This window comes from Lygodium microphyllum, chromosome 12 (genome assembly GCF_053477565.2).
Source record: "Lygodium microphyllum isolate KBCC chromosome 12, Lygodium_microphyllum_v1.1.10, whole genome shotgun sequence".
NCBI classification, from domain to species: Eukaryota; Viridiplantae; Streptophyta; class Polypodiopsida; order Schizaeales; family Lygodiaceae; genus Lygodium; species Lygodium microphyllum.
The window spans coordinates 77295804-77367892 of record NC_141146.1 but is presented as its reverse complement, the minus strand read 5'-3'; positions in this window follow the sequence as shown (position 1 = coordinate 77367892).

The window sequence follows — 72089 nt, the reverse complement described above, 5'->3', positions numbered from 1 at the left end:
ATGCTAAAAAGCAAGCATCCTCTCTTTTATCCCCCCCTTTAAAACTATAAATTGAGGGCTTGGGGATGACCAGGAAGGGGAACAAGAGCAATCTTGACGAGGACGAGACCCTGATAAAGAAGGAGAGCCTTGGAGTGACGGATGCCCGACGATACGTCACGTAGTACTCACCTATATATTCTTAAATTTTTATCTTCGCACTTCAAAAATGGAGTTCCCTCTCTAGTGTCATCGATGATGTCATCAGAAGTGCTAAAAGAAAGCATTCTCTCTTTGCATCAAAATCGATGATGTCATTGAAAAACGCTAAAAAGCAAGCATCCTCTTTTTTATCTCCCCCCTTCAAAACTATAAATTGAATGCTTGGGGATGACCAGGAAGGGGAATAAGAGTAATCTTGACAAGGACGAGACGATGATCAAGAAGAAGAGCCTTGGAGTGACGGTCGCCCGACAACGCACCACGTGGTGCTCACCTATATATTCTAAATGTTTATCTTTGTGCTATATTTGTAAATTTTTATCTTGGCGCTACAAAAATGGAGTTTCCTCTCTGACGTCATCGATGATCTCATCAGAAGCGCTAAAAGAAAGCATTATCTCTTTGTCATCGAAATTGATGATGTCATCAAAAAACGTTGAAAAGCAAGTGTCCTCTCTTTTATCCCTCTCCCCCTCCCCCCTTCAAAACTATAAATTGAGGGCTTGGGGATGACCAGGAAGGGGAACAAGAGCAATCTTGGCAAGGACGAGATATTGATCAAGAAGGAGAGCCTTGGAGTGACGGCCGTCAGACGACGCCACGTGGTGCTCACCCATATATTTGTCAATTTTTATCTTTGTGCTACAAAAATGGAGTTTTCTCTTTGACATCATCAATGATGTCATCAAAAGCGCCAAAAGAAGGTACTCTCTTTGTCATCAAAATCGATGATATAATCGAAAAACGCTAAAAAGCAAGCGTCCTCTCTTTTATCCCCCCTGCAAAACTATAAATTGAGGGCTTGGGGATGACCATGAAGGGGAACAAGGGCAATCTTGACAAGAATGAGACACTGATCAAGAAGGAGGAGACTCTATTCCGTGAGACGAAGAGACATCATTCCATTCAACCCAAGGAAGGGGATACCCTGAAGTTCTGTCATCCTCTTCCACTCTAATTCGAGAAGAGAAGACACTGGAGAATTCTATCCTATTCTATCAATCTAGTTAGAATTCATACCTCTACTCTCGTCCCTATTCTGTCTACTAGAGAGAGAGAAGTATTGCTCTCCACGAGGCAAGAAGAACCATCCGCGAGGTCTACATCATTGAATCCCGCAATAACCATCATCATCATCGAGAGTCTTATACCCTTACTAACCAGTATTACTGCCATGTTCTTCTTCTTCTACGAACCATATTTCTGTTATGGCCCTAAAGAAAAAGAATTTAAAAGAGAAAATCGTGAATGATCCTACTAACGTGAAAGCAACAGTTGGAGTTGTGAGTACAGGACTCACTAAATGGAATCACGGGTGTAGATAACAACCCTTTACCAATTTCAATACCACATGTTTTTTCTAAAAATTTCCATCTGAATTCAATAGAAATAAGATTAGTCTCTTAAGAAATATTTCAATCTTAGAGTATTCACTTGGGGTAAATTATTAGAACATGTTATAGGCTAGAAATTGTTAGGGAAACTACAAAATTCTAGAACTCGAGAGAAATCATGAGGAATTTTTCAAGACGGATTTATTAAGAACAAACCCTGAAGAAATTAGTCAAGGATATAGTTTAATCTAGAAGCTTTGATAGAAGATTTTAAGACCTGAAATTTCTCTAAGTTAAAGAAACGGACTTAAGGCCAAGAAACTTGGTTACAAGAATGTCATTATAAACCTTAAAGTGAGGTTAGAGACCCCAAAATCTAGATACCCTAGGGGAAGAGCTCACTGTGTGAATTTCAAAGGTCGATTGCTACAAGATTAATCATCACTTGAAAGTTGCATGAGTGTTTGTAGTCATAATTGCTTGAAGACATCAATCTTGTTTGTGATTTTCTAGATTAGATCCTGATTGAATAAAGTATTGGAACATATATAAATTGAGAAGCCCTATACCTCCCCAAGGATAGGTTCTGAATCTACATACTAGGAGGGGATGTTTTTACTGCCGCAGAAGCATGGACCACTCCAATGGCAAGAGGTCTCCCAACAGGGATCATTTTAAGTAAGAGATGGTTAAGATGCTAGGGGGGCTTTGACTAGTAAATCCTTTACGCACCTAGGAACTACTTGGTCCCCTATATGGCCCAAGTTCTACTTGCGACACCTGAAAACACTAGCTATAGGTGTATTTGATCTTGGTGACGTGTAGATGTGTCAGATGAGGCAGCATGTGAAATTGTAAATTTTCTCCTGTATGGGCGGGAGAACACACATTATGGAGCATAATCAATGAATTTGTTTTATTTTGATTGTATGTCCATGAGTACATTACGCAAACAAACAACTGTGCATAAAGGGATTCTTTTTAATTAATGAAGCTATTTTTATATGTTTCACATAATGTTGCATGTAATTAGAGAACTAAGAACTTCCATAGAGGGAAGCGGGTGGATGGATTCCTGATGAATCCAGTCCTATGGCAAGGTGGTCTCGGTTAGCTGAGAGGTTTTTCCAAAAACAAACGCTAGGAAGAAACTCTAAGAAGGGCCAATTCACTGATTTACCTAGTTTTTCTTAGAACCAAACTATAAATTATCTTAGGGAAAACGTACATCGTCTGTGCCAGAGCACTATGAGGGATTTCATAAATCCTTAGTTTGCTACTGGAAAAAAGTGTTGTACTCCATGAACCAAGGGTAATGGCAGTCGCTCCTTCTGGACAAGAAGCCTCTCGAAGGACACCTCCGGACGTGAGCTAGTTGATTGATAGGCGACTATTAGGTCAATTAGGAGCCTTCAGGTCGGTCCTTCGTGAGCAACGTCAATACACTTCCCCTGTGGGATAGACCTAGGTTTATAAAGTCAGTCATTTTGGTTAGAGTACGGATGGCGACGGCTGGAAGGTAAACTCTGGGCGACTACTAAAAGGTTACTCGTCACGTAATAAAGGCGAGTACGTTACATAAAAACTTTCCTTGGAATGTACAATCGGGTCTTGAAATAGAAATATCGTAGTTGCAAGATGAATATCCATTGCAGTAAAGCATGCAAAATGGAACAAAAACCACCATTTTGAGGGCTAAACATTGGAGCATTATTGACACGTGGCTCGTTAATCACAAGATTTCCTAGATATTCGCTATTTCCAATGTTGCAATTGTAATTCATAGCAAAAGAAAATTGCTGCTCAATCAATTCACTATTGCCATCTAGAATCCCCACGCAAGAAGGCATATTTTGCATACTATGCAGGCTACTTTGAACTCCCTCATGAATTATGCTATTGTGATTTAGAGCTTCTCTCTGTGAAATCTTTTGGCACCCAACCATAGCAGAGCACATCTCTTTGTGCCCCCTTCGATGATGTTTTGTTCGTTAGCTGAATCATTTGAGTCCTAAGCCTAGCAACTTGTCGTCATCTATGCTGCGTAGAGTTGAGTCTATGCCTATGAAGACATAACACATAATCTCTACTAGTTGACCGATGTGAAAATCCCATATTGATTGGATTCTCACAAAGCATGCATGCCAAGGGAGACCATGTATTCTTTCAAGGAGAGACTTGATTGGGATTACTATTTTCAAAAAGACTTAAAAGTAGAATCAATCTAGAATCACATAATTCAAAACACTGCAGTAATTTATTCAAATCAACAAAGTACTATGCGCAAGGAACTCTAGTGGTCAAAATAAAAATTATATATTTTTATATTCTATATATAATTAGATATCTTAGCCAAAGAGAGACAAAGAAAAATTCTATCTAACCAGAAAGCGATCCCCCAAGCCTATAACTCAAACCCAAATATATCATTCAATAGGAATGCACAGTATACCCAAAACATTAGGATTCTTGAATAATTCCCAATACCAACAATCATGAAACTATGCCGGTACTTAGTAGAGACTTAATGAAGATTCAAGAATTACCTTTGCCATAACGAAAATAGCAGTAGAGTTATCTCTTCACAAATTGCAAGAGATAATAAAATTTTTTATAAGTTAATCTTTAAACTTGATACATCTAGTCTATAGCTTAGTTTAAGTTTGTCACATCAAAGTGCTGCACAATTTCTTAGCCCATGAAATGTAACTTCACAAAAAGAAAGCACACAAATTTACAAAAAGCATGTGCCAATGCACTTTAAAACGCTAGTAGTCAAAATCAAAATAAGCCCAAACCCAAATAAAAAAAGGCCAATAAAGACCATAACTATGAGAGAGAGAGAAAGAGAGAGAGAGAGAGAGAGAGAGAGAGAGAGAGGGGGGGGAGGGAGGGAGGGAGGGAGAGAGAGAGATGCCTATATCCAAATATCACTCTCTCATATGTATTACATTGCAAAAATCAATTGAGTTTTCTCTCTAGATTGCAAGACAATAAGTCTTTATATAGATTAAACCTTAAGAAAGAGGCATCACATTGCATGTGCCCATTACATTTCAAAACTTATGCATGCTTCACAAAAAGGAAGCATATATCACCATAAGAAAGTGATGGCCCAAGCACTTTACAATAAGCAAGACAACAATAGCTTATAAGTTTCATCCCAAGAAATGAATATATACTCAAAATGAAAAATGTGATCTAATCCAAGTTCTTATACATTGAACCAAACGTTGAAGAGAGAGAGAGAGAGAGAGAGAGAGAGAGAGGAGGGGAGAGAGAGAGAGGGAGGGAGAGAGGGAGGGAAGTAGAGTAGGAGATATGTGAACATTTAATTTAAATATTATAATTAGACCATACACTAAGCATTCTATAGAGAATATTACTCTCATATGCATTACACTGCAAAAATCAACAAAGTTCTATCTAGATTGCAAGACACAATGCCTCTTTCTATAGACCAAACCTCAAGAAAGAGACATCACATCACATTGCAAGTAACCAATAAAGTTCTATCTAGATTGCAATACACAATGCCTCTTCCTATAGACAAAACCTCAAGAAAGAGACATCACATCACATTGCAAGTACCCAATACATTTTACCTAGTTTAGCTTCGCCACATCAAAACCAATGTAGGCCCCACAAAAAGGAAGCACACATTACCACAAAAAGTGGTGGCCCAATCACTTTAAAAAAATAAGCAAGATAATAATAGCTTATAAGCTTGATCCCGAGCAAGTCCTTCTCATTAGTTGTGATCGTTGATTGGAGGACTCAATTGTTGCAGCAAGGCATTAAACCTATTGGCATTCATTTGAAACTGCAAGAATAGTAATCCACAACCTCTCTGGGAAATCACAGGCTTGTGGTTATCTCCAAGCCCCCAAAACGATGTCCACATATCATTCACCAACAAAATCATCAACTTTCTTTTCTTAGAGACCATTGTCGAAATTTCCCTTCACCACCCAAACCACTCAAGACTTGTTGAAGAACACTCTAGGTGTGCTTTGTCTCACATACAATACTATACAAACCCTTAGCTTGTTCATGTAGCTTTGCCGAGTAAATGGCAAGTGCATAATCAACACGTGTGCAAAAACTCATAAGCAATTCCATTAACTCATTCATCTTGCTCTTGAGATGTTTAAAGTCCGAAGAACTTGAAGCAGTCTTTATGTTCCTTTGAACCCTTATTGTTCTTGTAGATTTAGAAACGTGTTCCTTGTTGCCTTGCCACTTCTTTCATTTTTCACACACTAACTTTACTAACTCTATTAGACTCAACATTTTGGCAGCAACAACATATACAAATAATTATCTTTAAAAAAAGTACACAACACCTTGACGTAAATAAAATTAGAACTATCTCCCATACCCATGCGAATGGCTCCAAGCAGACAAGTGTCTAAGAGACGATGTCATGGCCTTTTTTTTAAATTCCACTGAATCAAATGCATTCAATGGCATCAAATGCACTATGTTTGGAACATTGTCCATGGCATTGCTATGTTCCATGATCACTACACAAAACCTTCAAGAAAGTATAAGAGTTCCAATAGAGAAATCTCAAAGCTACTCAAGATACAATTGATAAACACATTTGCGATAAAAAGCCCTAAATCGAAGGTGACCCAGACTCAAAGATAAAAGAACAGTCATGCATGAGCACATGCATACATGGTGCTGGCCAAAGACCAACTAATAACCCCTCTCTCTCTCTAATGGATGTCCATTCATCCACATTTGCACACGACTCTCGTCGTCGAAGGCCTAGCAAGCACCGCTCAAACTTGAAAATATGCTAGTCTCGAGCATATTCGAGACTTGAAAGCAAAATAATAGACATGCATTAGGTCCAATATGCATAAGTAAATGCGTATATGGCCATGCGTGATCACATGTATACATGGTGCTCATCAAAGGCCAACTAATAACCCCTCTCTCTAATGGATGTCCATTCATCCACATTTGCACACGACTCTCATGATCAAAGGCCTAGCAAGCACCACTCAAACTTGAAAATATGCTAGTTGTGAGCATATTCAAGACTCAAAAGCAAAAGAATAGATATGCGTTAGGTCCAACATGCATAAGCAAATGCGTATATGGCCATGTGTAAGCATATGCGTACACATCGCTCAATAAAGGCGAGCTAAGCATTGTCTAATCTCCCCTCTCTCTCTCTCTCTCTCTCTCTCTCTCTCTCCAAGCCTTGCCAATGGATGTTTGTTCGTCTACATTTGTACGTAGGGCTTGCCAAAGGGTTGAAGGTGTTATAGATCCAAAGGTGTTTGAGGCTCCAAACCAAAAGAATACCAAGGTGAAAGAAGGAAAAAAAAACCATTTAAATGGTTCTTAAAAAATTTTATAATCTGGAAGAGATAGACAATGTATTTCAAAATTGATATTTTCATCAATCAAGTACGTCAAATAAGAAGACTTATGGAGGTTATATATACACCAAGCAAACCATGGATCTGAGGATATGCTTATTTGTAGATTCATTCAAGTTAACATTGCCAAAAACCTATCAAGATAAACTTTGAAAGGAGCAAGTTGCGCATCAAGGACAATGTTCTCTAGTGTAAGGAGATGAGCCTACAAAACGATTCATCTATGTCAACATTGCCGAAACCTATTAAAACAAACTTTCAAAGAAGTAAGCTACACATCAAGGGCAACGTTCCTAGGTGTGACCAAGCTCTCATTCTTATAAGCAATTAACTCACATACTCCATCCTCTATGCGACCTGCATTGTCAATAAGTTCTTTCATCTTCTCATCATGATCATCCAAGGATTTAGCATATGGCCAATATTTTCGAATATGGTCATATATCTCCCCTATATAGCCCTTGATTTTTTCTAACTCATCATGTATACTCACTCCATCACCAAGGTTCCCTTTATATTTCTCCTCCAATATTCTCTCAATCCTTTGTAGATGGCTATTAATGTCCTCACTAAGAGAAATTGAAGCTCTTTGATGCCGAAATAGTGTCTTCACTTGCTTCTCAATCCCGTCCAAGTGATGAAAAACTCTCAAGAACCCAATAGAACCGTCATTCCCTCCAACATGCTTAAGTGCATGACAAACTGCCTTCTTCCTTGTTGCAAGCTCTTTCACCTTGCACATATTCATTTGCACGCTGCGAGTGCATCGCACAACATTTCCTGCTGCAGACACGTCTTTGTTTGTTACAAAAGACTCCATGCTGCGCAAAACAGATGCATTAACATTGAGGTGCATATCAACTATTCTTAAAATTTAGAAATAGGAAAATATCCTAGACATCATTAGTTTAGCCTTTCAATGCATTAAATTTGAAACATATGTGCCCTAGACCATATGATTGATCATGACAGGATTTGCTATAGCAAGCATTATTTGCAGGGAGGTTCCAATATGTTTATCTCACACATAGAACTCAAGTGGCTCCTTTACTAACTTACATATAGGCCATATGATTGATTAACAACAGGATTTGCTATAGCAAGCAACATTTGGAGTGAGATTCCAATCTGTTTATCTCACACATAGAACTCAAGTGGCTCTTTCACTAACTTACATACAAGTCATACACATGCCTTCAAGGTGTAGTTGGAGTATTTCAAGCAAATTCCCATGGCTTCCTAGATGAGAGATTAGAGTTTTTGTGACAATGGATGTATTCATTTGAATATCCCTATGAACACATCCATCATGATCCCAAACCCCTCTCTCAACCTTACCTTAATCTTAAGTCCCATCTTAAGTCTAACAATTTATCTTTGTTCACAACCCATGGACAAATTAAAAGTTTCCTAAAATTATACCCTCCTCATGAATTGCAATGAGCAGAGTCAAGGATGGATCTTTTGATGTACCTAATGTTATAACGACCAATGAATTGGCCTTTTAATTGGAATGAGGTTTTCTTTCCCCGGACAAAGAGTCTCATTGATTGTGCACACTACACAACATCCTTTCCTAGAAAATCATGCCCTATGATGATGCAACCATCCCCATTGCTGCTAACAAAACTATAACCCATGTACTAAAAAACTCCCAAAGTTTGAAAACATCAATAATAGGGTTTTTTATGTCATTAAAGTATTGTATGCACACCAACCTCATGAATTGCAATGAACAAAGCAAAGGATGGATCTATCTCTCAATAATGAAAGTCATGAATAAATAACATTATCACTTATCCCCTGGTGCACTAAACACTACAACTACCAATGAGCCATCTTTTCAATTTGAATGAGACTTTTTTCTCCAGGACAAATAGCCTCATTGCCTGATCTCGTCCGCATGTATAAGATGGACCCCTATGGTCCAAGGGTGCACACCACACAATATCCTTCCCTAGAAAATCATTACTTGATACTTGATTATCCATGAAGATCACATGTATAGAAAATTGTAGTCCCTACTTTGGAGTTCAAGATATATGGCTCCATCCTGGTACCTCCAAGGATTGATAATAAAATACATATCTTAAAATTAGTACAAAATCTTCCACTCCCCTCCCTTTTCTCCCATACATGATTTATCTATCAATTAATTAAAATCAATAAAATCAATAATTATTAATTAATCTCTATTTCTCTCTCTCTCTCTCTCTCCCCACACTCGCATCAAGAGAAAGAGAGTCTATAATTAAGTAATATTCAATTAATCAATCAATAGTTGATCAATAAAACCAATAATTAACCAATAATTAATAAATTCCCCCCTCTCTCTCTTTGTCTCTCTCTCTAATAACAAACATAAACTTACTAACATACATATGCAAGCTTACGATGATAAACTACTAATAAACCAACCACACACACACACACACACGCGCGCACACACACACACACACACACACACACACACACACACACACACACACATCTAAACTAATAACATAAATACCATATTGAAGGAGAGAGACCACTAACCTGGACAAAAATTGCAAAAAACCGCCCGAGAGACCAAAACATGCACAAAGAGTAACATCAACCAAAGCTTTAATCAAAAGCTACTAAATCTCTCTCTCTCTCTAAACTCAACTAATTTGTATACCACTTTATACACAATACAAATGCTTATTATTATAAACATAAACAAACATCAACTAACAACTAATAATATTAATAATTAAAAATTAATAACTATTAAAAATATCAAATCAACACTAATAGACAAATACACCAAAATAAATAAATAAAATAAAATAACAATATCTTTATCTCTCTCTAAATAAATAATAAACTAATATAATAATTCACCAAATAAATAAATAAATAAATATCTCTCTCTCAACATACACACACACACATCCTAAACTAATAACCAGTACAAGGATATAGGAACATAGTGACGGGCAATTGTGATGCATATTAGCGGCATTGCTATTTGTGTCGCAAATGTGATGGTACTTAGAGAAAAAAAAAGTGGGTGAGACCCGGATGTGGCATTTTGCCACAAAGAGTGAAAGAGAGAGCAAAGGAGATTGTGCTTTGGGAGGGAGAGGGAAAGGAAGAGAGAAAGAGAGAGAAGGAGAGCTTCTCACTACCGCCGCCACCGCCACCGCCGTCACCATTTGCAAAGAAGAGAAGAAAGTGCATGAAGGAAGAAGAGGGGCCGTTGTGAAGAGGAGACGAAGAATCCATCCTCGAGCCTTTATAGTGAAGATATTGCCCTCTCTTGGTTTGTTCTTGTTCTTTCTTCTTTTCTTTTGTTTGTTTTTATTGAGAATGAGGTGCATTGAGGGTGAAAGAAAGGAAATGAGAGAGGGAGAAGAAGAAAGGAAAAGGAAGAGAGCAGGAGAGAGAGAGAATAAACATGAAAGATAACAAAGAATGTAAGAAAGAGAGAGAGGGAGGAGGGAAAGAGGAGAATGAGAGAAAACATGAGGGGGTGGAGAGAACAAAGAGAGGGTTTGTCACGAAAAGGAGACAAACAATCCATCCTCCTCTTGGTTTGTTCTTGTTCTTTTTTTTTTGAGAATGAGGTGCATTGAGAGAGAAAGAGAGGAAATGAGAGAGGGAGAAAAAGAAAGGAAGAGAGAGAGAGAGAGAGAGAGGTTTATATAGTTTAGGGATATAGATTTATAGATTTATCTATTAGTTAGTTAGTTTAGTTAGATACTTTGCTTTAAATTGTTTAGATTACTGATCAATGAGAGAGAGAGAGAGAGAGAGAGAGAGAGAGAGAGAGAGAGAGAGAGAGAGAGAGTCTATTATCGTGCATCTTAAATCTCCTAATTAGACTTTATAAAGTGTATGACCAATTTTTAGCCCTCTTAAGGAGTTGATGTAATGGTACCCATAAAAAAAGCAAAGTGCATACCATTATCATAATCATGGATATGTTATCATTCCAATATATACACACACATGTGGACTACATCTTGAGTAGACAAAAGCTATCCATTTGAGTAGACATACATCTCCATAAAACTATCCATTTGAGTATACATCTCTTTCTCTTTCTCTCCCTCTCTCATTTCCTCCCCCTCTCTCTCCCTCTCCCTCTCTTTCTCTCTCATTTTCTCTCCCTCTCACAATATATCCTAACACTCTCCAAAAGCAAAAGGGAGAGGGAGAGAGAGAATGCACTCTCCCTCCCTCTCCCTCTCCCTCTCCCTCTCTTTCTCTTTCTCTCGTCTGCTCTAACTAACCATGCATCCTTCCCTTCTACCCATGTAAGCAAGAACACAAGACTAGCTTTGAGGTATAGTGAACTCACCAACTTACCTTCCCGCATTATAGTCTAAATGCTTAAAGGCTCAAAGATGGTTCCAAGACCCAAACAATACAATCTAATGCCATCACTCCTTCTCATCCACCAATGGGTACACCAATGAGTTGAGAAGCTAGTAGAGAAGAAGAAGAAAAGCAAGAAGATGATGAAGAGCTTTACCATCCCTTAGTCTCTCACTCAATAGATCTCACATACACACACTCTCTTTGTCACTCTCAATAATGGAATCAAGATGATATAATAAAAAGATTCAATGGTTATACTAATAGAGATTTTGTAACATGGATGCAAGGAAAGGGTAAATACAATTGAGAACTCCCACCCTTATATAGATCAAGATTAGATCACTTCTCCAAGGTGGCACCATATTTTAGGGTTAGGTTTAGGGTTTGTGTTCCTTTTGCATTTAGGGTTTTCACAAATATAAATAAGGGTTTACACTCTTTTCAGAATCCTACCAACTTTGTGAGATCTAGGCTACTTAATCTAATACAATGATAAATACATATGTGTATCCCATGCAATAATTGTGGGTACAACAAAGTGCAATAAATATAATGTAGGAGATAGATAGAATGTGCATGGTGAGCCTCACTCTCACAAGTTAATACAATCATGATAATGTGGTATCCATGGAGCAAAAAGATACTGCAAGTACCCAAAAATAATACACTCAAGCTCCACAAAATAAGAATCCTTCTAAAAATAGTCTTTGCACTTGCACTTTGACCTTCCAATTTAGCCTTTTGCCAAATACCGTTAACAAGGGTATATGTTTTTTATGAGTTATGTGGGGATCAAGGGATTGAATTAGCATTGAATTACTACTTATGCCAAGAAGGCCATTTTTACTCCCTTGGTGCAGATGCTTTTAAGTTGTGTGCTATTATTTGAGCTTTGTTGTTAGCTAATTTGTAGATGAGCAAGGTTTCAAGTGTTGTAGTTGGACTCTTCTTAACACTAGTTGTTTCTATCACCTTTTCTATAGTTGATTATTACTTCATTTTTTGAGAGAAAGGGTTTCAAAACATATGCATTACTTCCCATGCATTCAAGACCAAGACTTGGGCAAGCACTTGATTGGTGTTTCTAAGTGGGGTGCCTCAATTGCTAGTTTCTTACATGGGGATGATCGTAGGTTGAGCTTGAGTGTCATTCTTAGAAATCTGATGGTCAATAGGTGGCCACCTCTCTTCCTTGAGGTAGCTAGTCTAGATAAGAGGTTGCAACTTGATTTTTTATCATGATAAAGTTCCCTAGTGAGTGAGGGGTTGAGATTTGAGTATGGTGCATGGGCTAAAATTGTTTAAGAGTCCTTTCATGAAGAAAGTAAAAATATAAGTGCTAGAATATACATGTCTGCTTGCAAGGGCTTGCTAGGTTCCTGGGTTTGAGGTAGGCCTAGGGCTGATGTCTTGTCCTCCATGCATGAGACCTAGTTATGGGGTATCAAGAAAACACAAAAGGAAAAGCAAAAATCTATATGTTGCTTTGCAAGGTTCTATAGGTTCTTGGGTACGAGTTAGGCCCAAGGCCAATACCTAGATCTACTTGGGGTTAGTATGGTAAAAGAAATAGTTGATGATCCATCCCCACTAATCAAGAAAAGTGAATATATATGCTGATGGACAAGCAAAAATTAAGGGGTATAATGGGCTTAATGTTTTATGTTTTGGATTAGAGGATCCTAAGTGATAGGGAATCGACTTAGGATTCTTACTAGTGTTGGTGAACCTTATGTGAGGGTGTCTTCTTCCTTAAGTGCTTTTTTGAGTGGGCTAGGATGTCCTTGGATCATCTCATGATTGTTTGATATTAATGATAGTTATTTGTTCCATTTCTTTATAGCCATATTTTTTTAAATCAGTGTGCTTTTACTTAGTGTTTTGTTTTGGCATGTTTTGTCCATGGATTCAATGGGTGGATTCCCTATCTCATGGTTGCTAAAATGAGAGGAGCATTTAAAGGCACAATTTGTGGGATTTTAAAGCATTTCAAGTGGATTCCCAAGACATTTAAAATGTGAAATGAAGATTCAAAATTTAAATGTTGTTGGTTTTACAATGGGACTAAGGCATAAGACATGGGGTATTTTAAAGCTACATGTGTAACTGAGCATAAAATCGAGTTTTGAAGCAATGAAGAAGTGTCCTACCAACATTTGTTCATTAATTTGGTGTGTTTGAGATGCAATTTCATGCTGGAATACCCTAATTTGTGTGAAAAAGTGGTTTACATAGCGAAAAGGATCAAATTTGGCTAGAAATAAAGGGTCATTGACCAATTTAAAAGGGATGTTGCCCAAAAATGAAGGAAAATAAGTAACATAAAGAAGAGAGAGGAGGTAGCAAGAGGCATGGAGAAAGAAAAGGGTTCCATATACTTGGACTTTGATGATTCTCCTCTCTCGTCTCGCACATCTTTCATACCATCTAGCATGAGGACCCTCCTTGCCAAGATCTACAATCTTATGTATTTTTTTTACCATGAGATGAAGGCATTAAAATTTCTAACTTTCAGTATTTCTCTCGCCTAGAGCCAGTCATCCTGTCTCCTCTCCTTCATAGCCTAAAGTATGCATTTCTATGATAAAAGGGGGATGGGTGTTTGAGCATGAGAGATGGACCATGTGTGGAGAATAAGCGTTGAAGCACATTGCTGGAGCATTTTGGAGTGCATTCAAGTGTGTTAGCATCTAATAAAGTGTCAATGGCCTTGGAGCATCCATGGCATAACACATGTGTTTCAATCATATTGTGTCCTACACATAAGTACTTGAAATTTAGCATTATTTGCTTATCAAATATTGAATCATTTTCATGGGGACTAAATATCAGTAAAATATTAATTTTTACCATATATTTTTGACATGTGTTTATTTTTTATTCTTAATTAAAAACATATCTACAAATCAAAGAAAATAAAAAATACCAAATTTTATAGAAAAATATCGATAATTAGAAAAAAGTTAGAACATAGTGCAAAGTTAGAAAAATATGATATATCACACTAAAAACATCCGATTTTATGAAAAACATGGTATTACCATGTAAAAACATGGTATTAGCATGTAAAAATGATGTTTTTATAGCATGGGATAGCCTCGATGATGTCACATTCTACATAAACAGAAATACTATAAATATGATCATACATGTTGAGTGAAAGAAATAATTTTTTGATACACTTCATGGTTGGGTTGATAATGCATTCATTGATAGCCCTACGGTAACATGAGTCTGGAGAACTTGGTGCTTTAGGGAAGCATTACATCACCATTCATCCACATCTTGCATATGAAGCATTCCTTTGTATACAACATAGTATAGCAATTTTCTTCACTTTGGCCAAGTGTGATCAAGAAAGTCCAAGTTGTTTTAGGTTCAAAGGAGTGAGGTTGAGTTGACTAAGCATATTGTAGACACTTTCCTAAATAGTCCTATTCATACACTTATAATTCCATTTTGGGATGTGATGTAAGGGGAAATCAATTGATGCTCAATACCCCACTCTCCACAAAATCATTCAAATGCCTTAGAGACATATTCACCCCATTGTCAGATCGTAAGCATTTTAGCCTATGCCCAGACTAGTTCTCAACCACATCAAGAAATTATTGAAACATAGGCAAACCTTTTGACTTCTGCTTTATGGGATAGGCCCAAAGTTTACAAAAATAATCATTAATAAGAATGACAAAATATTTAGCACCATCTAAGGACTCACAGGGTATGGGACCATAAGCATTTGAATGCACAAGAGCCAATGGCTCACCCATGTGCATAGAACTAGAATCTTTGTGTGAGTTATGAGTCTGCCTAACAAATGATCACATGAATAATCCAAGGGTGGAAGATACTATAGTTGAGTCAAGACTTGCATTCCTTTGAGGAACATATGTCCAAGACAGAGATGCCAAAGAGATACATTCAGTTACGACCAAAATATGATCAATAGATCTAGATACAAGTAAGGGATACATGTTGCCAACCTTGGTACCTCTAGCAAAAAGAGATTGCGTGGTGCACAGATCGGACGCCGTATGAATGCGTAGTGAGCCTCAGAAGGTCCCCAAGAACAAAAGAACTCTACTTTTGCACAAAAAACAAGGAAGAAAGCTTGCACGACATGAAGCAAGAGACTAATTGGGTACAATCTCCCCCCATGCCTTGTGTGAGCGCTCCACAAAGCATGTATTTTATATATTATTGATCTTCAAGCTCAAAAAATAGCCCAATTTACAATTAGCACGCCTTAGCTTTTGTGTTTGCTTTTGTGCCACTAAAGAATTAAAGCTATTGGGCGCCTAAGGAGTCAAGTGGTACCCAAATACAATGTCCAATACAAATATTTAAATCGTACGCCCATGCGCATACAAAAGTAATGAATAAATATCAAGCGCTTTAATAAATAAGCGCGTCAAAATATGGGCGCCATGCCTAAGATACGTGCCCATAAAAAATTGATGATAATTTGAATACACGCTATCCTCCAATGCTTCCCAATGCCACCGCTGCTTGCTCTACACATCAACTGAAGCATTCACAATTGTTAGAAAAATACTACAATTAAACCGACAAAAGTGAATACCTAGCAGTCTTCAGCTACAAAAATAAATAAATTGGTTAGAACTCAATCCTAACCTTAATTTATTAGGAGTGCGCACTCTAAACTCATAAACGTTTATTAATTTAAATATGTATTTTCCGAAATCACCCGCTATGGAATCACCCACTTACACATTAAATTAACAAAACACCCGAAAAGGATATGCGTCCCCATCGACTTTTTGCACAAAGAATCCACCTTGTGTATGAGCCCCGGTAATAAAATTTTACGGAATCCACCGCAAAACCTCACGGAATCCACCGTGGGATATCCCTCCTGGCATCATACCCTCGGGGTGGGATAGCAATTGTCCCCAATTGCTATTAGCTCAATGTGGAGCTAACAATGTGGGAAAAGCACTTAGGTCTCTAGCATGCATCCATTGGGCCTCTTCAACAGGATGATTTTTAAACTTAACCAATTATCTAGAATATCTACGGCCAGTTCTAGTGGTCATAAAGTCAGTATCTATAATAGTTTCAGGCTCAAGAATTTCAGTTTCTTCGTCTAGCAAAGGAGGGTTTTCATAGACAAGGTGTACAGGTAGTTGTCCTCTAAAAGGTCGTAATAAACTGATATGGAAGGTGTTGTGGATTTTCCAATGTTGTGGTAATTCTAGTTTAAATGCATTGTCATTGATTTTGTGTATGATCTTGAATGGTCCATAAAATCTAGGTGCTAATTTGACAATGGGGTGTTTATCTACACTTTGTAATCTTCGTTTTTCAATTCATAACCAAACATAATCATCAACTTTAAAACTCATAGCTTTTCTTTTCTTGTTTGCTTGTTTTGTGTATGATTGCTAGGCTTTGGGAATCATATCTTTAACTTCATAAAAAATAGTAGCATGCATGTTAGCAATATCATCAGCAGTTTGAATTTTGTTTGATAATGATGTAACAGGTGTAGGCAATCGATATCCATAAATAATTTCAAATTGTGCTTTCTTTGTAGCTGTATGTGGTGTGTTATTATATGCAAACTAAAGTAAATGTAGATATGTATCCCATGTGTGTGGTTTTGAAATTGTGTAGGCACGCAAAATATCTAAAATGGTAATGTTACTAGCTTCTGTTTGACCATTTGTTTTAGGATAAGATGCAGATGAAAAATCAATCTTTGTTCCTAAGTTAGCAAACAAAGTAATCCAAAAATTATTGCAGAATCTAGAATCACGATCAGAAATAATGACTTTTGGTAAACCATGGTTAGTAAAAACAGTTTTCAAAAACAATTGAGCAGCTTGAGATGGAGTTTAGGTTTTCTTGCATGGAATAAAATATGCTTGTTTGCTAAACCTATCTACAATAGTCCAAATCATATCATGATTAGTTTTAGTGTTAGGTAGACTAGTGATAAAATCCATTGAAATCTGTTCCCATGTTCGTGATGGAATGGATAATGGTATTAGTAAACCATATTGTTTACCATGGTGTCTTTTAACTCATTGACAAATTAGGCATTTAGATACAAAATTAGATACATCAGTGTCCATGTGTGGCCAATAAAAATCTTCAATTAATGCACGCAAAGTAGATATAATTCCTCTATGACCTTGATATGGGGGACAATGAATTTCATGCAAAACAAATGATCGAAATGGAACAGTCACACATAATCTTTTTTCATAAAACATAAATCCATTAGTGTAAGACAATGAATCAATAGGAATCCAACTATTTGCAACTAGTTTATTCCAATCAGCTTGAAAAGTAGGATCTTAGTGATAAGATCTTTCATAGGGATAAGGGAATCAAATGATATGACAGAAATATTTTGAATTGTCGGTCTTCTACTCAAAGCATCAGCAACAACATTCTCTTTTCCAGGTTGATATTGTATAAGGGGATGAAAACTTCGAATAAAAGCAGCCCATTTAATGTGCCGGTTAGATATTTGTGGTTGACTAAGGAGATGTCTAATGCTTTGTTGGTCAGTTTTGATCATGAATTCAGATCCCATTAAATAATGTTTCCATTGACGTAAGGCTTGTACTATGGCTAGAAATTCCTTGTCATAGGTAGAATATTTAAGTTCAGTTGGTTTGAGTTTGCAGCTAGAGTAGGCTATGGGATGAGAATCTTGCATAAGAATTGCTAGATCCACTAGCGTCAGTAACTACTAAGAAAAATGGTCTATTGAAGTCAGGTAATTGTAATACAGGAGCATGAGTTAAATCATGTTTCAGTAAATCAAAGGACTTTTGTTGATTGTCAAACCAATTATACACGATACCCTTCTTTAAGAGTTTTGTCAAAGGTAATGCAAGTAATGAGAAATTCCTCACAAATTTTCTGTAAAAGCTAGCAAGACCTAGGAAAGAACGTAATTCATGCACATTTTGGGTATCGACTAATTTAAAATTGCTTCTATTTTTTAAGGGTCGACTTTAATACCTTCTGATGAAATAATATGTCCTAAATATTCAATTTCTGTTTGGAAAAATTCACTCTTTTCTAGATTAGCATATAATTGATTGTCTTTTAATAATTTAAAAACTAAAGACAAATGTTCATAATGCTCATTCTCATTTTTACTGAAAACTAATATGTCATCAAAGAAAACAATGACACAATGTTGATATTTCAAAAATATGCGATTCATCATACGAGTGAATGTGGCTAGTGCATTAATTAAACCGAAAGGCATAACCAAGAATTCATAGTGTTTAAATTGTGTTCTAAATGCAGTTTTGAATATATCAGATTTGTCCAATCTTACTTGATGATATCCAGATTTAAGATCTATCTTACTGAATATGGCAGATCCTTGTAGCTTGTCTATAAGATCATCTACCCTAAGAATCGGGTATCTATTCTTAACAATAATTTTATTTAGGGCATGATAATCAATGCACATGCGATAGGTATTATTTTTCTTCTTCACTAATAAGACAGGTGCACCAAATGGAGAACTACTAGGTCTAATTAATCCTCTGTTAAGCAATTCGTCTATTTGGTTTTGAATTTCTGTCTGTTCAATTTGGTTATGTCTATATGGTGCTTTGCATGGTGGTTGTGATCCAAGAATTAAATCTATATAATGATCTTTAGGACGTACAGGTGGTAATCCAGGTGGTAAATCAGCAGCAAAACAATCTTGGAATTGGGAAAGAAATTGTGCATGCCTAGGATGCATCTGGTTTTCTTTAGCTTGAATTTCATTCACCCATATTAAATAGGATTTGCTACTTTTACGTAATGCAGTTTTAGCCTGAGTATGAGTAAGCAATGGAAAATTATTGGAAGTGTGCATACCATGCAATGCGATTTGTTTTCCCTGAAAATATTTTTTTTAAATGCGTAGAATAATCTATATCAGGATTGTATTGATGACGCCAAGGCATTCCTAAGATAATGTCACTAGACTGCAAAGGTACAACTAAGAAATTTCTTCGTTCAATATAATCACCAATTTTAATTTCTAAATTATGCACCTCTTGTGTTCCATTATATCTCGTACTTAGGAATGCAGCCTTGATGCGACCAATTTTGCAGAAATAAAGTCGTGTGTGCTCCCATCATCATGTAAAATAGTCTTTTCTTTACCATGCACAAAACATTTCATTGTTAATAAGGAATGGGGAGTTGGCATACCTGGCAAAGTATCAGAAGTAATACCAATGTCGTCATCATCTTCCATAAAATCTGGCATCTCTTCACGTTCTTCATCTTCTATTGCTCCCATATAATTGATATGAACAGATGGATTTTTGGATTGACAATTGGCTGCTAGATATCCAGGTTGATGACATTTGTAACAAACTATGGGTTTTGCTTTGGATACATTATTGGTAATGGCAGGAAGTTTAGGAATATTGGGATTTGACTGAAGAGATGGCTTAGGGTTTGGATTTGTGTTTGATGGCAAGGCAAGTGGTCGTGTCTAAGATTTACGGAATGAAGATGGAAGAAAATGACTTTGATTGAATCTTCGAAAATTTGAATTGAATTGTTTGGAACCAAAGTTACCATTAGTTGGAAATTGTTGTGGTCGCTTATCTCATCTGCAAATTTTGTCTTCAGTGTCATGGGCCAAGAAAATTGCATCTTCAAGGGTTGTTGGCTTGAACATATTGACCTCCGCATAAAAATGTCCAAGTAGGCCAGACATAAACTTGCGTTTATGAGTTGCTTCAGGTACATCTTCGAGTATTCGTAGTTGCAATAGAGCATTCCAAAAATGGTCAGTATATTGTGAAATAGGTTCGCGATCCCTTTGTTGTAGAAGATCCCATTGTTTGATTGCTTTTTCGTGGAATTGAGGTGGAAGAAAATTCTACAAAAATTTCTTTTGGAAAGTCTCCCAGGTAGTGGGACAATCAACGCTTTTGCGTGCCAACAACAGTCCACCATAAGGATGCTCGGTCAACTAAATGGTTAGTGACACATTTAATTTTGTCTTTCTCAGCATATGATTCTTCATGGAAATAATCATCAAATTGACTGATAAAAGCAAGTATAGTCTTTCCATCACGTGATCCATTGAAAGTATGAAATTTGAAGTTTCTTTTACTTATCTTTGTTTCTTTCCGAATAGATTGGGCTTCAAGAGTTGCTTTGATAGTACGTCATATAAGATCTTTAGGTTGCGATCCATCTTGGTCGGCGGTAGATCATTGCAAATTGGCTAATTGAGCTTGCAAAGTTTGTCGTGCTCTTCATTCTTCTTGAAGCTACATCATAATCAAATCCAATTTTTGCTCCATTGTTGGTTCAGGTAGATCACCTTCAGTCATAAAATCTTCCATGGTTTGATCAGTCATCTTGTAAAATTCCAAAAGACCTCACACACTCGAAACCTTGTTACCAGGATGAGCGTAGCTCAAAGGCGGGTTTACAAGGCTTATATTTATATATATATATATATATGTATATATATATATATATATATATATATATGTATATATATATATATATATATATATATATATTAGTTTGGCTTTTGTAGTATTTTTCCTTTACGGTTGCGAAATTCGATGTCATAGTCGTCTTTGAAGAAAATAATTTTGCGTATGAACTGCGTGTTGCCGATTGTTCACTGGAATCTGATTTTGTCAATTCATAGGTGTGAACAGGGGCTTCCAGAGAGTAGTAAGCATATTCGTGTGTTGCCGAATAGGAACTGCCTCTATAGTAGTTGTTGGAGATTGAAGCTTATGATCTTTAGAACCTTAGTGACTTAGAGTTTTTAGTCTTTCTGACTAATTGTGGATTTTAAGTACATGAGTATGTTTTCGCCCGTTTCGGCGATGGGCAGTACATGCTGCCACTGCTGACGGGTTAAAACGAATTTTTGAAGCTTTTAATAAGCTTCTCTTTAAGCCTTGCAAGCTTATCTTTGAAGCTTTAAGAGCTATGGGGAAAATTTCTTATCTGTTGAGAAGAAACCAACGACTTGATGAAGGATCTTTCCGTGTGGTCCTCCGCCTTGCAGAGGCCGGTCCCTCGCGATCTGAGTATACAGTAGGGGGTTCTTCACTGCCAGGAATACGCTGGTATCGACCGTTTGCCACGAGACTTACTGTAGAGCTCGATCGTTCCAGGAGCTTCGCCTTCGCGCGAGATGATAAGCGATTGGAAGCTCTCGATCTCAACTTTGCTCTAATACCACTGGTGCACATATCGGACGCCGTATGCGCGTGTAGTGAGCGTCAGAAGGTCCCCAAGAACAAAAAAACTCTACTTTTGCACAAAAAACAAGGAAGAAAGCTTGCACGACATGAAGCAAGAGACTAATTGGGTACAATCTCCCCCCATGCCTTGTGTGAGCGCTCCATAAAGCATATATTTTATATATTATTGATCTTCAAGCTCAAAAAATAGCCCAATTTACAATTAGCATGCTTTAGCTTTTGTGTTTGCTTTTGTGCCACTAAAGAATTAAAGCTATTGGGTGCCCAAGGAGTCAGGCGATACCCAAATACAATGTCCAATACAAATATTTAAATCATGCGCCTATGCACATACAAAAGTAATGAATAAATATCAAGCGCTTTAATAAATAAGCGCGTCAAAATATGGGCGCCATGCCTAAGATACGTGCCCATAAAAAATTGATGATAATTTGAATACACGCTATCCTCCAATGCTTCCCAATGCCATCGCTGCTTGCTCTACACATCAACTGAAGCATTCACAATTGTTAGAAAAATAATACAATTAAACCGACAAAAATGAATACCTAGCAGTCTTCAGCTACAAAAATAAATAAATTGGTTAGAACTCAATCCTAACCTTAATTTATTTCGAGTGTACACTCTAAACTCATAAACGTTTATTAATCTAAATATATATTTTGTGGAATCACCTGCTATGGAATCACCCACTTATACATTAAATTAACAAAACACCTGAAAAGGATAGGCATCCCCATCGACTTTTTGCACAAAGAATCCACCTTGTGTATGAGCCCCGGTAATAAAATTTTACGGAATCCACCGCAAAACCTCATGGAATCCACCATAGAATATGCCTCCTGGCATCATTGCCATGTGTAATCTTCCATATAGAATACTAGAGGAGAAGTTTATTGACGAGAAACCAGATTTGTCACATATCAAGATATTTGGATGCATTGTACATGTGCATATTCTTGATGACCTAAGAAAGAAGTTAGATTTGAAAGCTGAAAAGTATGTATTTCTAGGCCATTCCCTTGAGCAAAAGAGTTATATGTGTTACATGCAAGTTACAAGTAAGCAAAGATGCAATGTTTGATGAGATGAGCAGTTGATATGTTTCTGAAAAACATGTTGTTATAGATGATGCAAAAGAAAAGGTGATTGCAAAAAATATGGGTTCACAATCACACTGAGTGGGCTAGAAGAGTCCTCTTCTAGTAGATCTATTGAGAGACCATGGAGTGATAGGTTGCATGCAAATAGCACTCCTACAATTGTAAAAAATATAACATACAAGAGAAAAGAAAATATGGTTGAATCACTTGGTGTACTAGATGTTTCTGTAGGCTATTCACATGTAAATGGTGAGTTTGATGGCTCACATGAGGGTATGGATGAATAGTATAGTATTCCAATTGTTTGTATACCTGGTATAAGAAAAACTAAGACTAATGCAAAAGGGTCACAAAGCTCTTCACAAGTGTACAGGTCAACAATAGTAAGGTATCACATAAATAGGTTGACATATGATGGTTATGTTGCTCACCATTACGTATATATGACAAATGTTATAAAATTAGTTGAACCTACTTGTTTTGAGAAAGCTATTGGTTATGTGCATTGGGAGAAAGTCCTAGATGAATAAATGGTTGCATTGGATATAAGTTAGACTTGGGATTTAGTGCCATTACCTAAGGGGAAGAAATTTATAGGCTACAAGTGGGTTTAAAAAGGAAAACATAATACAGATGGTAGTATGAAAAGGTATAAGACAAGACTGATTACTAAAGGTTATGCAGAGAGATTGTTGGGATTGATTATGAGGAGATATTTGCTCCTGTGGCAAAGATGACAACTGTGAGAGCTATCATTACAATGGTTGCAATAAAAGGTTGGGCTTTGCATCAAATGGATGTAAAGAATACATTCTTGCATACTGACTTACAAGAACAAGTATACATGGAGTAGCCATAGAGTTATGAGAGAATGGTTCACTCCGATTATGTGTGTAGGCTATGCTACAGCTAATATAGTCTGAAATAAGCACCAAAAGTATGCCATGCCAAGATAGCACATTATCTTGTCTCTATTGATTTCCATGTTGGAAATACTCACTTTATGGCTGCTAGAGTAATAGAAGCCTTGTTATGATTACCTTGTATGTGGATGATTTGATTGTTGGGAGTGACAATGTGTAAGAGATGGAACATGTGAAGAGTCTTCTCAAGTAGAGATTTGACATGAAGGTTTTGGGAGAGTTGAAGTACCTTCTTGACATTGAGGTAATACAAATATCTAAGGGGATATGGCTCTCACAAAGGCAACCCATCTTAGATATGTTGACAAAGTATGGTATTGCTGATTGTAATCTTAGTGCCATTACATCAAAATTTAAAATTAAGTGTTGATGTGTGTGAGATATTGGAGGATCCCACAATGTATAGAAAGGTGGTGGGAAGTTTAATTTTCACCACTATTACCATGCCAGGTTGTAGCTACACAGTTGGCTTAGAGAGTTAATTTATATAGGTGCCTTGTAAGCCTCATTTGGATAGTGCAAGATGTACATTATGGTACCTTAAGGCCACATTGGATTATGGTATCTTTTATGAGGCTAGCTAGATGGTGAAATTATTTGATTATATTGATGCAGATTGGGTAGGTAGTGCGTCTTTGATAGGAAGCCCACTAATGGCTACGTATTTTTCTTCAGGAGTGGAGCCATCACTTACAGCAATAAGAAAAAGCCCACTAAAATACATTCTCTACATCTTTGCAATTCATAAGAACATAAAAAAGAAGGGGGATGCTTTTAGTTGCAACAATACACAAGACCTTATATTTTTCCATGAGCAAGTAGGGTTGGCTACCATAGGGATTGAGTTTGGTGTGAGTGGGGGTCAAAGTGGGTTAGTTGAATTACATCCAAATGTTATACTGAAAAGTGTTATAGTTAAAACCCTCTTCAATAAGGGCATCAATAGTGACGTTGTTTACTAGGGATGAAAAACTCTACTAGTATAATGAGATTAGTGCCATAAGTAAGTTGGAATGGAGTGTAGCTATTTGTGGTCTTAAAAATTGTACAATAAGACCATAGGGCTTCTATAATTTTGTTGTCCCAATATGAACATGAGGTACAAATAATCTTGGTCAAAACAATAAGAAGAAAGGATTTGCAGTGGATAATCAAAAAGACAATCAACAAATGCTCAATAACCTCAATTCAAAATTGAGTCCCTTGGTCACTAACCAACTCAATAGAGCAACCAAAGCGAGAGATCACTTTCCCCCATAAGAACTTAGTCATTGTATGATCTTATGCATGGGTCATGCCTTCAACTGATTTTGTCATATAATTAGTTGGCACAATGATATTGTGTGCTTAGGAGTATTGGGTAGTTAGAGCGATAGATCCTACAAAGTCAATTTGCCACTTTTAAAAGGGCCATCTAGCAACGAATAGCAAGAGCTCCATCTTGTCCTTTTGCAAATTGGAAGTTTAGTTCACTGACACTCGTCGCAATGCTTAACAAAATGTGCTACATCCTTAAACAAGGCGAGCCACCACAAGTAGGATAGCAAAACCTTGCAAGTTATAGCCTAGCCATAAAAATGGCCACCAACAATGCCACAATGGCTACCTAAAGCACATGCACAATCTCATGTTTACACATGCATTGTCGGAGAAGACCATCCTACTTGAGGCAATGAAGTTGACTAGCAACCATCTAGTTGGGTAGGTCTTAATCAACAAGTGAGCAAGACGAGCCTTCTCGATGGGACATTTTGGAATTCTATTTTCCAAAATAGTAACAATATCATATGTCCAATGATATGTGAGATCAATCTTGAACAATTGGGCCTTCTCTATTTGAAGTTGAAACAAATGGACATAAGGTAAGTTGACATTTACACCAGTAGCATTTTCTCCACTTGTTAGTCAAGACATGTGATTGGCCATGTAATGTTGTTTTTCTTTGCACGTAACCATAGAGAAATCAAATTCGAGCAAATCTAGTAGCCATATAACAATTCATCCTATAGCTGTTGGGTAAAAGGCCTCTGGGCATTCTTTATTTATCTATAATATGATAGTGCAATAAGGCTGTCAGTTCAGTTGGACATCACCTACATTGTGTGTGCTCTTCTCTCCCGCATCTTCCTCTTCTCTTTCTCCACTGCCATTGCATCCCCTTCAACTGGTATCAGAGCGAGTCTTCAAGAGCTCATCCTGGCCTTCCACACGAGGTATGAGATCTTCATTCTCACTCAATTTTCAGCTCAACAGGGTTTTCACAGGTTGTGAGCAGCCATAGCTCACATCTCTTGGAGCTTCCTTCACCTGGATCTTGCTTCCAGTCTATCAAGGCTTGCTAAGGTTTGGTGTAGGCCTTCTTTGGCCCCCATTTGTGCCCCCTTTGTGCCCCATTGTTAATACGTGGGACAGCAAACTCCCCAGCCAGCTCACCTTTTTTTTTGCGCGTGTTACAAAATTTGGCCCAAAAATCACTCTTTTTGTCATATCTCGGGCATTCGGAACCCGATTCAGGCAAGGTAAGAGTCTAAGTTGGGGTTTTGGCACACTCTGAACGTGATGGTGATGTCGGATTTGCCAAATTCTGATGACAAAATATTCTGCAATAGATTTTAGGTCTGAGACAGCATGTATTTGTATGCCTATGGCTTATGTGATGCTTCTACTGATGTCTATTGATACCAGATCACTTGTTGATGTTATGCCTCTTATGTGAGATGCATTTGGAGCTGATTTAGCTCAGCCATTGACTATTTTGAACAATCCCAGATTTGTCCAAAATAGCGCAACCACCTGTTACTTCAATTTTATGCTTACAGGTCTTGGCATTTGATGCCTGATTATGCCCGGTTGGTGCCTATACATATGGGAATGTATGCCTATGGTTTGTCTATGGATTTGAGCTTGGATTGAGTACTGATTTTCTTAGTTTACAGAGGTTATATGCTACTGGAAACTTCAGGGCTGAAGCTATTTATGCTATAGTTGGGTTATGCCTATTGGTCTCACGGGGTGCTCCCGGCTACTCGGTATGATGTCATGATGTATTTGGACTATGCCACATGTCTTGTTTATGCTCTGGAATGCTTTTGAACTAAGATTAGAGCTCGATTTAGATTTGACTGTCACTTCTTTGCAGCTGGCATTTCATTTATGACATGGTTTACGCCTAGGCTATCCAGTACGAGTTATGATGTCTTGGTGAATGCTTTATGCTTTGGCTATGGATGGCAGTTGTTTAAGCTTAACTCGACATTCATTTGAGTATTCCCTTGAGCAGTTGGACATTGAATTGGCTTTTTTTGTTACGACTTGGCTTTTTCTGTTACGACCTTGGATGCTATATGGGATTTGATGCTCTGATTATGGATCTTGGCTATTACTTGGATGCACTTACACGTATTGAGCAGTGAACTGCTCCCTTGTTTTGCTAGTTGCCTATTGAGTTGTGATTGCTCGTTTGCATTTGATATGCAGGATACTTATTGATCAGTGGACTTGGATAGTGCTTGGGATTTACAGTTATGGCTTTCTTGCTTCTCTGTTGTCTAGCTTTTATGCTAGTTGGGCTCCTGTTGCCCGTCCATGTTAGAGAGCAGATGCTATGTATGCTTACCTGTCTATGCACATGGTCTACTATTGTATACCTTATAGAGCCACTTATTTGGATGTTGTTGTATAGATGTTTGGGCTTCACCTGGAGCTTGACTCTTGTAGGATGCTTTGCCACTTGTCAGTCTTTACTTGACTTGGATGTTCCATGGTGGCATGATGTACTGCTGCAGAGCTATGCATATGCATATGGTTATGGGCTGATTTCATGGCTGAATATCATATGCTCTTATGACAGATGTCTTATGATTTACTGTATTGTGGTTGGTTATGCCATGCAATTGGCTATGACTCTTCTTCATGTGGGAGCTTTTGCATCCTTGATTGATGCCTTTATGTCCTCCCATCCATTGAGGTTTCATGAGCATTTGCAGCATGCTTCTACCACTGATGTACTAGCAGATGATTGTCTTTATGAGCATGTTCCCTATGTTGGGACATCTCTCGACTGCTTGAGCTCCGTGGATGCTATGGATAGCCCTATTCATGATGACTTGGATTCCTTGTCATCTTCTATAGGTTCTTCTACTTCAGATGTTGTTTGCTTCCATTGTGGGAAGCTTGGGCATGTTCAAAGAAAATGCTTTAGACGGATTAGAGAGTAGCAGAGACAGAGATGGACTCGATATGAGCAGAGAGTCAGCGATGCAGTTGGTATTACCACTCTTTCTAGTGGTGAGGTACATGCAGTTACCCATGATGATGCAGTTGAGCATGTCCTCCTGTCATCTAGTTTCCCTACAGCTTACTTGCTCAATGATCAGGACCATGCCTTTGATTGGAATTTTGACTCTATGGCATCTTGTCATGTTACCCCTCGTAGAGCATGGTTCTCTTCTTACACGGAGGTTGATGGATGTATTGATCTGGGCATTGAGCACAGGCTTATGCTATTGTTGATACAGGGAACATACACCTAGCTTTGCCTAATTGGACTTCTCTTATGCTCAGGGATGTTCTACATGTTCCCATGCTCAGTAAGAGCCTGATTTCTGTGAGTCAGTTGCATGATGCAGGTTACTCTGTTTCTCTTTAGGATAGGTCATGGAAGATCTATCATGGTTTCTTGGTTTTGGCCAAAGGTTCTCGAGTTGGTTCTCATTACCTAGTGCATGTCTCTCATGTGGGAGATTCTATGGTTGTAGTTATCCAGATACCACATGCATTGTTATGGCATTATTGCCTAGGCCATATGCACCACAGAGAGATGGAGATCTTGTCTCGTTCAGACTCTTTGCTACCTCCTATGTCACTTACAGATCTTGATGCTTTCCCTGATTGTACTCTTGGTCCTTGCAAAGCCCCCTTGGCTTATGGTGATCGTATGAGGCATGCTCCTCTAGATCTTATCGATTGTGTAGTATATGGACCTATGCCTTCCAAGTCACTTTGTGGAGCGTCGTACTTTGTGACCTTTGTTGATCATGCTACCCATCGTGCTTGGGCTTTTCCCTTGGTGCAGATTGAGGATGCTGCAATTATGCTTGGCAGGTTTATGGATTCTGCTGATAGCAGGCCTAGGTGCTTGCAGATGGATTATGAGAGTTATGCTCTCTCTCCCAGCTTTCGGACCTCTTTTTAGCAGTATGGCATTGATTTCTTGTGCCCACGGTATTATGGGATTGCTCATGGCATGTGTTTGACCTTACAGGCAAAGGTTGCTTCTATGCTTACCATAGCTGGGTTGTCTTATGGCTTTTGGACTGAGGCCCTTATGACAGTAGTCTATTTGGTTAACAGATGTGGGAGCTTTCACTCAACCGCCAAGACCCATGGACCACTTATTGTTTCAAGAGTTCCAAGCCGAGCACTAATGGCTACCTCTCACATAGCCGACGCGCCATCCATATCTACGGGTGTAGTGAGCTTACCTACATGCCGTTTGAGTTACCTTCTCTCCCGCGCACTCCGGTAGCTCCACGATCCAAGTGCAAGCTTCAAGAAAGCTCCATCCTCAAGCTCCATGCTCCAAGCTCCATCACCGCGAGTAAGAGAAGAGAAGAGGAGAGAAGAGAAGAAGAGAGGAGAAGATGGAGAGCTTCTCCACCCCACAGTACCTCACCCTCACACACTCACTCCCTCACACTCTCACACTCCCTCTCTCAAGCACAAGCTCAAGCAAGCAAGAAGAAGAAGAGGAGAGCTACTTTTTGCCACACACAAGAATGAGCTTCTCATTCACTTTTCAACTTTATATACAAAACCCTAAATCCCTTTTGGGCGGTCTTCCCCTTTTCCCTTTTTTACATGGCCTAGGCCCTTTTTCCCATTGTCCTTCTATCTTCCTAGCTTCCTTTCCACCACCCATCTACATTTACAAATTGCACAGGTGAGAGCCCGGCGCTCCTTGAGTTAAACCATGATGCGCTTACGCTCTTTTATGAAAGTTTTGACTTGCACTTTTCCTTGTGCGTCTTTGTCTCCCGTTTCTCTTTGCCTTGGCCTTTGTCTTCATCTTCAGTTTTAGCTTTTTGGATTTTCCACTGTTTGGCACTCTTTTACAAGATCTCAGGGTGCGCCTTTGTCTTTTAAAATGTACCTCTCCCCTTTTGCATTTGCCTTGGACTTTTTAAGGTTGCCCTTGCACTTTTGGCCTTTTCTCCTCTTCTTTCTTCAGTCGGGCTACATTTTTCCTGCCTTTGCCCTGCATCTATTTTATTTCCTTTTGCTTCCTTCGTGTTGGAGTTAACAACAGGATGCCATGCTTGACCTTGGATGGTATTACACCCCATGAGGCATGGAGTGGCATGCAACCCTCCTATGATTACTTGAGGATGTTTGGCTGCCAAGCATCTGTATGCATGCCACATGAGCCTATGTCACGTAGATGTATCCTCCTTGTTTATGGAGATGGTGACTTTAAGGCCTATAGATTATGGGATTTGGATGCCTAACAGGTCATACACAGCCGTCATGCTGTCTTCTATGAGACGCAGACACCTCTTAGCCCTCTTGATGAGCGTTCAATATGCTTTATGACTGATTTTACAGCAGCTATAGTGCTATTACAGCAAGCTGTTTATGCTGAAAATGAGGCACTTATTGGCCCAGATGACGTAGTTATGCATAGCAGTTAGGGTCAGGATGTTGGTGATCAGTTGCTAGACCCCTTGTTGCAGGCTCATGAGAGCCATTTTCTTGTAGTTTTGTAGGCTAGACAACTAGTCATATATCAGTCTTCTGCTTCGCTGAGGCCACATGTAGTCTTGAGACCCCGTTGGACGAGTATCCGGGATGTTGGCCCTCTTTCAGTGATTGACTCTGAAGAATTTGACTGCTCTCCACTGTCTTATATGCGCCACACTGATGCTATGCGCGACTCTAATGCTTTATAGCCATGCACTGATGAGTTATGCTTGCTTAATGAGAAGCATTCTTGGATTGCTTCGTTGTATGGAGCTGCGGGATCGCTTATCTGCTGGATGTCATGGACTCGGCGATGCTTGACTCTTCTTCTGTAGAGGTTCCTGACACTAATTGCACAACTCGCTTTCCGATTGGGCATTGGGTGAGATGTTATGATTCCTCACCTTGTCTTTTTCTTTTCTTTTCTTTGTTTTCACTCCCTAGCCACATTGGCCTTTTAGTGGGAGGTTGTTGGGTAAAAGGCCTCTGGGCCTACTCATGTATACTGTGCTCCTCCACTGCCATTGCATCCCCTTCAATAGCGTATATGGAAATTTGTCGTGTAGTGTATTACTTGTTCAAAGATAAAGTAAGGTTTGATGATCAACAAAAAACATGAAGGGAGTGGTAAGCAAATAATATCAAAACTTCTTAACTACATAAACCATTACTAAGTCTTCCCATTTAGAGGTGGAATAATTCATTTTAGCCTCAATGAAATACCTACTTTAGAAAGCTCCTCACCACAAAGTCTAGGTTGTGTTCACACCAGGTTGGCACAAAATAGCTCTAATGGCAATTTTGGATGCATCAATACGAACATGGAACGTGATTGTCCAATCTAGGGCTTGTAAAATAGGCATCGAAACAAGAGCCTTCTGCAGGGTCTCATAGACTTCTTGACATTTAGTAGTCCTTGCCCACACAATTAAAATATTATAAACTAGTCTGACAATAACAACATACTTGAGAACAAAGTGGAAATAATAGTTGGTATGCCAAATAAAGCATTGAATGTCTTTTGGATTTGTAGGAGGTGGAAGCTTCATAATAACCTTAATCTTGGTTGTATCAGTGAGGTGCTGATACCATTCTTAGAGTGTCCTAGAATAATGCCTCACTTTGCCCAGAATTGACATTTCAATGAATTTAGGGATAGTTGATACTAGCAATATATTTCAAAGACAAGGTGAAGCTAGGCTAGGTGCTCTTCCCAAGTGGTATGAACACACAAATCATGGATGAAAGCTTCCATCCACTTATGCAACATGTCCTTAAATATGTTGCACATCAATTGTTGAAAGGCGGCAAGTGCATTGGTTAGCCCAAATGGCATGACAATGTAAGCAAAGGTGCCCTACTCCATGGCAAAGGTAGTCTTTGGTCATTTGAGTGAACTTGAACTTGATTATATCCAAACAATCCATCCAGGAAGCTATAAACCTCCTTCCTGGTCACTCTCTTAATCATATATTCTATGTATGGAAGTGGATAGTGGTTTTGTTTGGTTACTGCATCGACTTTCTTATAGTTGATGTATATCCTAATTTTACAATTTTTCTTTAGTATCATGACAGTGAAGGGTGATACCCAATAAGTATGCCCAATCTCATAAATGAATCTTACATTTTGCAATTTGTCTAATTCCTTCTTCGTATGCTAAGCATAGCAAGGTTTCTTGGGATAAGGTCTCTACTTAATAGGTTTATCTTTCGACTATAAGGGAATGGTGTGAGTGAGTATTGAGGTGAGACTCATTCAAGATCTGTGTAATTCCAAGTAGACACGTCACAAAACTCCTTGAGTAATCAGATGAGTTCCTCCTCATCTTTCTTGCTCATATCCTCAGTTATAAACACAAATTTATATTTTCCCACATCTTTAGCAAGGTCAACTTCCTTGAATTTAGCTAGCCCATTAATAGACTCACTAATTGCTCCTTGGCACTTGGCACCAAGCATCACGATAATCCGATCCTCTTTCTTGATCCCAGTGAAGCACTTAGGGAGATCTTGAGGATTGCATTGAGAGCCTACATTAGAGTTAGGGTTCTTTTGGGATTTCATAAGATGCTCCCTTCTCAAGTGAGCTAGCTGATTCATCATCAAAGTCACTCCATTCTTTAGTATCAGACTCATTAGGTGGTATCATGGAGACAAATAATTGAAGACAACTTGATGGAGTGTTGTACATTTCCAATTGAAGGATAGCCTCCATAATGAGAGGATTAAATGTAGTTTAGATCTATTGTGGGCACAAGAAAACCTTAAATACTTGGACGTTCATGATGGACTAGTATGCATCATCAACAAGGGCATAAAGGGAAGATCCTATAGGGCATCAATGAAATGAAGGTTGCCACTTCAATGGAAATTTACACAAAGACTAACATGAAATGCTAGAAACCATAGCTTGCCATTTCTTAATTCAAGATGTCTTACAAACAAGAATTACAAGAGATGTTGAAGCCATGGAAGCTTGAGAATCAATTGATGATGGCTGTTGCAAGGAACTCACCCCTTACAATGGTGGGGAAAGAAATACCTTCAAGCTCCAAGAAGTGGAGATGTGAATAAAATGATCAAAAGATGATTTACATTGGCACCCTCTTGCCTTTTATACTCCAATCCAAACTAGGCTAATTTTTTAATTAAAGCAACATGAATATTGCTTTATTACAATTCATCCCTGCCCAAAAGTCAAAACTTTGAAGAGTGAAAGGACAAATGAATGGTAACTGTTAAGAAGTGAGAGGCCAATGCTGAATATCCTTGTTGAAGTTGTCCATTGAAGAAGATAATCTTCCATTGAAAATAATCTCTAAAATAAGCTCAAAATAGTGGAAATCTGGAATGATGTCTTGAATAGGGTAGTAATAGTAAACGATCCATAACTTTGGATGGAAATATTGGATTGTCACATATCAAATATAGAAATGAAGTATACTTCATAAGGTATCCATCCATCATCAAAATCCAATTTGGATGTTGATAGGTCAATTATTTTCATGATAGAAAATTAATACAACAAGATGTCCACTGTGCAATGAGCTAATTATCTTCTTGACAGAAAATTATTTTCATGACAGAAAATTAATACAGTAAGATGTCCACTGTGCAAAGAACTAATTATCTTCTTGAAGAAGTCATGGAAACTGATCTAAATATGAAGCATGTTGCCAAGATGATTCTTCCATAGGCACCCTTCCAATTGACAAGATATTCCATAACAATACGGTTCCTTAGAACCTTCTCTCTCTTGCCAACAATTCTTTCGGGCTCATAGATGATTAAGCCATCTTCATCAAGAGGAGGCAGTTCTTTAAGAACTTGTATGTTAGGCCCAAGGTATTTCTTGAGCTGAGACACATGAAAAACATTGTGAATGTATGTGGTAGGAGGTAAATCAAGTTGCTAAGCAAGATCCCCAACTTTGTTTATGATTTGATATGGACCATAATAGCGATGAGCAAGCTTATTATGTCCACCCTTGAGAGAAGCATGACAAGATTTAGGTACTTTCAAAAATACCCATTCTCCTTGTTCAAAATCCACATGCCTTCTTTTATCATCCACATATGATTTCATTGTCTCTTGTGCCTTTTTGATGTTTTCTTCGCACTGCTTCATTAAGGCTTCCATCTTTTCAAAATCTTGTCGAGCAAGTGCATTCATGCCATCATGAAACAATGCTGAAGGTACTTGGACTTTATATCCATACAATGCCTGAAATGGTGACATACCAATACTCATGTGATGAGTATTATTGTGACAAAACTCCGCAAGATGAATCCAATGATCCCATGCATGTTGTGTATTATGGCAAAAGTGTCTCAGGTAGATTTCTAACCATTTATTGACCCTTTTAGTTTGGCCATCTATTTGTGGATGATAGGCAGTACTTGGAGTTAGTTTGGTACCCATGGAAGTAAAAACACATTTCCAAAAAATTTCCATGAACTTGGAATCTCTATCAGAAACAATCTTCATAGGTAATCCATAAAGTCTGAAAATTTCTTCCATGAACTGATCTGCCACTTGTTTGGCTGAATATTGGACTTTGGTAGGTAAGAAGTGGGCTGGTTTTGTAAGACAATCAACCACAGCAAAAATTCTATTCTAGCCCTTGTTAGTGGTAGGAAGTCATGTAATAAAAACCATGATGATATCAGTTCATTTACCATGTGAGATAGGCAAAGGCTGAAGTAGACCACTAGGCAATAAATTGGAGTCTTTATTTTGCTGGCATGGTAAACACTGCATCACATATTCCTTGACATATTTCTAGATTCCCTTCCAATAGAAGCATTTATGGATCTTGTCAAAGGTTTTAAACAATCCAATATGTCCTACCAAAGGAGAATAATGCATCTCCTGTAAAATTCGAAATCTAAATGATGAATGAGGGGTCAAGTATACTCTCTCTTTAAACCAAAGAAGTCCATTTTGCCATTTGAAATTGGAAAATTCAGATCTATCATCTTGGTGTAATTTCTTCATAATACTGGTAGTGTGCTTATCTAAAAGATATTCTTCTTAAATATCCTGGATCCAATCCTTATGTATGGTAGAGATGCTAGAAACGGAACATGCCTACATCTTGGATAAAGCATCTGCCACTACATTGTCCTTTCCTTCCATATAAAAATCTCAAAATCATATCCTTGAAGTGTAGCTAACCATCGTCTTTGTTTGGGAGAGAGATTTGGCTGAGAGAGAAAATACTTCTACACACAATGGTCACTCTTCACCTTAAAATGACTGCCATAACTGTAGTGGTGTCACTTCTCAATCGCATGAAGAATGGCTAACACTCTTGCTCATAGATGTGGATTTCTCTTTCATTATCATCCAACTTCTTACTTTCATAAGAAATAACACCATGGTCTTGGCATGAAACAGCCCCAATAACTCTACCACTAGTATCAACAAATATAGTGATCTCCTTGGAAAAGTCTAGGCACACTAAGATAGGTGCTGAAATGAGTAGTTTTTTCAACTCATTGAAACTCTTAGTGGCTGTAGCATCCCAAAAGAAAGCTTCCTTTTGCAATCTATCAATAAGAGGAGCTACTACATGGGCATAATTCTTGATGAATTTCCTATAGAAAGAAGATAATCCAAGAAATCCTCATAGTGAAGTAGAATTCTGTGGTACGGGCCAATCTTTGATGCACCGGACCTTCTTAGGATCAACCATAATCCCTTTCTCACAAACTATATGACCCAAGTATTCTACTTCATTAGCCATAAAAGTACACTTGCTTTCCTTTGCAAAAAGCTTGTGTCTTCTCAAGGTAAGAAGGAATTCTATGACATGCTTCAAATGTTCATCTCTACTCTTTCTATAGATGAGAATGCCATCAAAGAATACCAAGACTGATTTATAGATGAATGGCTGCAAAATCTTGTTCATAAGAGCCTTGAAAGTTGCATATGCATTTGAAAGTCTAAATGGCATAACTAGGAAGTGGTAGAGACCTCTTTTTACTCTAAAAGTTATCTTATACTCATCCCCTTGTTTCATCTTGATTTGATGATATCTTGACCTTAAGTCAATCTTAGTGAAAACTCTTGCATCTTTGAGTTCATCCAACAAATCATCAATGCGGGGGATTGGATAATTGTTCTTTATGGTGCTCTTGTTTAAGTCTCTATAGTCAATACACATCCTAAATGACCCATCTTTCTTCTTGACAAGTAGTACGGGAGAAGCAAAAGGTGACTGACTAGGTTGAATAAACCCCATTTCTAGCAAGTCTTTAACCCGTTTCTCTACTTCTTCTCTCTGATACTTGGATATAAGGAGGTTTGTTGATGGGTTTAGTGCCAGGCATTAAATCAATAGTATGATCTACTTCTCATCGAGGAGGCAATGATGTGGACAATTGGAATAAGTCCTTAAACTCTTCCAAAAATTTACATAGACATGGATCTTGCTCCTTAGATGAAGTAGATTGTATATGCCTTTGATAGAAGAAGTGTGAAAATGCAAGACATAGAATTAATTTCCTTCTTCATCTTCTTCTTGCTAATTATTTCCACTTGCTTTCTCTCCATGCCATTAAGTTTTACTTGCTGCCCATTCCAAGTAAACTCCATGAACATCTGATTTAGATCCAAATAAAAATGTCCAAGTTGTTTAAGCCAATGGCAACCAATGATGATGCCAATAGGACCCATATCTAGAACAATCAAGTCCATCATAATAGTGCAAGACTTTGATAATTCAATAGGAGTCTTCTGGCATATCTCTTTGCTCAACTCTTGGGCGCCATTAGCCACTTGTACCTTCAGTGGGGCTTCTATTTCTTGAGGTAGTAACTTCAGCTCATACAATGATTTAGCATTGACAAAACTATGTGTGCTACTCATATCAATGAGAATATGAGCAACCTTTGAATTTATAGTACCCTTGAGCTGAAGTGTATTTTCACCTTTACAACCCATCCATGCATCTTGAGATATGGAACATAATATGGGCTGACAAGAAACCATAGAAGGATCATCAATCTCTAATCCACCAAGATCAAATGGACCACCTGGATCATTAGGAAAATTACTAACCGGCTCTAATTCCTCTTGTGTGTCTTGATCATCATGATCATGCATTTCATCACAAGTAGGAATTTCCTCTACTTGCAAAATATGTCATTCTTGTGGTTCTCTTCTTCATCAAAGTCTTCAATATTCAGTATATTAGACTTTGCCATATATCCCTTGCACTTCTGCTTGTGCTCAGGAGACCATTTCTCCCTATATTTATAACATAGACCCTTGGATTTGTCATTAGGAAGTGCTTTGTTGCTGTTGTTATTGGGATATTGCCTAATTACACCTTTAGCCCTTTTTAATTCTCCTTTTGGACCAGTATTATATATGAAATGATTGCCTTGTTTTGAAGCATATGCTGTAGGATAGGTTGGAACCTTGCTGAAATTATTTTGAGACCGGTTTTCAGCTCTAAATCCCTCTCTTTATTGGCTAATCTACTGTCCAAATATCATAGGCTGATTTGATTGATAATTCATTCCTATTTTGGGCTGAAATGAAGTCAAATCTTGCCTATATTTCTAGCTATACCTCTCAGCATGTTGAATGACTGCATGAACATTTGTAGGCTTGGTTGTCCCAACTTCAGCTGAAAGGTTTAGATTAAGACCAAAAATATATTTTTCAATTTGGATGAATTGGAAATGCCTTCCACATACATGGAAAGGTTTAAAAATTGGATGGAGTATTCCTTCACAGTAGAACCCATTTGCCTAAGATCATACCATTTCCTTTCAAGCCTTTCCTTCTCCATTGGTGACATGAACACTTGAGTCATGGCTGATTTGAAGTCCTCCCAAGATTGAAAATTCTCTCCAATCTTGGTCATGTATCTCCACCATGTATGCACATGTCCCTCTAGGTGTAGGGTTGCATAACAAATCTTTGCATGATCATTGCATGGGTAGAGAGTGAAATGCATTTCCAATTTATTGATCAATTCTTCAAGTTCGGTCGGTGAAGGGTTATCTTCTTTGAAATTGGATATATTGATCTTGTCCTTATATTCCTTGTCATAATGATAGTGTTTCCCATTATGGTTGGTATATCCAAAAGATTGTTGTTTATTAAAACGATCACTCATTGCTTGCTATCCATGATCAGGGGTAGATGAATGCTGCCCATTTCCATTATTTCCAAAAGATTGATGACCAAACAATGAGTTCCCATGTGATTGTTGGTTATGAGTGGATATCCCATGTGGCAACCTATTTTCATGATCTTTAGCATGGTGTAAACTGTCTCCTTTCCTTGCTTTATCATGTGCATACTGCCCTTGATCATCTCTTACATGATAAATTTGAGTATTTTGAGAACCAAACTCTTTGTAGAAGGAATGAGATCTATGTACAAACTCATTTCTGTCATCATGCAAGGAATAATCTTGATGTCCTTTATCTCTTGAATTAGTAAAGTTTGGTATGTTCTTATTCTAAGAATTGGCATGAGGTTGAACCATTTCATTCACCTTAGAAAGTCCTCCATGTTCAAAAGTGGATGGTATATGATGATTGGCTGTTGTGAACCTCACATTGCCATGAACAATAGGTACTCTTCAGTATGGGAAGTTGGATTGCTTTGCAATTTGTTACCCAAGTTGTTGAATATTGTGACCAGTTGTTCAAATTTGGCATCCAACCTATGGTTTTGCTGCTCCATGTGTGTAATCATCTTACCAAACTTGTTATCCATTGAATGTGTGAGTTGGATTAGACCTTCATTGATGTTACCAATTTTCTTTGATAGCTGTTGGAAATCATTGGAATCATGGGTAACATTTACTTCAGTTCTAGGCTCATTGTCATAAGGAACCCTTGGCCAATGGGCCTCTTCATTAGTTGTACTATTGCCCATAAATTATTGTCCTTGATTTGTGGCTCCAATGGTAGGATTAGCTTCAGCATGGGAATCTTCTAAACCATCATTAATGTGCTCCAATACCTGCTCCTTCTTCTTGTTCCTAGCTATCATGGAAACTGTAATAATTCAGGACGGCTTGACAAATAATGGTCAATATCCAAAGATATTCTCCTCCAATATAAGTGCTTGATAGCTCTAAACTAAGCTAATAACACGTAGAAGTACAAAGTTACTGAAGTAACAAGTTTGGAGAGGTATATGGTTGCTTCAGATAAAAACATTGTACCTTGTCAACTAGTCCAAGTGTTGTCTATAGCATCCACTTGTCACTAAAATGGCCAAAACTTTTGAAATGTTGGTCCAAATGAGGTGCTCTATAGCTAGACTCGAAGCTAACTTTTTCCTCTATGCATTGAGTATAAGAAAAAAAAATTCAGAGTAAATTATCCAATTTTTGTAATTGTTTCTTATGACCATGCAAGATGAAACAACAACCTATAATAACCTGTAGATTCATATTTGGACCCTATTTCAATCCCTTTGGTCACACATCATCAAGAACCATCCATGAGCACTGAAGTATAACCTAGAGGCTCAATCATCCACCTAGAAACAACTTCAAAGTACTTGTAGACATGTGTATATATTCAAAGATGCCACTAACTGCCTTGTTTTACCCTGTTCGGTACCATAAGTCTTCAAGTTTTCATCCACTCTTTCCCAAGTGGTCTTCCGTAGTTTGCCACCTGTGGTGAGGGATAAAATGGTGGGATGGGCACCTAAATGGGATCTAAAAATTTGGAACGTGTGCAAAGTTTCTTTCCGGCCAGGTTGTGCACCCCTATGGAGTCATAAATAGCAAGGGAGGGTCACCTCACTATTGTTTTTCTATCTCATCTAGCTTCGACCTTTTTCCTCGATTGGAATATACATGGCAGAGCTAGTATTCTAAAAATCAAGGCATGATATGCATGGCTAAATCAAGATTTTGACATTTCCATGATATGCAAGAATTGGAAGGTAAAATGTATGTAAATGTGGATGGGAAAGGTTTACCTATAGTAATCAGTGAGTCACTAGTTTACTATGCTCACCTTTTATAAATTTCTTGGGTATTCTCAATAGATTGAATCAGAAAAAGACCCCAAAGTTAGAGTTAAGCAATTCTTTAGTATCATTGAAAGGAAATTGCATGGGTTTATGCTATGGATTGATCAATCAACAATGCAAGGAGTAATGATTCCATCAATTTCAATGGGCTTACTACGATGGGCTGATTTATCAATCAATTCATGCTTGGTATTCATGATTCATTGCCTCAATACTTTGAACGTTATGGTTCAATCAATTCAATGCTGAAATTGAAGCTCAATGCAAGTTTACTCTACTTAACCTCTCCTTCAGCAATAGGAAATGCAACAACAATTGAATGAGGAGTTGGAGAGATTAAAAAAGAGTAGTAGAAATACCTCTTTCAATGATTGAAGAAGAAGACATTTCTTGAGTCAAACCTCAGTCAAAGACTGGTAGACCTTCTTCTTGAATCCAAAAATTGATCATTGAGAAGAATAGACTCTAGAATCCCACACATTAGCTCCAATTTTGATCCAAGAATGGAGTCTAGATCAAGTCTTCAACTCCAATGAATAGCATAGATGATAATCCTTAAAATTAGAACCCTATTTGATGAAGATTTCAATGAAATTCTTCAATCCCTGTCATACTTTTAGTTCAAGAGAAGATTGGGCTTCAATCTTGAATACATTCCTTGGATTCTTCAAAAATCTTGAATGCTTGAAGTAAAAGCTCAGGGGGTTCACTATATATATATTCTCTATATAACATGCGTTCATGGCCTATTTATAAATATCCTAATCTATAAATTTTTCTTGAATAAAACACAACCTTATTCTATTCAATCTACAAGTAACCCCTATACATGACACCCTTCTGTATGTAAAAAATGTATAAAAATGGTGTTTTAAAAACCCCTTATTTTGATCTCACATTATATACATATATTCATGAGTGACCCCCCCCTGAGAGTAAAAGAAAGGTCCCTGGAGTGATTTAGAGCAAAAGCCCCATGAAATGGAAGAGAATAATCAAAGAATTGGATTCTTAAAGCTTGTTGCCCTGTTTTGACTCCATAGCCAACTATTCTTGAAGTTTCAAGTTCAAGAATGGCACTCCTTTGAGTGTTGAGGAAGCTCTAGGAAGCTTGATAGAGTAAAGTCCTTTGAGTGTTGAGGAAGCTCCAGGAAGCTTGATAGAGTAAAAGCCTTTGATCTTTTGGAGAAATTTAAAAAAAACTCACTACTGTCATAAATTTGCCATAGCCAGGGTTTGGGAGATCAAGAATGATCAAGAGAGTGGGAAATGGAGCTGAATACTTGCTAAAGCTTGAGTAGCCTTTGTGAAAGCTTGGATTAGCCATAGCTAATGGCAAGTTGATTGAATTTTTTCATAGAGGAGGGGGGATGTGTTCAACGCAAACAACACAAACACATCCTCTTGTACACGAAAATGAAAATGCTACAAGCCAAGCACTAAGCTACTCTATTAAGAGCTTACACACTGATGAATCCCGTCTTGTAGGTCATTTGAGCCATTGAAGGGCCTGGGAGAAAGGAGAAGCCAAGATCCACCATGAAAGCTTAAGGGAAGCTTGAGAGAAAGAAGAGAGAGAAGCTGGTCCCCAAAAATTAATCAAGATTTAACTCCTGTAATCCCAATTTAGATTCCAGCTAGGGTAAAAAAACTTCAAAATGGGCCTCCATTTGACCATAACCTGCTATTTCGGACAAGAACTCCATCTTCCTCAATATCTTCTTTAAGAAACCTCCAAAATTAATCTCGACTTGTTGCAGAGAAATCTGACTAGTCATGGTTTGAACTATACCTGTCACATGCTTATCTAACCATTCCATGGCAGCATGTTTTAGTGGTCCATCGGGGACTATCCTAGACGGCTTTGCCTGGCACTTGCGAGAATTCATAGGGTCTATTGTCTAGGTTTCCCAGAGTCCACCTCGTAAAGAAAGGTACCTGCCATCCCCACGAGGATCAACCTGCAAGCTCATGGTCCTAGTTTGACAAATGAGGTCTTGATGCATTAGCTAGCTCCATCAGAGGTGTCCCATAAGGGCTTTGCGTCCAACTCGAGCGATCATAGTTACCCTTGGTTCATGGAGTGCAACACTGTTTTCCAGCAACAACTGGTTAGGATTCAATCTTAACGCAATTCTAGCACAACCGTCACACCTTTTCCCTAAGATAATTACTGATCAAGGTTTTAAGACCTGATCCTAGGTAAGTCGGCTCTGTTGAGATATCGAGCTCCACTCGTGATACGCCAGGGTGACCGTTGTGTATTTATGTCACCGACTTGTCAGTTGCAGACGCGGTTGGTACACCGCCCATGAATAATAGCTACATGATAGCTATCCTTATCTACTCTAGTTCGTGGCTCAGTTAGTATGCCACATTAGTTAGTTGAGTTTGGTTTGAGACCCATATAGAGGGTTCTTCTATTTCTTTGTACTAGAGTTCTTTTGGCTTACACAACTAAGAAGAGAAAAACAGTTTTCAGCCTCCACCCTTGTGTGTCTTCCCCCATTGTGCAAGCAAGAAAGCTACAAGTGAGACTCCTTCCTTCTCTCCCACAATCTTGACATGGTATCAGAGCCTTGTTCGTGGTAAGGAGCTCAAGAAAGCAAGCCAAGCTCGCGGTGGTCTGGTAAGAGGAGCAGTGTTGCTTTCATTTTCTGTTTGGGAGCAGATCTCTGCAGGTAGCACAGCCGGAAATTGCAAGAGTGCATTGTCTCAGGTTGAGACGCCCTTCGCGGTGAAGCAAGAGGGCAGTATATGCTGCGGGAGGGAGCTTTAGCTCTTGGCGACCCTGTTTTTTTGATTTGAGGCCATTTCGGGGCCTGTTTTGAAGGCGGAAGTTTTCTGCACGCACTCAGGAAAAGGCCCTGTTTTATGCTGTGCGACCACTGTTCTACAGGTCGGTGAAAAGTTACCACAGAGATTGCATTGTATGCTTGTGTGCAGAGACATTGGGAGTTACAGAATCATCCCTGTTGCCTGTTGATGCAAAATCGTCACTAGGAAGTGACTGTGTGGTCAAATACCACTTTCGCCAGTTTTGCAGATTTGCCCTTGTGAGGGTGAAGCTGTGTTTTTTGCAGTGATAGAATTTTTTGCAGTATTCTGTAATGGCATCTGATTCTCTCTCACAGATTGTCACTGAAAAGCTTGACAAGAACAACTTCCAAGCATGGAAGTTTAGAATAACGAATTTCCTTATGGGAAAAGGATATTGGGAATTTGTTGCAGGAAATGAAGAAGAACCAGTTCTTCCTGATGTTCCCAATCAACAGTAAATGCAGGCATTCAAAGCATGGCATGAGAGAGCCAGGAAAGTTATGTACTGGCTGTCTATCAGTATTTCAGACTCTATGATTGTGCATATTCAGGATGCAAGTACGCCAAAGGAGGCATGGGATACTTTGTCAAAAATGTACAGCACAAATACTCAAGCCAGAAAAATGCAGCTCAAGCAAGAGTTGCATAATGTGCAAAGAGAAAATATGAGCATCAACGACTACCACATGAAGGTGAAGAAGATTGCAGATGCACTTGCTTCCATTGGGTCGCCAGTGGAAGATGATGATTTAGTTTCTGTGACCTTGAATGGTCTAGGAAAGGATTATGCACAGTTTCGGACATCCATTTCAGTTCGTGAAAGATTTTCTGATTTTGAGGAGTTGATTGCTCTTCTAATTTCTGAGGAGCAGAGAAATGGTGGTGCATCTTCTTCAGGAGGAACTTCAAAAGAAGCTGTCTTCTACTCAAATGCTGGAAGAGGTAGAGGCAGAGGTAGAGGAGGCCAATTTGGAGGCCGTGCTAGAAATCAGAATATGCAGCAAACTCAAGAAAACCAGTCCTATGGAGGAGGACGTGGTAACTCTAGAGGCAGGGGGAGCCAAAGAGGTCGTGGTGGATGGCAAAGAGGCCAAAATGCAAACAGTAATGTTGAATGCTACTATTGTGGTAAAATGGGTCATATGGCTAAAGACTGCTATAAAAAGCAGAATGACATCATGAATGGAAAACTGCAACAAGGAAATTATGCATCCTCTAGTAGACAGGGTGATGACAGAAATGAGCATCTGTTTATGGTGCAGCACATGAACAATTCTGTGACAAGTGCAGAAGAAAGCAATGATGTATGGTATGTTGACTCAGGTGCATCAAACCACATGACAGGTCATGCAGAATGGATGGAGGATGCAAGGAAAATGGAAAAACCAGGATTTGTGGAGACTGGTGATGATACTGCACATCCTATTGTGCAGATTGGAAAAATTCCCTTGTCTATGCAGGATGGGAAAAAGAAATACCTGTCCGATGTATTTCATGTCCCGAATATCACCAAGAATCTGGTTTCTGTTGGTCAAATGGTTGAACAGGGCTTGCAGGTCAGATTTAATCCTCATGGATGCTTTGTTGAGGATATGAAAAATAAAGGTCGCTTGATAGCAAAAGGAAAGAAGAAGGGCAGAATGTTTACGTTGGATGCAGATATGTCTGAATTGAGTGCAGCAATGTTTGCACATGGGACCGGTGTAGTTGCAGATATTGATATCTGGCATAAACGCATTGGTCATGTTAATGTACAACGACTTAAATCAATGCAGGCCCAAAATATTGTTGCAGGATTGCCTAAATTCAAGGTTGCAGAAATGCATAAGGTATGTGAAGCCTGTCAGTTTGGAAAACAGGCAAGGAAACCATTTCCTAGACATGTTCAAGAGAGTAAGAAGCCATTGGAATTAATCCACTCTGATGTGTGGACTACTAAAGCTGCATCTCTTGGAGGCTGTCATTATTTTGTCACTTTTATTGATGACTATAGCAGAAAAGTTTGGGTGTATTTTATGAAAAAGAAAAGTGAAGTTTTTGGGCATTTCAAAACTCTTAAAGCTATGGTTGAAAAAGAAACAGGCCTGCAAATAAAATGCCTAAGGTCAGATGGAGGGGGAGAGTACCTCTCAAATGAGTTTGCAAAGTTCTTGCAGGAGCATGGCATAAAGCAGCAATATTCATGCAGTTATACCCCACAACAAAATGGAATTGCAGAAAGGAAAAACAGGCATATTGGAGAGGTATCTTGTGCCATGCTCAATGAAAAAGACTTGCCAGATTTTTATTGGGCTGAAGCAGTTGCTACAGCAGTCTACATAATGAACAGGACTCCCACTGCAGCAATACATGGAATGACTCCAGAGGAGAGGTATACTGGTAGGAAACCAGATATTTCTCATTTGAAAATTTTTGGTTGCATTGCCTATGTACATGTGCCAGATGAGCTGAGATCCAAGTTGGATCCAAAAGCTGAGAAGTGCATCTTTATTGGTTACTCTCTGCAGCAAAAAGGGTATAGATGCTATAACCCTTCTACTCGTAAGTTTACAGTGAGCAGAGATGTTGTTTTTGATGAGATGAGTAGCTGGTATAAACCAGTAAATGTGATTGATGATGTAGATGCACAAAATGGTAATGCTGCACAGAATTCACAGCAGCAGTCACAAAATATTAGTGGACCTGGAGCGTCCTCTAGCAGTGGTTCACATTCTTCGCCATGGACAGGCAGATTGAGATCAGGAGATTCTTCTCAAAGCAATGCAGATAGTGGTATGCAGGTATCACGAAAAGGAAAAGAGAAGGTTGATCAGCCCATGTTTGATGTGAATGCAGGTTACTCTTATGTGGATGGTGAATCCAGTGGCTCAGAACAGAGCATTGATGATGAGTTGGGTATTCCTTCTATTGTTACACCTGGAGTAAGGAAGACCAGGGATGTTTTGAGAGCACTTGGGAGTGAACCTACTTTGCGCAGGTCTACGAGAGCTATATCCTGTGGATAGGCTGAAATATGATGGATTTACAGCCATTCACTATGCATATATGGTCAAAGTGATACAGGAACCAGAACCCACTTCTTTTGAGCAAGCCATGGGAAAAGAAAAATGGGAGAAAGCCATGGATGAAGAAATGGATGCCTTGGAAGCAAATGCTACATGGGAATTGGTACCTTTGCCTAAAGGTAAAAATGCAATTGGCTGTAAGTGGGTTTATAAGGTGAAGCACAATGCAGATGGTTCTGTGAACAGATACAAGGCAAGATTAGTAGTCAAGGGGTATGCACAAACATATGGCATTGACTATGAAGAAACATTCAGTCCGGTTGCAAGGATGGCAACCGTAAGAGCAGTCATTGCTATGGCTGCATCAAAGGGATGGTCTTTACATCAGATGGATGTAAAGAATGCCTTCTTGCATGGTGATTTGCAAGAAGAGGTCTATATGGAGCAGCCACCAGGTTATGTGCATGCTGTTCATCCTGAGTTTGTTTGCAGGTTGAAGAAAGCCTTGTATGGCTTGAAGCAAGCACCTAGAGCATGGTCTGACAAGATAGGACAGTATCTTGTCACTATTGGCTTTCAAATTTCCAAGGCAGATTTCTCACTTTATGTGAGAAAAACAGAGAAAGGTATTATGCTACTTGTCATTTATGTTGATGATTTGATTATGACAGGTGACAGTGATGAAGATATCCTTCATGTGAAAATGCTATTGAAGCAGAAGTTTGAGATGAAGGATTTGGGAGAGCTGCGTTATTTCTTGGGCATTGAGGTGATTAGATCACCAAGTGGGATACAGCTCTTGCAGAGGCAGTATGGATTGGACATGCTGTCCAAATATGGGATGACAGGCTGTAAGCCTATTTCAGTTCCTTTGGAGCAGAATGTGAAGCTAAGCACAGATGCAGGTGAGCTTCTAGAAGACCCTACTATGTACAGACGCATAGTAGGAAGTTTGATTTATATGACTATTACCAGGCCAGATTTGAGCTATGCTGTTGGATTGGTAAGTCAGTTTATGCAGGCTCCAAGGAAACCACATTTGGATGCGGCTAGACGCATACTCAGGTATGTGAAGTCCACATTGCAGTATGGACTATTTTATGAGACTGGGGTTCAGATACAGTTGCATGGATACACTGATGCTGATTGGGCTGGTAGCATTTCTGATAGACGATCTACCAGTGGATATGTGTTCTCTTTTGGGAGTGCTGCAGTCACTTGGAGCAGCAAGAAACAGCCTACAGTTGCCTTGTCGAGCACAGAGGCTGAGTACAGGGGTGCAGCAATGTCTGCATGTGAGGTAGCTTGGTTGCATAAGCTACTTTATGATATGCATCAGTCTACAGATGGACCAGTTGTCATTTATTGTGACAACATGAGTAGTATACACTTTGCAAATAACCCAGTCTATCATGCTAGAACAAAGCACATTGAGGTGCATTATCACTATGTGCGAGAGAGGGTTTTACTAGGTCTTATTGATCTAGTTTATGTCAGCACAGAGGATCAGGTAGCTGACATATTCACGAAGGCATTGGGCGCAAAGAAGCTGCGCAAGTTCAGAGACGTGCTTGGTGTGCAGGAATTGGGATTGAGCTCGAGGGGGAGTGTTGAGATATCGAGCTCCACTCGTGATACACCAGGGTGACCGTTGTGTATTTATGTCACCGATTTGTCAGTTGCAGACGCGGTTGGTACGCCGCCCATGAATAATAGCTACATGATAGCTATCCTTATCTACTCTAGTTCGTGGCTCAGTTAGTATGCCACATTAGTTAGTTGAGTTTGGTTTGAGACCCATATAGAGGGTTCTTCTATTTCTTTGTACTAGAGTTCTTTTGGCTTACACAACTAAGAAGAGAAAAACAGTTTTCAGCCTCCACCCTTGTGTGTCTTCCCCCATTGTGCAAGCAAGAAAGCTACAAGTGAGACTCCTTCCTTCTCTCCCACAATCTTGACAGGCTCAGCTCTACCTAATTTTTTAACTTTTGTTCAATCTCTTGAGAGAAGATCCCAGCTTAGGAACCAACCATTCGTAGGACGGATCTGTCAGGGATCTCACCCACCCGCTTTCCACAAATGGTTTTCTTTAGTTTTCTGATTACCTATCATATTAAGTTATGACATATGAAAGCAACTTCATTAATTAACCCTTTATCACAAGTTTCTTCGCATAATTTTACGGCACAACACAAAGACAAAGAAAACAATCTGTTGGCAAAACATATTTCGCAAAGTTATTTACAATGCTTTTTCCCTTCTACCTACACAGAAGACAAACCTCCGCTCACCAGAAAATCCTTTCTATCTATGCAAAAGAAAGCAAACCCTTCAAGATTTCCATCCCTTCACTAGTACTGGGGACTCCAAGATCCCATCCTGATTCGTATGAGGGTCAGGCAGTTCCTAGGAGCGATCGAGAGATTTATGGCCAAAGTCCCCCCTCGCACTCTCGCCTCCTCCTGCCTAACAGATTCCTCACCGAGTGACCTCTCGCCATCAATACTGGTTCAAAGCTCCTCGTGGAGGTACAAAACAATCTCCCTTGGAGCAGGGTTCCGCGTCTAACTATGGGGGAGACATAACGTGATCTTTCCTCTTATTATCATGATTATATATTTACAATTAGATCTAACGACTGCAAGCACAATCAATCTTTCCTGTGCAACCATCAATGCATGCAAAAATTAAAAAAAGAAACAACAGCAAGTGTTTTTAGCATAGGAAGCAACCCCACCCAAATCTAGGGCTTCTCTTTCAAGGTCCCACCTTATTCTTAGGGTTTTGCTTCCTACTTGCAACTCTTTTTCCAGATCCACAAGTTATTTCGTGAATCTGAAGCCTATTTTATCCTTATGAAAACTTGGTATTTTCACCCTAAAAGATAATATGGGCATTTATACCTACAGCAGGAAATTCATGTGCTACCCTACCCTAACCCGCACTTAGCAAGATTTCAAATGCTTTTCCAAGTTTGTTTAAACTTTAGAATTTGTATCGACAAATTCTTATCAATGTCCAATAAGTCCTATAGACTTATAATATTTATTTAATTTCTTGATACTGATAGTTTCAAGGTTGTCGAGTATCTTTGATATTTTAGGTTAGGTTTTCTTGCTGATTCATACATGGGTCAACTCATGATATTGACGTTCTCACTAATATAACCATTAATATTAACATTACGTGAGTTTTCAGCAAGAAAATAATTTTTATTTTATGCTACTCAAATTGTATGGTTTAATCGACGATGTTAATATTAATGGTTATATTAGTGACCACCCACTTTCAACGTTATCTAGAAAGATCAATTTTTATTTAGTTATGTCCTAAGTGCAATGTTGATTTTTTAATGAAAACTTTATTCTAGGCAATGTAAAAATCATAAGTGTTATTTCTCTTTCATCTTTTAGACATCAAATTATATTACTACGCACCTAATTTATGCGTGTCTAGTATATATTTTTCTATACAATTTTTTGTTGATTTAATGCATTGATTATTTCATGATATTATCTAAATGATTTTTTATAAATTATTATAAAACTCATATGCCTCTGTTTATCATTAGTAAAATGAAATAGAGATAGTCACTTTCAGGGGAAAATTATAAAATATTCATTTTCGTAACATTGTCTATTTGTAATGTATCCGCTTGTCCACTTGTGAGATACATCTTAGCAGCCCATCAGGAAGAGAGTCTAGAAAGCGCCACCTGGCACTCACAAGGAATGTCACAGGGTTTGCGATCTAGGTCTTCCCGAGTCTGCCCCGAAGCGGAAGTATCTGGCCGTTTCCACTTAGGACCGACCTAAAGTTAGGGTTTTTTTCCTATCAGCCAAGTCTCTAGGAAGTAGCTAGCGTCGAGCTCTAGATGAACCACTTTGCATAGGAACAACAGAGTCCAAGCGGATTTATGCTGCACTTGGTTCATGGAGAATGGGAAACGAGAGGGATGCGAAGCTCGACCTTTCTGCCCATGAGGCATAGTCCCATTCCTCTTCCCTAAAACAACATAAATCGGGATTCTAACTCTACTGACTCTAGGTCTTCACAGTTTCGTTCTCACGTCTTTTGAGAAAAGTTCCCAGCTAACCGGGACCACCCTTCTGTAGGACGGACCCAAAATCACATCCACCGCACTTTCCTCGGGTTGCTTAGTTATCTAATTACCTACCGCATTATGTTTGACATGCAAAGGCAGCTTCTTTAATTAACCAATTTAAACATAGGTTCCTTCATGTAACTCAGGCATTGACATTTAAAAAAACAATGTCAAGCAAGTTTCTTTTTCAAATATTTGATCTTTATTTATCATAGTCTTGGAATACATCAAGTATCTTGCCCGAAGCTATCCTAGCAATCATCAGGATTGTTGCTCCAAGTTTCGCCTGTAGACTAGTATACGGGCCTCGAGATCCCATCTTGAGTCACGTCGGCCTCTTGTGTGGGATCCAGAGGCAAGGAATTTACAGCCAGAGCCTCCCCTGGCACCCAAGCATCCCCCTGCTCCAAGCAGCACCCATGGAGAGACCTCTCGCGAGGGGTTCGGTCCATGCACCCAGCGTGGTTAACAACCTCCTTGGATAGGGCCAGGCAGGCAGTTGGAGGTAACTGAACCTGCCTCTCCCTCCAAGCTATTAACCTAAAGCATTAAATGTTTGGCCTTGAATTAGTTCCTTGAGCAAAGAAGTTCAAACAATGTACCTAAGTGTACAATCACGATCATTTCTGTGGTCGTTCGTACGACCAATTGCTAAGGTGTGATTCCTTCTTCCCGAGTACTGCCAGCATTCAATCCTGGATCGTTCACGACTTGGCGAGATCCCAAGGGCATGACAAGCTAGGTTGCTTGTTTACCCTTTTTCTTTGGGTTAGGGTTTATATCCTACCAATCCCAATTATCATTACCTTAGGTCTCCTTGTACTATAGTCAAATAGATCTTGGACAACCCCGTCATCCTTGGTTGGTCAATTTGCTTCTTAGCAATTCACAATTTCCCTAAGTTTGACAAATTGGTCCCCAAGAGAGAGTTGTAGTAGGGTGACTACTCGACTCTTAACGAATCTAACTTGTAATTAGATCTCGCCTTCCTTGGCCTAAGATGTAGTAGTAGCATCTTATGATTTAGTTGCAATAGCATATGATCTTGCAAACTTGTTGCACGAGATAGGTAGCAGTACCTATCTTGAGGAATTACATCTCCTGTCATATGGCATTCTTTGACTAAGAATACCTTTGATCAAGGTATAGGATTTGGGAGTTCCATGGACCCCAATCCAAAACCCTAGTCCCACTAGGCTGAAGATTGATTTGGTTCTTGGATTTCTTGTGAGATCTTAACATTTGGTCCTTCGATATTTAAGATGAGAACCCTAAGATCACGTCATTTTTCCTTATGGACCACTTTTCCCTAGTAAGATTGTCTAATCAGACAATCCGATGATTGTCTGAAATTATCCTCTCCAAATATCCAAGGCCTAGGCCTTGATTGATAATCCAACCTAGAGTTTAACCTATCGATTTATCTTGGACTAGGGAAACGTTCTTGTTCCGTAGTCTAAGGTCGTAACGACAGTTTGGAAGCAACTCGCTTGGTCGCTTAACATCCTTTGTTTGTTGATATTACTAGTATTCGCATCCTAAGGCCTAGTACCCTCTCTTACTCGCAACATAGAACGATCTAAGTACGAGAACATTGGATTAACTCTGCAAGCGCAATACTAAGCAACATTTTAACTTAACTTAACATATCTTTTCATATTGAATGTAACTATCATTTCATGTGTATTGCATCCTATATGCTTTTCATCAAATAAAATATAACCCATTTTCTTTTCATATATTTACTTATGCATGCAAGTTATGCTATGTAAATTTACAATGCTAAAAAAAACATAATTTTTTCTTTTCCCATGCAAGTCATGCAAATAAGAATGTAGTTGCTTATGCGAATTCTAAGTAAAATATAACTCTTTTATTCCTCTCCATAGCAACTATCTATTATTTAATTAAACTTCCTTCTATGAATTAACCTATTTACGGTCATCGCAAGGGATTTTTATTGCACAAATGCATTGTATACAACATAATTCATTCTTTCCAACATAAATTACCCAATGCAGAACTTCCAATGCACAATAACATCGAAATATATATTTAACCTGTATGCGAGATGCAATTAGGGCATTATTGCATAAGTGCATCTTTTAACACATGAGCCATATATTCAATAATGCAACAACCTGAACATCCGCAGGAGGGGTATTATCGATTCTTGCGCTTCGGGTGGGGACTCCTGCACGTGCTCCTCTTGCTCCTACGCGTGCTCCTCTTGTGTGGCACTTTGGGGCCATCGCAATTGGGATTTGGGAATAAGTCGGGCAGGTGGAGGGTGTGCTGAAATTTTCTGCAAGTTGGCAGTCCTTCCTTCCCGCAAGGAAACTCCCTCCACAAACGAGTTGTGTCCTTCACGCGATCTGCGGGTGAAGCACCCCTAAGAAGCTTTTAGTGGAAGCTTTTAGGAAGCTTCTTAAGAAGCTTCTTTAGTTTCGTGCTTTCTGTCAGTCGGCCTGACAACACCTCCTCCTCCTCAGTCGTGTTGAGAATGATGAAGGAGATGAAAACGTTGATTACGAGGTGTGGGGGTGGCAGTTTGGCGACCTGGCGGCGTGTAGGCAGAGCAGGGGGAGGCGTGGCATGTCAGGCGGAGCAAGTGGAGGCAGTGCTGAAGACCACCATCATCCGAGGGGGGAGGGGGGCTCCCCTTATATAGTGGGGAGGGGGTGGTTCATGGGGGGAGGGGGGGACGGTCGCTTGACGGTCGGCCGCCACCCCTACACCTGGGGGGTGCATGCCCCCTCTCCCACTCTTACTCCCTCTCTCTCTCTGTCCCCGACATGCTGTCGGCACAGGAAGAGAGAGAGAGAGGTAAAAAAATTTAGAACTAATTTTAAAATTTTGAAAAAAAAGGGTGGGTTTCCTATGGGAGAGGCACGGGAAGTGTTACATCCTCTCCCCCCTTAGAGGAATCGAGATGTCCTCATCTTGAGAAGATCTGGGAGTATTGTTGGTTGAAAGTATTTTCATCCATCTAGGTGGCATCCTCTTCGGGATAATCTTTCCACTGGATGAGGTATTCTCTCAAGGTCCTTGATCTCAAATGCCTCTTCCTAACAACTAGGATTCTATCAGGCCGCATCTCAAGGACTCTTTGTCTAGGCATTACAATTTGCTGATCATCAAGTACATGATTCAGATTAGGTAGATACTTTTTCAATAGCCTAACATGGAATACATTATGAATCTTTAGAGTTGCGAGCAGCTGTAGTCTGTAAACATTAGGCCCTAGGTACTTGATGATCTTACAAGGTCCACAATACCTCAGACTTAGATTCTTGTACTCTCCCAAGGAGGACAATGAACTCTTTTTAGGGCGTACATGGATGAGGACCATATCGCCTTCGACGAAGGATCTGTCTTGCCATTTCAAGTCAACGTAGGCCTTCTGTCTATCCTTGGCAGCTTGAATGTCTTGTCTTATTGATTTGATTTGATCATCCATGTATTCCAGCATCTGTCTTGAAGCTTCTACCCTCAAAGTTGGATCCGAGAAGTTCAAAGGGGTACGACAATCATGCCCATACAATGCTTGGAAAGGGGTCATCTGAAAACTTTATTGGTAAGAAGCATTATAAGCAAACTCAACTAGTGGTAAGTATTGAATCCACTTTTTGGGTTCGCGACAGTAGTATGCCCTAAGCATATCTTCAATGACTTGATTAACTCGTTTTGTTTGACCATCACTTTGGGGATGTTAAGCTGTGCTGAAACAGAGTTGAGTTTCAATAGCCTCAAAGATAGCCCTCCAGAAGTGTGATGTGAAAAGAGAGTCACGATCACTAATGATTCTTCTAGGTAACCCATGAAGTTTGAATATTTCCTTGATGAATAATCTTGCGATGTCTGAAGCTTTATAGTTCGTCTTGACAGGGATGAGATGTGCGACCTTGGTGAGCATATCTACAACAACCAAAATAGAGCTATATCCTCCCTGAACTTGGGGTAGGCCAACAATAAAGTCCATACTAATGAACTCCCATTTCATTTGTGGAATGTCAAGTGGTTGCAATTTCCCAGGCATTTTAACATGTTCTACCTTAATGCGTTGACAAGACAAACATTTCGTGACATATTTGAGTACATCTCCCTTGAGCCTTTCCCAATAATGGCTTTAAAGGTTCCTAGATATCGGGACCACCCTTCCGTAGGACGGACCCAAGTCACGTCCACCGCACTTTCCTCGGGTTGCTTAGTTATCTAATTACCTACCACATTATGTTTGACATGCAAAGGCAGCTTCTTTAATTGACTAATTTAAACACTGGTTCCTTCACATAACTTAGGCACTGACATAAAAAAAACAATGTCAAGCAAGTTTCTTTTTCAAACATTTGATCTTTATTTATCATAGTCTTGGAATACATCAAGTATCTTGCCCAAAGCTATCCTAGCAATCATCAGGATTGCTGCTCCAAGTTTCGCCTGTAGACTAGTACACGGGCCTCGAGATCCCATCTCGAGTCACATCGGCCTCTTGTGCGGGATCCGGAGGCAAGGAATTTATAGCCAGAGCCTCCCCTGGCACCCAAGCATCCTCCCACTCCAAGCTGCATCCATGGAGAGACCTCTCGCAGTGGGTTCGGTCCATGCACCCGGCGCGGCTAACAACCCCCTTGGATAGGGCCAGACAGGCAGTCGGAGGTAACTAAACCTGCCTCTCCCTCCAAGCTATTAACCTGAAGCATTAAATGTTTGGCCTTGAATTAGTTCCTTGAGCAAAGAAGTTCAAACAACGTATCTAAGTGTACAATCACGATCATTTCTGTGGTCGTTCGTACGACCAACTGCTAAGGTGTGATTCCTTCTTCCCGAATACTCCCAGCATTTGATCCTGGATCATTCCGACTTGATGAGATTCCAAGGGCTTGGCAAACTAGGTTGCTTGTTTACCCTTTTTCTTTGGGTTAGGGTTTATACCCTACGGATCCCAATTATCATTACCTTAGGTCTCCTTGTACTATAGTCAAATAGATCTTGGACAACCCCGTCGTCCTTGGTTGGTCGATTTGCTTCTTAACAATTCACAATTTCCCTAAGTTTGACAAATCGGTCCCCAAGAGAGAGTTGTAGTAGGGCGACTACTCTACTCTCAATGAATCTAACTTGTAATTAGATCTCGCCTTCCTTGGCCTAAGATGTTGTAGTAGCATCTTATGATTTAGTTGCAATAGCATATGATCTTGCAAACTTGTTGCACGAGATAGGTAGCAGTACCTATCTTGAGGAATTACATCTCCTGTCATATGGCATTCTTTGACTAAGAATACCTTTGATCAAGGTATAGAATTTGGGAGTTCCATGGACCCCAACCCAAAACCCTAGTCCCACTAGGTTGAAGATTGATTTGGCTCTAGGATTTCTTGTGAGATCTTAACGTTTGGTCCTTTGATCTTTAAGATGAGAACCCTAATATCGCGTCCTTTTCCCTTATGGACCACTTGTCCCTAGTAAGATTGTCTAATCAAACAATCCGATGATTGTCTAAAATTATCCTCCTCAAATATCTAATGCGTAGACCTTGATTGACAATCCAACCTAGAGTTTAACCTATTGATTTATCTTGGACTAGGGAAGCGTCCTTGTTCCGTAGTCTAAGGTCGTAACGACAGTTTGCAAGCAACTCGCTTGGTTGCTTAACATCCTTTATTTGTCGATATTACTAATATTCGTGTCCTAAGGCCTAGTACCCTCTCTTACTCGCAACATAGAATGATCTAAGTACGAGAATGTTGGATTAACTCTGCAAGCGCAATACTAAGCAACATTTTAACTTAACTTAACCTATCTTTTCATATTGAATGTAACTATCATTTCATGCATATTGCATCCTTTATGCTTTTCATCAAATAAAATATAACCCTTTTTCTTTTCATACATTTACTTATGCATGCAAGTTGCTTATGCATGCAAGTTATGCTATGTAAATTTATAATGCTAAAAAAAAAACATAATTTTTTCTTTTCCCATGCAAGTCACGCAAATAAGAATGCAGTTGCTTATGCGAATTCTAAATAAAATATAACTCTTTTATTCCTCTCCATAGCAACTATCTATTCTTTAATTAAATTTCCTTCTATGAATTAGCCTATTTACGGTCATCGCAAGGGATTTTTATTGCACAAATGCATTGTATACAACATAATTCATTCTTTCCAACATAAATTACCCAATGCAAACCTTCCAATGCACAATAACATCGCAATATATATTTAACATATATGCGAGATGCAACTAGGCCTTTATTGCATAAGTGCATCTATTAACACATGAACCATATATTCAATAATGCAATAACCTAAACATCTGCAGGAGGGGTATTATCGATTCTTGCACTTTGGGTGGGGACTCCTGCACGTGCTCCTCTTGCTCCCGTGCATGCTCCTCTTGTGTGGCGCTTTGGAGCCATCACAGTTGGGATTTGGGAATAAGTTGGACAGGTGGAGGGTGTGCTGAAATTTTCTGCAAGTTGGCAGTCCTTCCTTCCCACAAGGGAACTCCCTCCACAAACGAGTTGTGACGGGTGAAGCACCCCTAAGAAGCTTTTAGTGGAAGCTTCTAGGAAGCTTCTTAAGAAGCTTCTTCAGATTCGTGCTTTTTGTCAGTCAGCCTGACAGCGCCTCTTCCTCCTCAGTTGTGCTGAGAATGATGAAGGAGACGAAAACATTGATTACGAGGTGTGGGGGCGGCATTCCGGTGGCCTGGTGGCGTGTAGGCGGAGCAGGGGGAGGCGGCACTAAAAATTACCATCGTCCGAGGGGGGAGGGGGGCTCCCCTTATATAGTGGGGAGGGGGTGGTTCATGGGGGGGGAGACGGGCCGCCACCCCTACACCTGGGGGGTGCATGCCCCCTCTCCCACTCTTACTCCTTCTCTCTCTCTCTCTCTCTTCGCGACATGCTGCCAGCAAGGAGAGAGAGAGAGAGGTTAAAAAAATTTGAACTAATTTTAAAATTTTGAAAAAAACGGGGGGTTCCTATGGGAGAGGCACAGGAAATGTTACATTATCCTTTTTCAGTTATTATAATCACATGCATCATTGATGAAATAACAATAAATATCACGAAATAAAACATAATTAAGATATTTTCTTAATGACATGTATTTAATCCTTTTCCAAGTGAAAGAATCTTTTCACTGAATTGTTAATTATTATATTACTTAGGCTATTTTCCTAAGCTGCAGTTCATATGCATTTTCTTTAGAATGAGTTTATAATTATTTAAAGCAAAATATAGCGATAAGATTATAAAATATTATTTTTTTTCAAATCGACGAGATGTTACCTCTATCAGGTTTGTAGTAATGGGGTTTTGCCACAATTCCTACCGCATCATTTTCTCCATCGGTCGTGTTTCTTGCTTCTCTTGCTTCGAATGGCCTTCTTGAATTTTTGCACCCTTGTGGAGCCATGGATGTCATGCAAAATTAACGTGGTAGTTTAGGGAGATTGGGTGGTCATCCAAAAAAAATTCGCTAGTGTTTTGCTTAGTGATATGGCTGTATGAAAGGAAGGCTTACCAAGGGGTAGAGAAATTGGAAATGAGGTAAAAGAGGGGTATTTTCCTCCTTCAAGGCTCAAACTAGAATAGAAATGATTAGTAGAGAAAATTTTCCATCATCAAAAGGTCTTCCTTCTTGCTTTCTTTGTGAAGGAGAAAGGGTGTATTTATAGCCATGAGGGGAAGCACGCAATCGAGTCATTCTTTTGGCTATTTGTCAAGAGCTAAGTAAGATTGATAAAAAAATGCTTTTTGATTGCCTACCTATTGGATGGTGGCGTGGGGATGATTTTAAACTGCTTTCTCTCCCTCCACACATAAAAAAGTAAATATTTTTTGCCTATTCTTTAAAAAAATATTTTTCTTCAAAACGACTTAATCTGGTGGTTTTTGGCCAAGTTACCTTATGACTTATCTAGTTTATAAAGTCATGTCATACTCTTTGATACTTAACTTACTCAATATCATGCTCGTTCTTGTGCGTTCTTTGTCTACCGATTAAGGATTTTGTGATTTGTCTTAAGATTACGAAATCAATGCGATCTTTGACGCATTAAATGGAATTGGGAATTCTAAATGCATGAAAAATTATGATCAAGCCATCGTAATATTATTTATGAGACGTCTTTGCTTCTTGTTGGTTGGGAACATTGAAGCGTCTTCTCGTGTTGGATTGCAGAATTAAGAAAAATTACATGCGGTCACTTATGTGAACTCGACAAGTAATTTTAAAACGTATCAAGCCTGAATTCATTTCTTGATATGAAGTGTTATGGTGGGAATATTACAATACCAAACCCTATGACCAAATCTTGGTACTCTAGTTACGTGCTACCTGTCCTTGTGACTAAATTCTCCATGAAAATGACTTTTTCCATGGATCAAAGTCCATGCTCTGATACCAATTGAAATGAAGGTTGCCAATTCAAATGGAAATTTACACAATTGGTATCAGAGCATGGATCAAAGTTCATGCTCTGATACCAATTGAAATGAAGGTTGCCAATTCAATGGAAATTTACACAAAGACTAACATGAAATGCTGGATAAAAAGAAATGTTGGAAACCATAGCTTGCCATTTCTTAATTCAAGATGTCTTAAAACCAAGAATTACAAGAGATGTTGAAGCCATGGAAGCTTGAGAATCAATTAATGATGGTTTCCGCAAGGAACTCACCCCTTACAATGGTGGGGAAGGAAATACCTTACAAGCTCCAAGAAGTGGAGTTGTGAATAAAATGATTACAAGATGATTACATTGGCACCCTCTTGCCTTTTATACTCCAATCCAAACTAGGCTAATTTCCTAATTAAAACAACATGAAAATTTCTTTACTATAATCAAGAAAGTGGGCATGGTCTTACTTAATTCCGTGTTGACTTAGCCATTATTTGGCTTCTTTGTACTACCTCTCCTTAGTGAATGGAAGCTCTAAGGTCGCAAGAATATGAAGCTAGTCTTGCTCATCCTTGGGACATGGAACATATTTATTCAAGGGTTTCTACATTGATAGATGATGTCACCACCCAACAAGTAAGAAATAACATTTTGTCAACTAGGGTAGTCTTCTAATTATTCATTTCAATGCACATAGCCTCAATTCAATGTCCCTATGTATCCAAGGTTGACCGAGCAATAGGTCATAGTCAACTCCTTTCATGTGACTACAAATGTGATAAATAACTTGACACCAGCAATATTCACTGATGAGTCCTTAAGCACACCTAGGGGGTGCACTTTAGAGCCATCACTGATGGTAAGATTTAAATGGATAAGCTCAATTGGGGGTTACCCCATGTCTTAAGTGCACTACTTGATTCACGATACTAACACCAACTCTTGTATCTATAATACCTTACACACAGAATTTTCAAGGCATCCACAATAAAAAATTGATGTTTCTCAACACCCTCCCAAAATGTGGCAACTCTAAGAGCAGCAAGGACTGGGATAGGTGGGGAACTAGGCACTTGGTTGAGTGTAGTCTCCTCTATAGGTTGGGTCTCATCATGTCCCTCAACCCAAGTCTTGAGAGTTTAATGGCAAGATTGTTCTTGAAGAGCATACCTAATGGTATTGAGACACTCATAGAGGCTAAGGTAGCTAAAAGCCTTGGTTCTACTTCTTGATATTGCAATTGTTGGCAAACTATGAGCATGGAATGGTGCTCCTAGTTTAGTAGCAAATCATCTAAAAGTGTTAGGACCAATCATTGAGACGAATGGCAATGTGCTATCTATTCTAGGCAATTGAAAATTTTCATTGGCTTCTTCAGCTTGAGCATCTTCCACCAATTTTACACCTGACAAATCAACTTAAGTTAATGTTTAAGGTTTGGTTATTCACCTGTTTTAACTGAGGTAGCCAATTTAGTGTGTGGAGTAGATATAGCTTGGTTAGCACTTGAAACAATTGTGGTAATTGAGGTTGCTCCCTCACTCTTGAGTTTGAGAATAACATGCTTAGCTTTCATCTTTGCATTCTTCTTTCCAATGAGAGAGCCAGTTGCCAAAGATGGACCAAGAATACTGACACCACCCTACTTAGCTTGAGCTCTAGTGATGGTATTAATTGGAATGGGAATCATATCCTCATCTTTTAGCATTTCAACTACAAAGAGAAACAAGGGTACATTGGGTATGATAGCTTTGCTACAGCTAGCTTTCTCTTTAGAAAATTGAGATAGATGTGAGTAATTCCACATTAGGGACACCTTTGGTCAACTTTGTTCTCCTCAAATTGTTCTTGTTTCTAAGGGCATTGGGTGGAGATCTTGCCAAGTTGGCCACAACATGCAAGATTCTCTCATAGGGGCAGTAGGCTCCTTCCTCATCATAAGAGACATATGGGTTGGTGTAATCGTTCTCCTCAACAAGCTCTTCAACATACTAAACTGGGGCATTATTAGGTGGGTAACCCAAAGGATGTGGGATGCCAAATGGGTTGATGTTAGCTCTAGGAGCCACCAATCTTTGATTAGGGGGAGAAAATAGAGCCATCTCTCGAGGAAGTTACTATATGTATATCCTCTACATCACGTGAGTTCAAGGTCTATTTAGAAATATCATTTTTTGTGAAATTTTCATGAATAAAACATAACCCTTTTCTATTCAATCTATAAATAACTCCTTTATATTACACCTTTCTGTATGTAAAAAATGTATAAAACTAGTATTTTTTTAAAACCTTATTTTGAACCCACGTGTGATGCACACATATATTTATGAGTAACTTACCCAAGATCCATCTACTATGGTCTGGGATAGGGGAGCCTTCAATTTGCATATGGTGCAGCATAGGGAAGCCACCTAGCGGCTCTATATGTGGATGCCTCATGGCCAAAACTACCCATAATTTGTGTAGGACTTACTCTGTTAACAACATAGATGGAAGTGATCACTGCCACAATGTGTACACTGCATATTTTGTCAATAGGATTGAACTTGTTTGAAGAAATAAATAATTTTTAAGAGATCTTATTGTTGTTTCATCATGTTAGCCGTGAGATTTTTTTTTTTGGGTGTTTCCTATGTTAAGTTTTTCTCTACTAGATTGGAAGTCAGATTCTAGGCCTTTTCCTCTCTTTTTTAGAGTTCTCTCCTTGTATAGATCTTCTATTCGGATTGCTTAATCTAAGACTCCATTGAGATTCAAGTGATCATGCATAGAGTTGCTAGCTAGTACCTCATAGATCTTTTCATCATGGATACCCTTGATGAAAGCTTTCATAACTGCTTTGGAAGCTAGTTTTTCTATTAGTAGAATATGTTCGTATATCCCTTTCAATTTAGTTACATAATATTTCATGTTCTCTGCATCCTATTGCTCTATGTTCATGAGGCAAACAATAATATTGTCCACATATTGGCTTCTATGAATCTCTTAATGAAGAGAGTCCTAAGGGTTGCGAAGGAAGCCTTCTCAGCTGCATTGAGGCCAATAAACCAAGTATGGCTCTTCTCACCCATGTAGTTACTAAAGTCTTGAGCCTGCTTGGCATCTCCTAGAAGGTAGCTCGTCTCAAAAACTTTCTCAAATTGCTCTATGAGCTATATGGGCCATATTCAACATGTTACTTGTCAATTTTCTCGGTCACCAAGGGTACTTTGGCTTGGTCCTATTGGGTGGAGCCCCAAGAGGAACACCAAGGAAAAGGGAATTCTCTTGCACGAAAATCTATCTTGTAACATCAACAAGCTTTTATTTCATTCTTTTGATCATCAAAACAAAGAAAACAACAATTCTTCATGCAGCATCATAGTAGATTTCTCCCACGGATTTGATAGAATCAACCATAATCTTCAACATCTTCATAGAATCCCTCAATATAACAAAGAACACAAAGGAATACACCATCTTTGAGTGGAAATCAATCACATATTATTCATCTTCAATGTCTTCATAATTCTCTCTCTCAATCTCTCATATACAGTTACACTGTTTTGATAGAATTGACTATCTCTGGCTCTCTCTCTCTCTCTCCCTATCAATAGTACATCATCTCCTCACTAAAATTCTCTCATAATAACACTCAATAATCCTTCTTAGGTCATGGATACACCTCCCAAGAGGTATGTCTGATATGAAGAGTCACCAGAGCCACTACAGTGTCTTTTCATAGCTCACTACTGTCACTGTCACTTAGTCTTCTCTTCAGTCTTCAGCAGCTGCTTACAGAAGGTCTACAAAACAGTTATAGTACAATACCAGAACAGCTACAGTACAGCTACAATACAGAGACAGAGGGTCTATAGAAGGTCTACAGAAGGTTATCAAAACCTCATAAATCATAATCAAACCATTTCAAACTATCAAAAACTATTCAATAAACTTTCAAAAGATCTCAATCTTCATCAATCATCAATCCATGCTTCATACAGAAGACAATCAGAACAAAACAAAAGCTATACAGAAGGTATATAGAACCAATCAGAACCTATCAGAACATCACAGAGCTTCATATCTCCACTAAGAATCATCATGAACTTCCAAAACATAATCAATGTCATCCAAAACACTCTCAAATACTTCCATTATCAATCATACATCACTCTAAATCCATCAAAAATCAATCATTCAGTCCTCAAAAACAATAAAAATCAGTCAGAATTTCAGTCTTTTTCCACTCTCAACATATCCCCACACTTAGAAAGGAAGTGTCCTCGCGACCTAAGGAAAAGAAGAATATAAGTTCACTAAAGAGCTCAATTTGGATCTTCCGTCGGATCTTCAATAATCTTGCTAACCCACGACCCCAACTTATCACATGTATCTGATAGAAAATACTACTAAAGGAAAACTTCCATTATTCATTAACTCATCTGATTAATCATTTAAAAAAACCATAACAAATTTGTAAATGATATAAGAGGTTCTCTTCAGCTTTCCACCATAGGCTTTCCATCCACCAGCAACCTTTTGAAAAGAGCTCTCGAACAAGTTATTCTCAATCAACACGAACTCATCACATACAATTATTACAATACACACAAACACTAACACAACCATCTGAATGACACCTCCAAAAAGAGATATATATCATTAAGAATCATCCAAGATACATTTCAAAGGCATCAATGAAGATGATCCCTTTTGAAGGCTTGGTGGTTTCGAAAATGATCCATGGAGAAGGATTCATCTACAAATATCTTTGGAGGATTTTGAAAGAACTGCAAGCAGCACATCCTTTCTAGCAAAACAAGGTATCTGCTAGGGAGACATAGGGCATGAAAGTACAGGACATCCAACTGGTAGGAGTCAAAGTTCACATTGACATTCATACAAAGCTTTGGAATGGCCTTTTGATCATTATGGGAATGTCTATGCATGTATGCTAGATACCAAGCAAAATGAGCTGTCAATCTCACTGAAGGATCTAGAGATTGTGAATATTGGTGAGCAAAATGAAGGTAGTTCTGGTATGCTTGACTGGCAATTGTCCAATCTCCTGGAACTATGGGCCAATTTATCTGATGTCCTGTAAGAGAATCAGTTGAGCTTCATCCTTGTCTTCTGGTAATCTACTGATCAAACCCTTCATATTCACTAACCAACTGACGGGGTTGAGAGATAGAAGTGGCAGGAGATGGAAGTGGAATAAGTAAAAGTGGATGAAGAGATAGGTAGGCAAAATCATAAAAGGAGGAATAAGTTAAAGAAGGAGTGGCTGAAACTTGTAGGGAATCAGTTAGGAAGGGTGTCAATTGATAAATAGGAAAGGTAGAAGGTACATGGATGGATGGTGAAGGGCATGGTGGAGAAGGGGAAAAAACTCTATCTTTGATAAAAGAGCAATATGTAAATATTGGAATTTGAGGAAAAGATTGAGGTTGGAAAAGAAGGGGTAAGATTGCGGTTGAATTGGTTTGATAAAGGGAAAGATAAGTATCATAACGGTGAGCCATTTGTTAATAATACAGTAGGCTAGGAGCAGAGGGACCTAAGATAGATATTCTCTAATAGGCATAAAAAAAGGTTGAATCAAAAGGATAGTTTTTGGAAAGGTGAGCTAAGAGATCCACCCTCAGTTTGTTAGTGCTCTGTACATAGGTAGAAGCTATGTTCTGTCGTTGATTCAGGACCACAGAATCAATCATTGAGTGCTAGGAATTATCATAGCAAGTAGCCACTTTTGAGGAGTAACTCTAGAATATGTCAGCTATTCACAACTCCAAATAGTTGACATATAAAACATCTTGTAAAACCACATCTCCCACATACTAGGCCATATCCACTTCATCTGGAATCAACAGATCACCTTGTAGATACATATATGACAGCAACATGGTATCCGTCGTGACAGAAACTTCAAACACCATACGGACCACTTCTATCAATAACTTAGGAGACCAAGCCCCACTCCAACCATCCTTTGGAAGAGGAAGATCCATCGTTGAAAGCTTTATGTAAAAGGCCAACTTTTGCAATTGATAGTGGACAAAGAAAGAATGGTCCGGAGGAACATATTCCTGGAAATGCGCAAATGTAGACCATAGCAGATCCATCCTGGATTGCAATCGTTCCATTTTATCTTGGAATAAAGGACACAAGGTACCCTGTCTCTGGAGAACTGCCAAGTCCTGCTTTGAGATAGAAGGGATCAGAGGAACATTAGGGCTTGGAGGAACAGACCGTGACTATGTCAGTTGGTCTTGCAACTGCTTGATTTGGGAAGCTTGTGATTCCACTGTGTCATTAGCAGCCTGTAAGGCTGAGAGTTTTACATCTAAAAGAGTTTGAAACTCTTGCGCTTCTTTGGACAGGTTCTCCTTCTCCTCTGAGATTCTAGTGACCTCTAATTGAGCTTCTGTTAACTAAATCTCAAAGAAGATATCTCTTCTCTTTGGGTCTCAATCATTTGGGTTTGTTGCTCCAGCTGCTTAAACAGATCTGCTAGTGTGTCTGTGGTTGGCAGAGGCTAACTCGGATGTTGCCTTATGCAACTGGTTTTTGGACTGCATCAATTCTTCATAAAAGGAAGCATACAGCTATTGAACACAGGCTGTCACGGAAAGTTCAATTGAACTCTGGATGTCTTTACATAGGAATGGAATAGCATCTCCTGACACTAGACTGTTCAGTGAAGGGACTGATATGTCCAAGGAACCCTCTCTATGTGCCCTGAACAGGTTGTTACAGGTGAGATAAGCAGGGAGGTCACTGCCAGATGTAGCAGGAATTGTAACTGAAGGAAGAACTGAAGGAGCTTTATCTGCCACCCACTTCAAGCGTTTTCGCTGAATGACCGGGGGAGGAGGAGAATCCAGATCCTCTATATCAATAGGTTCTGACTCGTCTGAAGGTGGAGGAGGAGGTACTGGATAAGATGGAGGAGGTGGAGGCTTTAAACCTGAGTATGTCAAGAAAGCATATAGGTAGGATCAATAGGTGACATTTGTGACATTGCCCCTGGTTACTTTAACAAAATGTTGATCCATCTTTGTGAGTAGGTAAGTGCTCCAATCAATAGCAACTCCTTTTAACACCATCCTGGAAGATATAAAGAGCTCTTTGGACAAGTAATGGGAGGGTGTTTTGGCAGGCATAAACCTATCTTGGAGAAACTGGCAGACCAACTTCCACACAGGATCAGTGATCATGGAAAAGGAGACTCCTGAAGTGTTGATCACTTTCTTAACATCTAGAATTTCCTTGGTCTGTTTCTGTAAGAGCTTCAAAATCTCATCGTTGGAGAATAGTTGTCGAGCTGTAACAAAGGGCTCTCCTTTGTAGGGAAGAGACAGAGCCTTCCCTAACCCTCGGGGTGTGAGTGTCATGGAAGTACCATGGACCAGTCCCAACTTCTTGCTGTATGAGGCAAGGAACTCATCACACATGGATGGATCTTTTGGAATCAAGGGGAAGGAGGCAGCCACGAAAGTCGTGAGTCCTACCTTCGCGATAGGCTCAAAAGTGAGTAGGGAAGAGTAATCCCTACTAACCAGTGGGACATACTGGATAGGGGGAGGAGCATGAGGCGCCATTCAGAAGGAAAACACACACACCACAAACACAAACAGTCTCAAAGAATGCCTGGTAGGGGTGTGTATGCAATGGCCAGAAGGTGCACGGAGGAGTCCCCCAAAAGCAATGAATCCAGTCAAACAAAATCAAAGACCACTCTGAACAAAAAAGAAAACACCTTACTAGGTTTGTTGAGTTTTAATGTATTGTTAATTAATTAAGTTAATTTTTTAATTATGTATTTTATTTGTTTTGTATTGATTGTTTGGTGTGGTTGATTTGTTTTATTATTTGGTTGTGGTTTGTTTTGTTTGTTGTTTGTTTTTTTTTATAAAAAAAATTATTGTTTGAGTTTGTTTTGTTTTGTTTTTGTTTTTCTTGTTTGTAAATAATAATAATCAGATCAAGATATATAGCACATGGATATGTGATGAAGGAAAAAAAAAATCAGTCATGGAGGAAATATCCACAATGTATGTTATAAAAATAAGTTTTTTATTTTTATTCTTTTTTTAAAAAGAATATTTGTGCCTTGTATGAAAATATTTTGAAGTGTAAAATTAGTGAAAAATGGTCAAGGGAATGGGTGGAAAATTTTTAGATTTTTTTGAATTTTTTCTATATTTTTTTACTAATTTTAAATGAATTTTATCTATTTTCAGGTAATTTTGAATGAATTTTCAAATTTGTAATTTTCTGTAATTTTGTTTGTTTAAATTTCCACCAAAAAAACATTCCAAAAAATGGCAAATATATTTGGGAATTTTTAAAATTTTTCATGTAATTTTTTTGAATTTAAATGATTTTTTAAAATTAACTGAATCAATTAAATGATGTAAATCAAGTTAGTTGGGTAAGTAAAGTCAGGTCAAGTCAACTAAGTGAAGTTAGTCTAGATAAGTCAGGTAAGTCAGGGTAAGTCAAGTCTGGGCTAGTTAGGTTAGTCAGGGTTAATTAGGCTAGTCTGAGTTAGTCTAGGGTTACTTAGGTCAATTAGGTTAGTCTAGGGTTAGTTCTATCTAACCAGGGTTAGACTAACTAACCTAGGGTTAGTTAGTGGGGGTGGAACTAACGTGAGTTAGGTTAGTCAGACTAACTACAGTTAGGTTAGTGGAAACCTAATCTTAGTCAGGTTAGTAGGACCCTAACTCTAGTTAGGTTAAGGTGTGACCTAACCCTAGTTAGGTGAGGTGGAACCTAGCCCTAGTTGGGTTACTTTAACGCTAGTGGGGTTAGAGTAACTAAAAGGGGGTTTAGTGACTTAAGTTAGGTTAGGTTTTAACTAAAGCTAGGTTAGTGTTAACTAAACATAGGTTAGTTTCTAACCTGGCTGTAATTAGATGGTGGGGGAGCAGGAGGAGGAGGGAGGAGGAGGAGGAGAAGGAGGAGGAGGGGGAGTCGGTGGGTGGAGGAGGAGGAGGAGGAGGGGGAGGAGGTGGGTGGAGGAGGAGGAGGAGGAGGGAGAGGAGGTGGGTGGACGGCGGGTGGAGGAGGCAGATTCGGTGGCGGACGGCGGCGTGTGGAGGAGGCCAATTCGGTGGCGCTGCGAGGCGGAGGACCAGGAGGACGTGGCGGCATGTGGAGAAGGCTGCCCGAGATTGCGCTGCGAGGCGGAGGACCAAGAGGGCGCGGCGGCGTGTGGAGAAGGCCGCCCGAGGAGGTGCTGCGAGGCGGAGGACCAGGAGGGCGCGGCGGCGTGTGGAGAAGGCCCCCCGAGGAGGTGCTGCAAGGCGGAGGACCAGGAGGGCGCGGCGGTGTGTGGAGAAGGCCGCCCGAGGAGGCGCTACGAGGCGGAGGAACAGGAGGGCGTGGAAGGCCAGCACGAGGGAGAGGTGGCGGTGGGAGGAGGGAGCGCTAGAGGGAGGAGAGGAGATGGAGGAGCGGGTAAGAAGGCAATGGTGGGAGGAGGGGGAGCGCTAGAGGGAGGAGAGGAGATGGAGGAGCAGGTAAGAAGGCAATGGTGGGAGGAGGGGGAGTGCTGGAGGGAGGAGAGGAGATGGAGGGAGCACCAGCGGGACCGCCGATAGGAGGGGGGGAGGAAACAAGGAGGAGAAGAAAGAAAAGGAGGGGGAGGAAGAAAGAAGAAAGAGGAGGAGAGGAAGGGGGGAAGGGGAGGAGGAAGAGGAAGGAAGAGGAGGAGGAGACGGGGAACCGATTGCAACGCCAGGTACGTTTTTGTTTTTGTTTTTTTTTCTCTTTTTCTTTTTCTTGTTTTTTTTTCTTTTTCTGTTCTTTTGTATTTGCATTTGTGATGTGAATGTGTGTTTTTTTTTCTCTTCTTTTTTTTTCGGAGTTTTGTTTTTTAAAAAAAATTGTGTATAGTTTTTTTTTGTTTTTGCTTTAAATAATGAAAAAATATATAAAAGAAATAATAAAATAAAATAACACATCCCCGGCCCGTGCGCATGCGCGGGCAGGGGTAAAAAAATTTGCAATGACGGGGTCAAACAGGCAGGGACGGGGACACGTGAGCCATGGATGCCATGGGGCATCCCGAGGCGCGTCAAACAAAAAACAGGCGCGTTCACGCGCGAGGCGAGAAACGTGGTTAACAGGAAAAATGAAGAAAAATTAATAAAATCCAAACCGTTTGTCGGATCAAAAATCTGTAAAAAGAAAAAATGGGCTGGGAGATGAGCGAAAAATGTTGGAAACATGCAACACGGGTTCCGTGACAAAATCAGGGTGTTCACATGGAAAAAACACAAAATAAACCAAAAAATGCATACGGGCATTAATATTGAAAAATCCGCGCATCGAAACGAAGTGCGGAAAGAAGGAAAAGGGTGCAGAACAATGTGTCCCGACAAGTTTATCACATCAAAACACCGTTCCGATCGAGATATGACACGTTCATATGGAAAAAACCCCAAAAATGGGCCCGAAAATGGAGTCGAAAATTAATACAAGAGAAACAGTGTGTCGGAATAGTAGGCGGTAAAAAGGAAAAATATTTGGAAGAAAGGAATTCATAGGACTGGTATATCAAAACTTAGTGTGGGAAAAATTAGGATGGGTTCACGTGAAAAAAACACAAAAAATGCATCCGAAAACGCTCGAAAAAATTAATAACTAATAATCCGACAGTCAGAAGAGGGGAGAAAAAAGAAAAAAGTGAAGAAAAGGCTGGCAAGACACGGCTGTCAAATCAAATTGGAATTTCAATGAAAACAGGGCAGGTTCACATGGAAAAATGTGAAAAATAGGCACGAAAAATGTCCGAAAACCCACAAAATTTAATAACGGATGAATTGTGTATCGAAATGATACAGAATAAAAAGGAAAAATGTCAGGGAGAAGGGGTAGGGCAGGGCTAGTGCATCAAATCAGGGTTCCGAAGCAATCATGATGCGTTCATTTGGAAAACTGTCCAATTTACGAGAATTACTTCAAAAATTAATAACTTGAGAACCGTCTATCGAAACAGGGGTTGGTAAAAAGGAAAAATAGGCAATTCAAAGGGACAAACAAGGCTGTAAGGTTGGATTGAGCTTTCAGCAACCGTAAGATCTGTTCGTATGAAAGAAGTGCAAAACCAAGAATAAGGGCAAACGGTCAAGGAACAACCCCGAGGATAGGGTGAAATAGAACGGAAGGGTGGGGAAGGGACCCCATTAGGGTAAAATGAAATCACGGCATAGATGCATGATTAGAACAGGATATATGCATAGGGGTATGCAACATAGATGCGTAGAGACGCGTCCCCACACTTAAGACCTCAACATGAAGGTTAAACCAAACATTAAGGACTTGGTACCTCACATCAGACCAACCATGAATGTCCCCACACTTAAGACATGACCATTACTGAGAAACAAAAGGTGTAGGGTTAGAAAAACTTGGCCCATATTGTCGAGAAGGAATATCGACTATCAAGGTTGCGTCTGGCGTCGTCATGTCGACTTGAGGAGGTAACAAGGTATCTTCACAACACACATCCTTTGTCCTTCATGGCAGGGACCACGCGGCAGCACCCAAGGAGGTGGCTGGTTGAAGGAATCACAAGAAGTTTGTCGATAGCGAGGGATATTGCACTCAACTCACGATCACTCAAATGGATTGAAAGAGCAGGCACTCGCCACATGACTAATATCACTCGAGGAAGTAAGGATTAAATCTCAGAGCTCACACCCGGTTTAGAAATCGACAAGGGAATGATGCAGAGGGAGTATACCAGGGTGCACAATTGATGGTGCATCAGTGCGTCCAATCCGTCTGCCATAGGTGCAAGGAGAAAGGCCAGGGAGCCTTGCAGTGCAGTGTATAGAGCAGAGTGATGTGTTATATGCTGATGGCAGAAACCCAGCCCGTGGGTGCATAGAGAAATGGAAACATACCTGACTCCAATGGTCATAATGTTCCTCAATCCTCACCTCTCGGTAATTGATTGAAGAAAGACCAATCACACTCACCCCACCCTCTGTCTCACGCTCGGTTGAAAGTTACAGAGAGGAGCCCGTTCCTGAAACCCATTGATGCAATCCTCACTGTCGCTTGTGCAGAGTTTGTATGCCTTGTGCGCATTTGATGGTGCAATTGTGCGTCCCGCCCTGTGCCAGCATACAGTGCAAGAAGGAAGGCCAGAGAGCCTTATGCTGCAGTGCACACGAACAAATCGTGCTTTGTGCATAGAGAGGCCCATCCCTGCGTGCAACACTCTGTTCACACATCTCACCTCTCATTTGCTTTGAAGGGAAAGACTGGTCACTCACCCCACCCTCTGTCTCACTCTTTGTTAGATACAGAGGGCAGCCCATACTCACGGCCCCATCCTGTTAGGATGAAAGCTCACATCACTCCAGGTGTTGATGATGAAGATTACATCAGCTGTTGTTGTCGTCAGGATCTTGAGGACAAGGCATACCTAGGAAGGCAGCCAACAAATCTCGTACTTCAATGATTGATAAGAAGAGTCATCTGTTAAGAAGGGCAGATGGAGTGATATTGTAGAGACAGCGCACCAAGGGAGGTGGCTTCAAATTACTTGCTGAAAAGGTTCTGCTGGTGGTGAGTCAGCTATCCTGAACTCCAGGGTGTTACCAGCTTTTCCATAGTCAGCTTCTCGCCCAAGGGTGTGTCCACCTTTTCTTGGAACGAGGCCTGTTATGATAGGGAATTTCTTCCTTTTCTCCCATAACAGTTTCGTTTGTTTTTGCTATTTTCTTCTTCTTTTCTTTTTTTTTATTTTCTTTTTCCTTTTTTTTTCTTTTTTTTCTTTTGTTTTTTTCATTAAGAAAGAGAATGGTAGAAATACCATATGTCAGGACCAACCTCGCCACCTTTGTTGGATCAGACGAGAAGAGAACAATGTCGGGTTGAGATGTTTCTGCGAGGAGGTAGCAGAACGAGATCGCCTCATAAGGAGAATCATAATGGCTATCAGAAGCACGACGAGAAGGAAAGTGCGATGCCCAAAAGGGAAGGGGTAGGTCGACTGTAATTGTCAAGATCCCTAGGGAGGGAAGTACTTCTTCAGACGATAGCCATTGATCAGGAAAGGATCATCAGAGGCATCAACAGTCTGTACTTGAACAGAGCCGTTAGGATTGACGGCTAGTACTTTGTACGGGCCCATCCACCGTTGTTGAAGCTTGCCAGGAAACTTGCCAAATCTCGAATCATAGCCTGGGACAAGATCACCTTCTTTGAACTCTTTGTGCTTGATGAAACTGTCATGATAGGCCTTGCGTCACGCTTGAGTGGTTTCCATGCACTGTAGGGCCATCCATCGTATCTCATCCAAGCATTCCAAGTGCAGGAGATGGCATTGCAGTGACTCATTATCTCCCAAGCATTCTTTAACTGCCACTCGCAAAGAGGGCAATTCTAGCTCAACAGGGAAGACAGCTTCTGTACCATACACTAGTTGGAAAGGATTCTGTCCTGTTGCTGACTTATGGGAGGTTCTGTATGCCTAGAGGGCCTTTGTAAGTCGATCGTGTTAGTCACGACGATGTGCGGCAATCGTTCTTGTCAGAATCAAGCAAAGGATGCGATTGGTGACTTCAACTTGGCTGTTGGCTCTGGGGTAATAGGGAGTGGACTTGAGATGGCGGATCTTATATAGTTCAGTCAGCTCCTCCATGATTTTATTAAGGAAATGTGTACCTCTATCACTTACCAACTCAAGGGGACTGCCAAAATGGGTGATAATATTCTCATACATGAACAGGGCGACATTGTTACCATCATCTTGTTTCATGGCTTTAGCTTCACACCACTTTGTGACATAATCCCTACATCTATGATGTATCTATTCTGCTTCCGTCTGGTAGGTGGATCAATGAAACCCACAAAATCAATCCCCCACTTCTCGAACGGCTTTAGGGGAAGAATGGGTTGCAGTGGCATGGCACTTGTTTTGGTGG